Genomic DNA, 58,429 nt, shown 5'->3' on the forward strand with positions numbered 1-58,429 from the left:
TTATTATAATTTTTTTTTTCGTCGTTTATTATTTATTTTTTACGGTTTTTTGGTTGTGAAATTCAAAAATGAAAAATCATATAAAAACTAAATTATATTATCCAAATCAACAACTATATAAAATCCGGTTACGTACGTTTTCGGTTATCGAGAAATATGTAAATAATAAATACACAAAACAACTAATAAACCACTAGTCGCGACGTTTGCTTTGTCGTCCCGCCACTCGTTTTCCCCCTCCTCGACGAGAAACGCTCTTCTGCTGGCGCTGAAGTTCTGCAGGCTGCGGCGTCGGAGTAGACTGACTTGGTCCGCCGGGCGTCGTCTGCTGGCTGGCGTCGGGAGTCCTCTGCTGGCCGCCCGTCGAAGTGCGGACGTCGGGCGTCGGAGTGTGGACGCCGGCCGTCGGAGTCTGCTGGCTGTGGGATGACGGAGCCTGCTGCGAACTCTGCGGAAATTGGGACATGAACGAGCTAAGGTTGAGGCCGGGCACCTGACTCTGTATTGTCTCGGCGAACGAGGCGAGGGTCGATGCCAACACCTCCTGCGAGACATATCCTGGTTGCGACGTCCCAGCCTCCGAACCGTAGACTTCGGCGACTTCAGCCGCCATCCGTGCTCCCTGTGGCACCAAACGTCCGACGCCGGTCAAGTGATCAGTCCGCGAACCCATAATATCACGGATCGCCTGCTGCTCTAGAACGGAAATATCAACGTCCGCTCCTTGGTGCTCAGCCTCCGCTCGCAACGTGTTGAACCTAGCGACCAGTCGATCCTGATATAATTAACTAGTTAGTATATATTAATCGAAAAATAAGAAAAATAAATGTAAACTTACATAACGTGCGGAGGCTTCAGGAGTCAGCCATTCAGACTTGTCGGACTGATGTTGGCGCTTGTAGTTCGCAAACAAGCTCTCGAATGCGCCTGTCTCAACGCTCTTCTGCATGTAAACAAAACTTCAAGTGTTAGATAATTTTAACGATTTGATGTATCATATAAACATAAAACTTACGTTATTCATGCGGTGGGTCGAGAACCCAATCGTCCCCTGTCGAGTCTTCGTCTTCTTCTTCGCGCGATTCGCCTTATTCTTCGCGCGGTAAATTGTACGCAGTCAAGACTACCGGCCACATACTGTACGATAAACTCATGTCACCAAATGGGTTGAAACCATCGGCGGCAAGTCCAAGCCGGACGTTCCTCGGTTCTGCAACAAACATGGGATATTTTCGGTCGATCTCCTTCCACGTTGCTCCGTCAGCAGGATGTCGCAGTACACCATCCTCTTTAATGCGTTCATTCTCGTGCCACTGCATCTCTAGAGCTGTGTGCCGACTCGCGTACAGTCGCTTAAGTCGATCTTTCAGTGGAAAGTAGCGCAACACTTTATGCGCTACTTTTTTCCCACCGTCTTTCATCAGCCACCGGCTCTCATTACAAACTGGACACTCGTCTAGATTGGCGTTGTCCTTCCAAAACAACGCGCAATCGTGTTTGCAAACGTGAATCGACTCCTAACCCATACCAAATCGACGCAATTTCGCCTTTGCTTCATAATGTGACTCTGGAATCGTGTTGTCGATCGGATGAGATTTTTTCAGTACTTTCAGAAGCTGATCAAACGACTTATTCGTCCACTTGTTCATCACTTTCAAATGCATCAACGTGACAACAAATGAGAGTGACGAATACTCCGTACAACCCGGCCATAATTCTGTGTTCAGGTCGCTGAAAAGGTCATCGAACTGTCCACTCTGGTATTCTGCATTCGGGTCAATACTGTCATCGTCACCGTCTACGTCGTTGTGATCTAAGATATCGTGTACAACATCAAACATCCCTCCTCCTCTGTACTCCGTCTGATACTGCATTACGTCATCTTCTTCCTCCCCGTGAAAGTTCCACCTCGTGTAATTCCTCTTAAATCCTCTGATAAAGAGATGATTCTCTATATCATGAATTTTTTGCATCAACACGTTGTTACACCTCTTGCATGGACACTTAACTCGTCCTTCGACATTTACGTGTTGTCTGGCCATTGCCATGAACTCTGTCATGCCAGCCGCAAACTCAACGCTTAAACGTTGGTCCTCGATTATCCAATTCCTATTTGGATAACTCATTTTACCTATAGATTGAACATTTCAAAATTTAGTAGTTTTCGGATTTTATTTTATAATTTCACGATCGATCCTACCGAAATTTCGGCAGAACCTCCCCTATAAACTTAACAACCTGGCATCAAGCCTTTAACTTTAAAACCTGCATAGAAACATCCTAAAACTAACAATAAATCCAACCTCAGTAGTTCGATTATTAAAATTCATAATCCAAATCAACTAATTAATTTCACATTTTTAATCATTTCTAACAAGAATTAAATACAATTCCATTTAATTTACATAAACTAACTAATTGTTTTTACATGTTTTTATATAATTTTACCTAATATAATTACTTATAACTAATTTTAATATTTATACCTAATATTAAAATTTATAACGAATTTAAATATTTGTGTAAACAAAACTAATTTAAATATTTATAAAATTTATAACAAATATATAATTCAATAAATATAAATTATGTAAATATAACTAATTAAATCATTTACATTTATAACTAATTAATTCATTACCATTTATAACTAATATATAAATAAAGTTATATATATATAAATAACTAATAATTAATATATATATAAAGTTATAAAAAAAAACTTACCGATGTCTGTGGGGAGCGGGGAAGACGGCGGGGAAGCAGGGAAGCGGGGAAGCAGCTACGCGCGCGGGAAGGCGTCGGCGGGGAAGCAGCTACGGCGTCGGCGGCGGAGCGCTGGAGTAGTGGCGGAGGAGCTGCAACGGGAGAGACAGAGAGGTGAGGAGAGAGATGTGAGGAGAGAGAGATAAGTGAGGAGAGAGATACTTACCGGCGAGGTAGAGATCGGCGTCGACTGCATTGGCGGCAAACGGCGGAGGAGGCGCACGGCGGAGGAGAGGAGAAATCAGAGAAAAATGGGGATTTTAGGGTTTGGGAGCGAATGAGGGAACCAGGTCGCGATCTGGTATTTAAAGACATTTAGCGACGATAAAATCGTCGCTAATTGATTAATAATCGTCGCTAAATGAACTTACATTAACCAGACATTTAGCGACGATTAAATCGTCGCTATTACTAAATTTCACCCAATTAGCGACGATTTTATCGTCGCTAAATCGATTCGTTTTAATTAAATGGGAGGGATTTTTCGCTCTTTAAAATTCGTCAAAATTCGAAAACATTTAGCGACGATTATTTCGTCGCTAATTATATAGCGACGATAATAAAATATTTAGCGACGATAAAATCGTCGCTAAATGTTTTCGTCTTAATTAAATTGGAGGGATTTTTCCCTCTTTAAAATTCGAAATTAATTCAACATTTTTAGCGACGATATTTTCGTCGCTAAATGAATTCAGAAATAATTAGCGACGAATTTATCGTCGCTAATTATTTTCCCGCGAACTTAGCGACGACAAAAAAGAATTAGCGACGATTAAGTCGTCGCTAATTATCTTTGCCGCCAAACTTCAATATTTTTCGCACCAAAGAATTAGCAACGATTTTATCGTCGCTAAAAGGGTGATTAGCGACGATTAAGTCGTCGCTAATAGTTTCGTCGCTAAATGTGTTATTTCTTGTAGTGTTTGTAAATTTTTTGTAAATAACCACCTCAACTTATTTACGGCATTCAAAAAGACAAAAATACCCAAAATCATTCCCGCTTATTTTGGGGTTTTTTTTGTCTTTTTTAGTGCAGTAAATAAGTTGAGGTGACTATTTACAGAAAATTTACAAAAAATTGGCTATTATACAAAACGCTATAAGTCAAATGGCTATATAGCTAAAAACCCTATGATACAAAATCAAAATAATGATAATATTCATGTTAAAATTCAACTAATTATACATAAAGATTCATATTCCATAACTAATTTAACAAAAAATATCCAAAAACACATTAAAATAAAACCCTATTTTCTAATCTGACAAAAAATTGAATTTTTTTTTATACAAACTCAGATTAATACCAGTAATCAAGTTAGAAACTAAGAAATTGAACTTAACTATAAAAAACTCACAAGAAATTTCATAAAAATACTATATCTCTTAAAGGTTTGAAGTTTGTCGAGATCTGAAACTTACTAGTCTTCACGCTCGCACTCCTCGAAACGCAAGGAAGAGTCACCTTCAGACTGCCGGAAAAAGGAAGGAATCCCTGAGATTTGATGGAAACAGTGACAAAGCGCCTTCAGTCGAGCGAAAAAAAACTCTAAAACTTCCCGACACTTTTATGATTTTTGGTCCTAGTTTCCTTTCAAATACCATGATTTTTTGGGTAAAAAAATCACTAAATTAAGCTGGGTTTCACGAACTGGAACCGTACTTTCCAAAACTCTGAATTTCAATATTTTGATTGGAGATGAAAATACTGTTTGGTGTGATAGTTACACCAATTTATGTACAAGCTTCACAAACTTCCTATTTTCTATGTTACTCTAGTTGTTTTCTCATTTTCTTTCTCTCACACCCACTGATTCTCATGGATTGGGTACTTGAGCAATTTACTTTAATTAAGCTAGTTTTTAAGTGTGAGACTTTGTCTACAGGGATATATGCCTTCTGCACTGTCTTTTTTTGTTTTTTTTCGTTTTTTAATTTATACTAAAATCTAGTTGAAAAAATGTTTTAAAAATGTCACAGTCGTTAGTGCAAGTATTGATTACATATACACACACATAGGCACGAAGCCAGTAGGTGTCCTGGGTTGGTTATAGATCCCCTCAAATAAAAAAAATATTTGCATTTTTTACCATTTTAATATTTTTTTTTTTACATATTTTTATCCTAAAATTTTGTAAATCTGCCCTTCTATTTTTTTTTTTTTTTTCATATTAGCCTCATCTAGTTTAGATTTCTAACTTAGTCCCTCCACACACAAACTAAATCAATTTGATTCTTATGTCCGGACAACAATTTTTACAGCAATATTATATGAACTAATTTGACTGCCGTATCATTAAAGCTCTAATTAATTAACGTCGTCTCCACATTAATAAAATGACAATTTTTCCCCTTTTTTTTCTATAAGTAATAACCTGCAAAACAATTAAGCTCCTTTTCTTCCCGTGATCTACCTAAATCTTAATCAACCTAAAAACCCCATAGTTTTCACCCGTAATATCCATGCAATCTTTAAATGCACGAACGTCTTCTTAATCACAACACAACCATCATCTTTCCATTCCCTATCAAACTAATAAAATAAAAGTAACAACACCATGTCGAAGTAATTCCTTTATATCTTATAAGCTAGTTTCCCGGGTTAATATACTATATACATCGTTAATTACGTCGATCCAACATGTAGCCTTTTGCATGAGTACGTATACATCATTTTTTTGGGCCCCTCTCCCTTGTAACACACCAAGGCAAAATAATAGTACTATTTATTCTTTTTGCCCTAATAATCGATCATATAAATCAACTATTATTTGGAAGTTGATAATTATATATAATGCAAAGAAACACAACGAGCTCTTCGGGTGGCCAAGCGGCTTGCGCGGCTTGCAAGCACCAGAGGAAGAAATGCCACGGCGGTTGCGTTTTGGCTCCGTATTTTCCGGCGGAAAAAGGCCGGGAATTTCAAGCGGTGCACAAGGTTTTCGGGGTCAGCAACGTGACGAAGATGGTGAAGAGCGTCGCGAGCGAAGAGGATCGCAGGAAAGCCGTGGACTCGCTGATTTGGGAAGCTTGTTGTAGGCAACGAGACCCGGTTTTGGGTCCGTACGCTGAGTATCGAAAGGTCTTCGAGGAGCTCAAGATTTACAAAAGCCAATTGGTTGTGCCTTCTCAGAGGACCGCCGTGGCTTACAAGTCCTTGTCCGGTTTGGTTGGTTGGAATAGTAGCGGAATCGGAAATAATAACAACAATAGTAATAATAATAATAATCATAATAATAATGGGATTATTGCTAATGTGATTAACACCAACAACAATTCTTCGCTGAGTAGCTTTTTTCACGAGAATGGTAGCGTTGTAGTGGATCAAAACCCGTTCAATTACGCGTCGAGTTATAGCGTGCAAAACAATATTATTCAAGAGAAATTGAGGCAGGAAAAGAATAACAATAATGTTGAGATTGTGGTTCCGGGAGTACTACAGCCTTCCTTAAACAATGGTTATAATCAACAATACTATCTCTCTGCAGGTAATTTTTTAATTAAATCTCATTTATTGATCATGTGATAACATGCCTTTTATTTATTGATTTATTAGTATTAGTTTGCATGTTTGCTCTGATTGTGTTTCTTTGGGTTTGTCTTGTTTCAGGTCAGTTAATCAACCATGTCAATAGCGCGAAGACTATTGAAAGCAGTACAACATGGGAAGGTGGCTCTTGATATATGTATTGAGTTTATTTTTTCTCCTCTTTTTTTTTTCCATTTGATTTTTCATCTCCATTTTTTTTCTCCATTTCTAACGAGATCGAAGATGGAGACTACTTTTAGGCTGTTATATCTCTTTTTTGCTCTTTTACTTGTAGTAGCGAATGTAAAAGTCTCGTTTCAATTTGGAATGATTTTTTTTTTTTTTTTCCGATTGAGAGGCTTTTGGAACTTTTTTAGAGCGGCGTGAGTGTAAACACAAATTTCATAAGCAAAATAATTAGCCATATTGCATAACTTTGGTTTCGGCAGTATTGTAATACAACTCGTTATTACTCATATTAATACCACGTACGCCTGCCTATTCAACTCGTACTCGTTATCATGTGACGTTTCGACATGTTATTCACTCTTTTTTAATCAAGTTTACGCTTCACAATCGTGTAGCTAAGAAAATTACTTTTTCTATTACAAAAAACTCTAATATTTAAGCAATTTTTCTTCAATTTGTCATTGAAGTTATAAGCTGTAATTTTTTTTAAAATAAATTATAGGAAAAAATTATTTTTTGATAAAAATTAGGGGGGGCTAAAGCCCCTTGGAGTGGACGTAGCTTTGTCCTTGATTTCTCATCGTCTAGCAGTACTTTGACCGTTTGACATTCAATTCATGTACTCCATTTATTTATTTATTTTTAATGAATTCACTCTCCATGCATGTATTTTTTATTGGTAGGGCTTTGGCCTTATATTTTCCTTAATTTCTTGTAGCAATTTTATTTGGGCATAAAATCCTTCTAGTGATTTGTGATCTTTTGGCAACTTTGATCAAGTTTTGGATGGAAAATATCAAGTGCAAAAACATGCATGTTACTAAAGTTTAAAGGATATTGAATGGTGAGATAAATTATGAAACTAAATCAATGTGGACAGAATTGAAATGGCAAAAAAAAGTCACTTCACTCACGCAATAAAAACACAAAAAAGAGAAATGATTCAATTCTATTCTTTGTAGAATGGAAGAAAAAATTATTTACTCTCCCAAACACTTTCTCTAAAAACCAAGGCTAATCAAGCCAAATTACATTTTTCCTCTCTAAAAGTGTCAAAAAGCTTGAGAAATCTATTATCATGTTCTTCACTTAAGAAGAGGAAAATTTCATCGAAATACTTCACGTTTTCTCTTTTCTTAAGAAACCACGGCGACGAACTCACTTCCGACTTGAAGTCGAATAAATAACTCCCTACACAATTCAAGGATCCTCTGATGCTTTTGGACTTGTTAGGCCTCGTCAACCTAACCTTACTCGAGCCCTTTGGAATCTTGGCAGTGATTTTAAGCCCATCCAAGACTAGGCACGTGACAAATCTAAGCACACCACGTGTGCATAAGTGTTAATCCAAAAAACGGCTTAACAACTAGTCGCATCTAGTAGCTTTAGTTACAAAGTATTGGATGCGACATCCAAAGTCGATCATTGGATGCGACTTTTTGAGCTTTGTCGCATCCAAAGACAATATTTATCCTAGTGTAACCAACCTTTTGTAAGTTTTTAGTAAATGGCCACGAAAATTTATTTACAAGATCAAATTAAGGTAAATACCCAATAAATCCTCTAAAATTGATCAAATTTACAAGATGTCACGTCACCGAATTAACTATTTACCTAAAATTTTAGTTGCACCGTTAAACAATATCAGTTAAATTTAACAAAAATCCACATGGTAGCTTTAGATTAAACCCAATTTAGTAATTTTTTCCTTAAAAGTAATTAAGCATTAATAATATCATTCTTATAACAAAATAATTGATTAAAAATAACTTTATTATTATAATCAAACAATAATGATATTATTAAAAACGTTTTTGATATTAAAAAAAATTAATTAAGCATTTTTCTATAAAAAATAATATTATTCATGAATTATTAATTTAAATAAATAAATATAAAATCGTTTTTAACAATATTATTAAGAAAAATTACACGGACTAGCCAATCTAAAACGTTGAGATTGCGTATTAGCCAACGTTAAAATTGTTTTTAGAAATATCCAAATTTGCTGACGTGGCATTTCAGCCATTTTTTTAGAGTATTGGTTGATTCTTTATTAACGTTTAAGTTTATTGCTTATAACAATATTTAAGTTGACTTTTTATATATAGCAACTACATATATAAAAAGAGAAGGTAAAATATAAGATTTTGTACGTGACTTTTATATCAAATCATGTTGATTTTTTCATCTCTCTCTCTCTCTCTCTCTCTCTCTCTCTCTCTCTCTCTCTTTGTTTGGTTGGTAATCGTGAGGCTTAGGGTTAGGGATAAAGATGTTGCCGATGAGTTTTCGATCGGCAAATGGAGATCGTCTTCTTTCTCGTTATGGGTCCATTGAGCGGAGGTATGGTCGCCGGAATCCATGGCGGACTCCTTGTGCGACGCAAACCAGCCAGGGTCCACAGCGATTGGATCGACTATCGGGTATTTCTGGTCACCATAGCTCATGGATCTTTGTGGCGATACCATTGAAGGAGCTTCGTCGAGCATAATTGCAATTCGATCGCTTCTTCTCACGCTAGAGCTTCGTGTGACCAGAGTCTACTCCTTCTCTCGTTCAACGTTAATTCAGGTTAATTTGTGTTAATTCGTTCAGTGTTTCTTGGGTGTTTGTTATTTGTTTTGTCCGGTCGTATTTTTTAGAGTTTATGCCAGCCATATTTTTTGTGTTTATATCCGGCCGTGTTGATTTTTGTTGATTGATGTTGATTTGAATTAGTTTTGATTGTTGTTGGTTTGAAAATATAGTTGATTTGTGAAATTAGTTTGATTTGTGTTAGATTGTGTACATTTTGTCATGGAAACTGTTTAAAATGTCGGGCAATGAAATTATTCACATTAAAGAAAGAAACCTGTAAAGAAATTAGTCAGTTGATTTATGTTGTTTGTTGTTAGTGGTGATTGTTATTGGTTTGAAATTAATGTTGAAAGTAGTGGGGATTTGGGTTGAAATTAATATTTATTTATGTTGATTTGAAAACTAGTGTTGATTTGTGAAATTAGTGTTGGTTTGTGTTGATTTGAAATTATTGTTGAATGTCTTTTTGGAATCTGTTAATTTGTGTTGGATACGTGTTGATTTGTACTGATTTGTCAATCAAGACGGATGACAAGTTGACTGGACCGTGAAGATCAACGGTGAAGATCTCGTAATATTTGTAGGGAATTTGTTAATCTACTAGTGGAATGGTTATTTATTGTAATATTTTTCATTTATTTAATTTATTTTTGTTAATTAATTTATATTTGGTAACCCAACATTTTAATGAAGAGTATTATTGTCTCTTCAACTTCAAATAGGTTAATGTGGTTAACTGAATATTCTACAAATAAAACAAATATTGGCTATTTTGACAAATTTATATTGGCCTATTATTAATGCCTAATTATAATATAAAAAGTATTTATAATTGAATTTTTTATTATTAAAATGATATTATTAACTATAAATCGGCAGAAAGACCTTGACTTTGACCTCAGAAGCAACATGGTTCTTCTGATCAAACATACAAAAAAATGGTTAATTTTGACTACACACAGCGACGAGTTAACTGAGAAACCGAATTCCAGAGGAGCGAGCGCCGAGCGGCCATGGAAGCGACTCTCGTTGGCATAATCTCCGCCGGCTTCCTTCTTGCCACGTCATTCTCCCCCGCCATGGCCGCCGTCACTCCTCTCTTACTCCTCGGAGTTCACCCCCTTGGTACCTTTCTCATCCCACAAATTCGGACCTTTATTTTTCTATTCTTAAAAAAAAAAAGTCAAGAACTTGAAATTAGTTTGGTTATGGTGGTTTGCTAGATGAAAAGTACTTTGCTTCGGCGGTGATCAAATGCAAGGACGGTTCGAAATCCTTCACCCGCGACCGTCTCAACGACGATTACTGCGATTGCCTTGACGGAACCGACGAGCCTGGTCTATTCTCTGCCCTTTTTTCAAGTCTTACTTTTTCTTTTTTGTTAAATAGCCTTTTTTTTCAGTTTAGATTGGAAATGAATATAATATATGTATATATATATATATATGTGTGTGTGTGTATATACCCTCCTTGCTAACTTTATATCAGAAAAGTTAAGACAGAGTTTGATCTCTATTCAAAGTCCGAATTGATGCGATGCAGTTTATTCTTCTAAATTGCAGGTACTTCAGCTTGTGCTTCGGGAAAATTTTACTGTAGAAATTTAGGAAGCAAACCCAAGTTTCTCTTCTCTTCTCGTGTTAATGATCGTATTTGTGGTAAGTATGTCCATTGTTGTCGTTGTTCATACTTGTTTGCTAGGCCTCTTTGACGGCCTTACATCAGTAACGAAGGACTCGTAATTTAATTTGTTAGTTTCGTTCGTTAGTTTGTCTGAACCGAAAAAGTGTATATATATATATATATATATATATATATATATATATATACATTAGTTTCCAATGGAAGGAAATCTCTGTGGAAAGGGATGATGATATTGGATTATTGACTTAAGATTGATGAATGAAGTTGTGGTATAGATATACTATTCCATAAGCGCGACGTAGTGACCTGATTATTCTGATCATGAAGTAAATGATAGAAAACTAAAATAGCAAATAAGAAGCTAGTGGTTTCGACAAAGCACTAGCTAATTGTTTAGCAGCGGAGACACGAGCAACATGGATATCTGTGTTGGAGAACTAAGTGATAGACGATGTCAAGATGCTTCATGTGCCAGATTTGGCGGCTCCAAGGTTGTTGGAGTACAATGGCGGTGTAGTAATTGAGACGTAATGCTCAAGCAATAGCTATTTGACTCAAAGCATTTCGGTTGTCAAAGCGACGATTGGATTGGTTCGGCAGCTGAGTGTGAATGAGATGTCCAATCTTTTCATACGTAGATTTTTGCATATCAACCATGACTTGGCAATATCTGGTGGTGATGAATGGTGAATCACCGTCCCGTAGAGTCAACGCTGTGCCTTTGTCGAGCAGTGTGACCGAAAGGTTTGGAATCTAGCCTAGTATGCTCGACTAGCAGGTAGATAATGTACATAGAACCTCTATTCCTCAAAATAAGGAGTGTGAGTCTCCGAACGATGTCTTAAACGAGCGAGAAGGATATCACCTAGACACAATGCATAGAGAGATCTTGCGGAGAAGGCCGTGGATAATACAAGAGAAGTCAGAGATCTCGCAAATTTCTTTGAGCTGGTTTGAAGAAGTAGACGACACTCAAGAGTGGTTGCGTTGGATCACACATTCCAACTGGTTGCTTGCTGCCAATTAACAGCGAAGTGCAAAGTTATATAGGCTACTTTTAAACCATACCATATTTGTTTAGAGCTGGGATGACAATTAGGGATTTCGTCGCAGAAACAACTATATGGGATATCTTATGTACCAATCAACACTGGCTTTAGAACGAGTCGCCATGCTGTGACTGTTTGATGGACGCTGAATCCGAGCTCAAAGTTCTCGACTCGGTAAGGCAAAGTTTAAGTTAGGCACTCTAGTGGGCAACGTGTATAATACTAGAGAATCTAGATAATACTAAGCCATGGCAATAAATTAATGGGGTTTTTTCTTTAGTTGCTACAGAGAAACCTTATAAAGCTACAAAGTATTTACTAGTTAAGATGATGCGTATTTAGCATCAATTTTTTTTGGCTGTTTATTCTTGTACCCAAGCTGATGAGATACGGATTCTGTAGATTGTTGCGATGGTAGTGACGAGTACGACGGTACGGTCCACTGTCCGAACACGTGTGTCATGGGCGGGCATATTTCTTACGCTACCGACCGAAAGGTCTCATTGGGTAAGAGTAGCGAGGACTCAGCAGTCGCCGATTTGGACAACATTCATGGAAAAGAAGGCAAAAGCAAGATGATGTTTGACGATCTGATTCACAAGCTTACAGGTATCGTATTCATTTCTATATAACTTAATCACCACAAACCTGAACCCGAAATTGAACTTAAAAGATTCGGATTCTGTTGCGTTGATTTCAGGTTTGAAAATGTTGGTGCTTTTACAAGTCACCCTCATCTGCTGTGTGGTAGTCCTTAGGCTGTGTCAAAGGCGGGTCCGATCTAGAAGAAGACGCTATCGCTCTGTCTGATACGTTCTCTGCTGCCAGTTTTTCTTGCGTTTTCAATATTTTTCTTCGAAGTGTTTGCTTACACGGAAATTTGATTTGTGAGCCGATCGAATCAGTGATAAGTTAAAGACGCTCAATTTAATTATGTCGAGGAGGCTACAAAGATAGAACATAGGCAACATTACATGTTATTTTTGTTTGTTTTGTTGATGTTAATGTTCTTGTTCTGAGACAGTTTTGTTTCAGTACAGTGCTATACATCATAATTAGGCCAATTACTAAAATATCTTGCTTTTATATTTTCGTCGTGTGTAAATTATATGACAAAAAAAGAAGGAAAAGGTATCTTATCGTTCAGTCACAAAGTTTAATGTCGTTTACTCTCTTGCTTTTGATAGTACTTACCTCGATCTTGCTTGTTTTGCTCAAACGTATTGCTATTTTAATATCTGAAGCAGATGCACTGATAAATAAATTAGTGTGCTATTAATTAAAATTTGGTTATGTGAGCTTTGATTTATATCATTTACATTCCGGAATGCTTTCTGAATTTTAGTTGGAATACAGATGTTATAACTTTTTAGGGCTAAATGATAAACTGAGTTTCAAATGTTCATTGAATTACATGCAAATTGGGTTTGTATATTAAAAACCGAAAGAACATTAGAAACAAAACTAAAACAAAGTCAAGATTTGCATTGTGTTTTGTAGGGAGCAGGGTAGGAATGTAATTGAGTTTCTTATGGTTAATAAAGAACTTGAGAAACGCTACTAGACCAATTCTGAAATTCATACTAAGTTTGGTTACTATTAGGAAAACACTATTTTACCGATCAGAAATCTCAAGAATCTCGATTTTGTTTTTGGGTGGTTTTTTGAACTTCAAAATTTTTTTTTTTCAAAGTTTTTTTGGTTATTTTTTTCTTTCTATTTTTCAAAGTTTTTAAATGGAGTTTCGAACAATTTTTTAGATTTTCAAACTTTTATTTTGTAACATTCAAACATTTTTTTTTATAATGTTTGAAATTTTTCTCAAGTGATTTTCAATTTTTTTCCCGAGTTTCTTTCGGTTTTTTTATTTATTTATTAAACTTTTTGTTTTCTCTATTATTTTGTGGGTAGTTTTAGCCAATTTAATGGATAATTAAGTTAAATGGCCTCCAAAAAATAAGCAATTTTTTTTAGCCCACTTTTCGTTAATATGCTGTAAATAGCCAGTTTCATTTATTTACAGCTAGACGAAATGACGCATATGTCCAGCAGTTTCCCTCCCAAGAAATATATTTATTTAATTAAAAAAAAAAAATCAGATTTCGGCATTAACTACTAGCGCGGATTTTGAGGGATATTCATTTAAACCAAATTAAAACCACCACAAGTAACCGAACGAAACACAATCCAAAAGGAAAAAAAAATGCAGAAACCCTAAGCAGCGATCACTCTCTCCACAACCCACCCTCCCCTCCGAAGCCACCACACCACTCCATCAACACCCTCCTCCTCTCTCCGCCTCCTCGCCGCCGCCATCCTCGCCGACGACGATGACGAAGACGACGGAGAATTACAAATCTCCGGCGGAGGAGAGAGTTGCGCGTACTCGCAGCCGATCATGGTCCTGGACGTGATCTGGAACCTCGCTTTCGTCCTCGTCTCGTTCTTCGTGCTCTTCTCGACGTTCCACGAGAAGAATGGGCGCCGGCTTGGAACTTCGCGCGGGCCCGCCCGTCGTCCACGCTGAGAGGCAGATCTACCACGAAAAACAGCCTCGTCGCCAAGAAAAACTCCGGCGCTTCTCACTTCGTCCTCCTCTCCGCGATCTGCGTCCAAAGGTCCCGATAAGAATCATGGACTCCGCGAAAAACAGTTTTTTTTTTTTTTTTTTTTTTTTTTTTTTTGGTTGTTGCTCACATTTTGATTTAAGCTTCGGTTTAGGTTGGCTTGGCTTGGGATAAATGTTGGATAACAGTGACAGTGTTGTTGTTGGATTACAGTTACAGTATGTTCGTGTAAATAGAAAACATATTTACAGTATATTCGTGTAAATACGAAGCATATTTACAGTATATTCATTGTAAATACAAAACATATTTACAGTATATTGACTGTAAATACAAAGCATATTTACAGTATATTCGTGTAAATAAACTGAAAAAATTCTGGAAATATTTTGGGCATGAAAATTCTGGAAATTATGAATATATGGAAGACAAAATAATATCAATAAATGAAGAATATATTTACAGATTTTATCCATATAAATTGCCACGAAAATATATACTAATTACCTAAAGTCAACGTTAAAAACTTTCAAATACATAACAATAAATGGGCTATTAACTTTCAAAATCTGCAGGAAATTTCAAATTTGAAAACTTCCCTATTCGGTTTCATTATTTGATTCGAAATTTGAAAAAAAGAAACTGTCTAATTAAAAAAATCTGCGAATTAAATAAGGGCAAAAGTGTAAACCTAATTTAATTAATAAGCTGTCACGTAAGCAATATGGCTATTTACAGAAAATTAACAAAATGTTGGCTAAAAAAAAATTGCTAGTGTTTAAGATGGCTACGCAGCCAATTATTTGTTCTTAGTACATAAGATGTGGACATTTTTTCAACTAAATTTGAAAATGGTTTGAAAATAAAAAAATCGTAAAAAACAAGAATAATTTGTAAAAAAAAAAAAACCAAAAATTCAAAGAAATATATATATATATATTTTTTAAAGAAAGACAAAGAAAAAAAAATTAAGATGTTTAAAATTTGAAAAAAAAAGGTTTGAGAAACCCCTACAAAAAATTCAAAATTATGGATATTTTTTTATACTTAAAGGTGTATAGTCTTTTATCATAAGCCAAAGTATTGTTTTTCTAATATTGACCAACCATAATATGATTTTAAAAGTTGGTCTTCTAACTAGTCTCGAAACCATAATATCATAAGCAAGAGTATTGTTTTTCTGTTCGATTTTACGTTGGCGTCGATTTTCCTTAAAAGTAATAGAAGTATATATATATATATATATATATATATATATATATATATATATATATATATATATATATATATATATATATATTTTAGAAGAGCTTTGTTTTTCTTTAAAGAAACATATCACAAAAATGAGCTTAGCTCAAAGGGAGCTCAACGAGCTTGAGGATGAGCTCTAGGCGTCTTAAGACAATTATTCTAGGCTCATATATTTACGTGGAAACTATCTCCAATATCTTATTTTCTCACATATCTTGTTTATATTTTATAAACATTTTTTAACATTATTTTCTGTCTTTTTTTTTTCACTCAATCTTTTTTTTTTCATTTAATTTAAAGATAAAATCATCTGAAAAATAAAAAAGTACTTATGAAATATCTGAAAATTTAAGTTATATAGAGAATTAGGTTATTGTTGGATTTGCTCTTTTGTATTTATATTCAAGTTGAAAAAAAAGGTAGTAACTAAGGCCTAATTTTAATGAAATTGACAATTTGCAACATTATATATTCCTTCTTGTCTTTTCATTTCGTTCCCTACCAAAACTACCTATGTGAACAGCCATAATAAACGGCACCAATTGTTAATAGAAAAGGAAAGCATGACAGCGCAGTTATCTGATGGCGAATCATAGCTGGTCCAGTTTCTCCCAAAGGTGGATTTCATTTTAGTCTTTGAGCTCTTAAGAGTTACCATATACATGGAACACCATTGGAGCTCGGTAATTCCTTTCCTTCATAAAAAGTTTATTTCTTTTGAAAAAAAAATAATGATATAAAATATTTTTATTGATCAACTTCGATCTATGTCATGCACTCAAAACTTCTATTCTATTGGATTCCATAACAGGTTTCAGTTCTGGGTTTCATATATTGCCCACTATCTGTTTGTCAATATTCCTCAACGAATGTCTATCTTTACCAGAAGAAATCGGATTACACTTCATGTTGTTTTGCATTGACATTAAAAATCTGTTCAGGTCTTATTTTGAAGCATTCATTCTGCCCTCAGTATCACAGTCACTTGTAACCCTAAAAATGGCAATCGGAGCATCAAAGGTGTTGAAATCTATGCCGCAATTTCCCCGAGCTCTACTCCGTTATCATAACTCGCTCACCAGAGATGCCTCACCGTCGCCAGCGATCGCCGAGACCGTCGAAGAAGCGGTTCGAGCAAAAGCGTATCAGCAGATTCCCAATCTCCTGACATCCCACGAGCAAGCTTGCCGAAACCCAAACCCCTTTTCGTTCCTCTCCGACGCCCCGCAGCGCCTTAGGACGCAAGTAATCGACGAGATCCTGCAATCTTTCGTAACGATCAGACCCCGATACCGACCCCGGATCGCGTATTCGAGCCTCCTCTTTTACACCCTCCAAAGCCCCGACCCGTTCCCTCTCTCGCTCGCCGTAATCCAACAGACTCTCCGATCCGGGTGCGTCCCGGTCCCACAGACCCGGCTACTCCTCTCTTCCACGTGGATGGAACACAGACACGGGCGATCTCAGCCCGTCCGAAAAATCCTATCGACCATGAAGCTGATCGAGTACGACCCCGACGCCAACACTTGCAATTACCTCCTCTCGTGCCTGTGCAGCGTTGATCAGCTGAAAGAGGCGGTCGCGGTTCTGAAGGGCATGGCCGGAGCTGGGTGCGTCCCCGATCTGGACTGCTACGACACCGTGATCCGAGGGATGTGCAAGTCGAAAAGGACGGTCGAGGCGGTGGGTTTGGTCGAGGATATGGTGGAGAAGCTTCGACTGACTCCGAGGCAAGGGACTTTGGTCGAGGTGGCTTGGACGCTGAGGGCGAAAAGGGAAATGTGGCGGGCGGTGGAGACGGTCGAGTTCTTGGAGAGAGAGGGTCTGATGGTCGGGCCCGAGTGCCACGAGGTTGTGGTCAATGGGTGCCTCGAGTGTGGCGAGTATCTTTTGGCGGGAAAGGCGGTTATGGGGATGACGAAGAGAGGGTTTCTTCCGCGCATCGAGGTGAGGCGTGAGATCGTTCAGAGGTTGGCTGATATCGGCGAATGGAAGCTCGCGTGCTCCGTCAGGCAAAGATTCTCGGAATTGCGCTCTTAGTATGGTCGTAAATCCATACTATTAAGGTCTGTCGTGTGTATTCTTTTTTTATTTCTTTTTTCTCTAGATTTTACCCTTTCTTTTATTTACTGTTCCCTACCTGACCCCACAACATTTGGGAACTTGAAACACTAGCAATTGCTAGATTTTACCCTTGAGCCAGAGTTAAAGTAAGAGTAGAGGAGATTCTTAAGCTGTAGTAGCTGAACTTGAAATATGGAATTTCTCATGCTAAATATACGACACTGATGTATGTTTCTTTTAAACTAATGCATCAAGCATGGAAATTTATCGAGTTAGGTTCTTGTAATGCCATTTTTTTTTTTGGTGGCATGGCTATTTTCTGCTCGGTGTCCTTGTGAAAGTATGTTGCTTGTTGGTTTTTCGCCCAATGAATTATAACGTTAGGAAAACAACGAGCTTAGATAAATTCTTTGAACACACTCGCAGAATTTTGTAGCATACACGAACACTGAACCAATGTAAATTTAGACCTTTAGAACAATAGAATAGTTTGTTAATACAAGCGAAGTTACTGCCGTATCGGCGTACACGTATTTTTCCCACGACTACGGATATTGTCGATTTTCTATTAATCATTTATTTATTTATTTCTGAGTTAATTTTTTTTTCAGTCCATGACAGGGTAACTTGGCAACATGGCAATGCCACACGTACCGGGCATCCCGGTTCCTACGCCACGGTGGATTCTCACGTACCCAGCCTCGCCCCACTCGAGACCCCACGAGTTCTTCACGGTCCAGTACTTTTGGCCGCTCTCGTCTCCGTACCCGACGAGAGTCACGCCGTGGTTGAGGGCGGTCCCGCACCGGCCGGAAAACACGCCGCTCGAGTAGAACTGAAACTCGTAGCTTCCGGCGTCGATGGCGACGGAGACGGGCTGGTTCGCGACCGCCGCTCTCAGGCTGTCCTCGTCGTTTCGGGGCACGGTCTCGTAGCCGCTTATCGTCACCGCGTCTCGGCCGAGCTTGTCGGATTCGCAGTCGTTGTTCCGCTCGGCGTAAGGGTACGCGTCCTCGGTGGCGAGTCCCTTCTGTTTCACGAAGTCGAACGCGGTTTCCATGAACCCTCCGTTGCAGCCCATGTTTCCTGTCTGGACGTCGCAGTCGACGAGCTCTTGTTCCGACAGAGAGACTAGTTTCCCGTTTTTTATTTGGTTGATTCCTTCCACCGCTGCTACAGTAGAGAAGGCCCAGCAACAACCTGGGTTCGTTGGGACGCAAAACCCAATTATTGGTAAATTTATTTTGAAAGCATCAGTGTTTAATTTCATTGTTCTATATTATTGACGAGGCTATTATATGATAAAACATTCAAAACTTTCCTGCATAAATGTTAATAACCAAAAAGATTAGTAAGACCTATTACCTTTTTCAGTGGGTATATAAAGTAAATTATAAAATGGTCCATTATTTATCACATTTACGGTTTAACATTGCTAAATAGCTAACGTTTCGTAAATATTAGGTAAATAGTTATTTTCATATATTTACAGACGTAAAACTTGGATAAATAGCCACTTCCATTTATTAGGCCACGTCATCTTTATGGCTATTTACATAAGATTTACGAAACGTTGAATATATATCAATTTCAAACGTTTTAGTTGGCTATTTACATAATTTTTTTTAATTATAAAAAAGAGTTGGTCAATTTTTTACAAAATAGGGAAAAATTGGTGACTAAACGTCGATTTTTTTCGTAGATTTTTTTTTGTCGGATACCAGCTACCAAATCTGCAATATTTTTGTGTGATCGAAAATGGCTGAAATCATGGTAAAAAAATATGAAATTCCAGTGCTTTATGTTATTATTGAAATTTCTATAAAAAATCGAAAAAATTTCAGAAATTTCGGTAATTTTTTTTTTTTGAAGCAGTGATGAAATTTTCGTTGGCATTATTCCCATCGCCGGTCGACATTTGAGTAATGTCCAACCATTAATCCGACATGCATTTTAATCTTAAGCGATTCGTCGTTGGATTGAAATCAAGAAAGCTGATTCGTGAATTACCACATAGACCCTGATCCTTGACCGGAGTGACAGAGCCGTTTCTCCAGTCGACGCTCTGCGGAAACACCTCGTGCCTCGTTTTGTACCTGAAGCTCGTGGGCGGCCGAAACCGGGGCTGTGTCCCCAAGAGCGCTCCTCTGTACTCCGCGTTCGTCATATCCGCAAACTTGTTGTCGGCGAGCCTGAACGAGAGGTTCTGAGAGTTGACGCTCTCGATGAACACGACGTGCGAATGGTAGATCTGAAACCGCCGCTCCTTCTCTTCGCCGCTCTCGTAGCTCCGCCCGTGCCTCGCCGCCCACTTCTCGTACCTCTCTCTCACCGCTTCGAGGCTCAGATCGTTGCCCCGACCGGCAACGCACTCCGATCCCGAAACCGAGCAAAGTGCCCAGAGAATAAGTATCGCCAAACTAGCGTTCCTCGCCGTCTTCATATTTCTTCTTCTTCTTTTTCTTGTTTTTTCATTATAAGATCACTATAATTTAGTGGGAATATATACATGTAAAAAAGTGTTCAATTCTCATCAAACTTGGTCTTCTTTTGCGTATGTGATCACGCAATATGGTATAGAAAGAGAGTTCAATCCATTCCATTGCTTCAATAGTAATCGGATGGAATGACACGGTTCAAACTAGAGGCGTTAATCATGCAAAAGCAATGGGTTAGTTGATGAAAAAACCATGCAATTGAACTGATCACGTAGACATTTAATCAGGATTTATGTCATTTTCCTTGTGGCATGTGATTTCCTCGAGAATGTACTTGTACGGATCTCTAAGTACAAATGCCAGACAAATATTTATTTGATTAGTTTAAACGTTAATGCTCTTATTTCATTAGGGCTTTTTTTTTATTGAAGTAATCTTCATCACAATAAGAGCAGTAAGGTAAGTGATTTTATTACGTATGGTTCTAACTTCTAAAATGATTTGGTGTGGAATGTCCAACCAAAGTTTTGCAGTACCTCGGAATAATTGCTCATTAAAATATCGACAATGTCAATAACTTGAAAATGTAATTTGTACTATCCCTTCAATAATAATTCATGTGTATTTTAAAAAGAAATTTTATGTATATTTTCAAAGTAGTTTGATTCATTTGGACACAAAAATCTCTCCATATACAACAATATTTCAATCCAATCATGTCAAATCATTTCCTTAGACTTAAAACTACAAGGAAAGTCTACATGTGAGGCAATATATTTTATTTTATAATGCTGTAAATAAAATAAAAAAGGCCATTTAAAAGATGCGACAATAATATATTTTTTTTTTTATCCTTTTAACTCCACTTTATGTGAAGTAATATCATTATAATCTAGGTATAGCTAGCTAGCCAGTTTCACGTTACACATATTACATACCACCTATATCTATCTTTATAAAAGATACAAGTTCACAGATTTAATTTATCTGTATTTATTTTACATCTTAACATGTAGCTAAACTGGTTATACAAGCAACAAGAGCGCAATGATACCGATGGAAGATATAAATATTTAAATTAATTGGACACAAGTAGTTGTTCAGCACTTTAGTGCAAGAAATTCTTCTGCGGAGAAATCAATATATATATATATATATATATATATATATATATATATATATATATTATATCCACTAACTGCAAGTTAGAATCCGTGGAGAGATGGTACTTTTTTGCAGCAAGAATCTTTTCCTCCTGGCCACACCATGTGCCCCATTGCTCCAACTCATGTAACACCACATAAATATTTTAATCCCAACATATACATTTTATTTAATATATATAGATATATATAGAATCTATTTACTAGAGAGAGAAAGGGAGAGCGAGAAGCAGGGCACATGGAATTATATCATATGGGTCTCAATACACTTAAAATATTTTCCATAGCACTCTTATCTAGAGAGAGAGAGTGAGAGGATATAGGCAGTGAAATGGGACAAATATATTCAAAGTGTAGGAGCCACAACTATAAACTATAAGGGAGAGGTTTGCTTTTGGTCCTGCTCATTTACATGTTTGGTTTTTAATTCGTTTATTTTTATTTTTATTATTCATAACTTAATTGAAAGATACTCTAATTATGGTCATAATTTATGGTTATTCTCAATCAATTAAACGATTAATTAGAGTAAAATATGAACTGAAGTTATAAATAAGATTTTAATATAAATTCCTTTTCATATAAAGAGATATTAAATGCAATGCAATATAGCTATAGAGCACATAGATAGTACAAATTTTCAATTTTTTTTTAATGAATTTGAGGTACATATTTTCTAGTTAAAAATCTGAAATATATAACACTAACCTAATACACCAGTGTTATATATATATATACATATACATATATATATATATATATATATATAGAGAGAGAGAGAGAGAGAGAGAGAGAGAGAGAGAGGAAACAACGGGGACACTTTAACATTCTAGCAGATTGAAAATATAAATTTTGGAAAATAGTCAAAATTTCATCATTGTTAAGAGCTAGCCAAATTAAAATCAGAAATTGAATCTTACTACAAATGACTAGTTGACAATAAAATCAGAAATTAATATTGATTATTTTGCTAATTTCTTCGTCAAACACATAAATTTTTCAATATTACTGACAAACAAATTATATATAGCGCTATAAATTAATTTGAGAAATTTCCTTTTTCAGTTATAATCCAGGTGGAGGTTAGAGGTTAGAGACATTAGTTAGATATGGTAATGAATATAATTTATTTCTGATCGAGCCCATATCTCAAGGATGATCATTTAATAGAAGAAGGTAATAGTATTAATTTAATTTAAGAACGTCATTTAGTTTGAGCATAAAGGGAAGAAAAAAAAACCGTAGTAAATTTATCAGCAGATTCTGGACATGAATTAGTGCTCTGACATTAAGCTTGCAAGTTGTACTTGCTGATACTTAATCCTTGAACATATACTTTTATTCCCTACGGCTAAAGGATATTATCTATTTTTAACTCCGTATTACAACAATAAAATAAAAAAATAAAAAAACACATTTTCATGCTTAGAAACAATTGTCTATATTTAGCACCGCGTTATTTATTGATATTACAACAATTTCGATAGAGGTTATGGATGATTTCTATATATCATAGCATAGAGCCAATTGAATCTAAAACAAATGAGGGATTTTAGATAAACTGGAGAGAGAGAGAGAGAGAGAGAGAGAGAGAGAGAGAGAGAGAGAGAGAGAGAGAGAGAGAGAGAGAGAGAGAGAGAGAGAGAGAGAGAGAGAGAGAGAGAGAGAGAGAGAGAGAGAGAGAGAGAGAGAGAGAGAGAGAGAGAGAGAGAGAGAGAGAGAGAGAGAGAGAGAGAGAGAGAGAGAGAGAGAGAGAGAGAGAGAGAGAGAGGAGGCTATTTGTCAACTTTTTTCTCAAGCTATGAAAGTTGAAATTATCGTTTTATTCCGGTATTATAATATTGACTTCCAGATCTGAGAACGGTAAACTTGAGAAGAAGAAAGAAAAGAGAAGAAGAAACAGAGAGCTTCTTGCACGAAGAATTTCAGGAAAAGAAAAGACTGAATGAATATTGAATTAATTCTGAAAAGAAAGTACAAAAAGGTTTAAATACAACAGTAATCAAACCGTTATAGCTGACATGACCGTGACCCATATGGCACGTCATCAAAGCGAAAAGAAAAAGAAAGAACAACGACAAGTCGTTTACATACTTCATTAAACCAAATAAAAACGACAACCAACCAAGCCCAGCTATTAACTCTAAAACACCCCCTCAAGATGAACTATAGATGTTAATCAAGTTCATCTTGGAGATGAGATGAGTAAGAGCCGGAGAAGCCAATGGCTTGGTGAACACGTCGGAAATCTGGTGTTGGTTGCGAATGGGAAGCAATTTCACTGCACCACGCTGCAAATGATCCCTCACGAAGTGCAAATCAATCTCGATATGCTTGGTTCGTTCGTGGTAAGTGGGATTAGAAGCGATGTGAATCGCAGCCTGATTATCACAGTATAACACTGGAGACAACTCCGTCTTGATTTGGAAATCTTTAGCCAACTGCTGCAACCAGATCACTTCGCTCATCAAGGAGGCCAATGACCTATACTCAGCTTCAGCAGAGCTCCTGGACACAGTACTTTGCTTTTTAGACTTCCAAGCCACCAGAGAATTACCTACAAAAACACAATAGCCAGTAACTGATCGTCTAGAATCCGAGCAAGTTGCCCAGTCAGCATCAGAAAAAGCACGAATTTGAGTAGATGAATTTGAGGGATAGAAAAGTCCTAATCCTGGACCAGATTTGATATATCTCAAAAGATGATGAACAACTTGCAAGTGGACTGTCCTTGGTGCATGCACAAATTGACTTAGAGTATGTACAGCAAAGGTTATATCAGGACGTGTGATGGTTAAATATAATAATCTTCCAATCAAACGTCTATAAGGAGTAGAGTCAGTCAAGGATAATTGCAACTTAGGATTCATTGGTGTTTTTACAGGTTTAGCATCAATAAAACCTGCATCTTCAAGAATCTGCAGAGCATATTGCCGTTGTGAGATAGCAATACCACTTTGTGATCTGGCAACTTCCAAACCAAGAAAGAACGTCAAGTCCCCTAAATCCTTTAGCCTGAAGACCGAGCTCAAGAAGGCTTTCACATCAGTAATAATATGCTTAGTTGGGCTAGATACAATAATATCATCAACATAGAGTAAAATGACAACAAAAGTAATACCAGAACCTCTTGTGTACATGGAATAGTCAGATTTGGATTGGACAAACCCAGCACTAGTGACAGCCTCTGTGAACTTTAAGTTCCATTGCCGTGAAGCTTGCTTAAGACCATAAATGGACTTATGAAGCTTACAAACCAACTTAGTGCCTTTATCCCTAATCACCCCCTGTGGTATATATCCCATAGGGAGATCCATGTAGACTTCTTCATAGAGATCCCCATTAAGGAAAGCATTACTAATATCAAGTTGAGACAAAAACCAATTTTGAGAGGAAGCAATACTAAGCAAATATTTAACTGAAACCAACTTTGCAACATGAGAAAAAGTATCTAAGAAATCTACTCCCTCTTTTTGTGTAAACCCTTTAGCAACCAATCTTTCTTTCCTCCTAGCAAGTGAGCCATCTGAGTTTAGTTTATTTGTGTAGACCCATCTACAACCAACTGACTTTTTGTCTTCAGGGAGAGGCACAACCGACCAAGTTTGATTCTTATGCATTGCATCAAGTTCTTCATTCATAGCTTCTCGCCAAGCATGACTCTTAATAGCTATGTGATAAAATTGTGGAGGAGCATTCACTGAAACAGACAAGGAAAAGTTTCTGAAGGAACTAGATAAATTGTCATAGTTCAGGACAGTATCTATATGATGCTTGGAAGAATAACTTGAACCTGTTTGAGTAAGGTGACAATGATACTCCTTCAAGTATGCCGGTGGTGTGTGTCTCCTTGTAGATTTTCTTGTAACAATCTCTGGTTGAACAGATGGATGAGTTGAGCTATCAGCTGGTTGAATATCAGGAATGATTGGCTCAGAAATACTCTGATGTGTCTCAGTGGGAGATACAACTTTGTCACCACTCATTTCATGTGAATCAAGAGTGGGTATAACCAAATCTGGAATAGGGTCAGCATTTGCAGTAACAATAGGAATATGAACAGTTTCAAAAGGATCAATGATCATATGCTTATAAGCAAGAGAATGGAAAGGAAAAACTTTCTCATGAAAAATAACATCTCTGGACAAGAAAATTTCTTTAGAGTCTAAGTCCAAGAGTTTATAACCTTTGACCCCTTGTGGATATCCCAAAAGAATGCACTTTCTTGCACGAGGATCAAATTTTGTTCTATGCCTTTGAAGAGTAGAGGTAAAACATAAACAGCCAAAGACTCTCATATGGCTGTAATTAACCTCCTTGTGATATAGGAGTTCATAAGGGCTCTTATTCATTAAAATAGGTGATGGAATCCTATTAATAATATAAGTAGCCGTGAGAACACAATCAGTCCAAAAATGGATGGGGACTTTAGATTGAAACAAAAGAGCACGAGCAACATTGAGTAAGTATTGGTGTTTCCTCTCCACAACTGAATTTTGTTGTGAAGTCTCAACACAAGAAAACTGGTGAATAATACCATTTTTTGAAAAAAAATCTGCAAAGACTAATTCATGAGCATTGTCAGAACGAAATATTTTAATATTGGTTGAAAAATGATTTGTAACATAAGAACAAAAGTGAGGTATAACCATGTGAACATCAGTTTTTGATTTCATAAGAAAAATCCAACAAAAACGGTTGCTATCATCTACAAGAGTTAAAAATATCTATGTCCTGCTCTTGAGGGAGTCTTATATGGACCCCAAACATCGCAATGTATGAGATCAAAAAAAGAACTGAAAAGATTATTTGCAGAAATAAAAGGCAGTCTTTTTTGCTTGGCCAAAGGGCAAATACAGCAAGGCATATTATCTATATCCTTAGATTGAAAATCTAACCGATGTTTAAGAGAAATAAGCCTCTTAAAAGACATATGTCCTAGTCGTTGATGCCAAGTATGGGCCGAGACATTATTCACATGAGTAATGGATGAGGCAATGCTGTTCTTTTTTAAGTAGTAAAGATCATTGTAGCAATTATCCCTGTCAATCGTCCTCAAGGATTTGGCATCCTGAATAACAAAAGAGTCACATGAAAAGGACACTGTCACTTGTGATTCTTTAGTCAAAACACCAACTGAAATCAAATTGAATTTGAAAGAAGGGACATAAAGGACATTGTAGAGGATAATATCAGCACTTAACCTAACACTACCAACAGACCTAACAGGTATTATAGTTCGATCAGGTAGAGTAACAGTTGAGTTATGCAAAGGTCTCAAATCAATGAACATAGGCTTAAAAGCACAAATATGTCTAGATGCACCTGAGTCCATTATCCAAGATTCATTGACTAAACTAGAGGATAGAGTGAAGTTAACCAAACCATATAAACCTGTTTGGAATGAAGCCATGTTGACTTCACCAGAGGAGTTTGGCGCTGAGGTCGAGAGTTGATTGGAGAGATGATTGATCAGCTGATGAATTTGCTCAGAGGAGAGAGTGGTTGTAGCATGCACTGGAGTTGAATTCTCGAATCCTGAGCCATTGCTTGAGCTTTCAACCGTGTTGGCTTGATTCTTGGTCTTGAACTTATAACCAGGGGGATATCGATGTATCTTGTAGCATTTGTCAACGGTATGCCCAAGCATCTTGCAATGCGTGCAAAGAGGCCTTTCCTTTCCTTTGAACTTCTTTGGATCATCTCGGGCAGCCATCGCAAGAGAGTTGGACTGATCATTGGAGGAGAAGGAATCCTGGCCAACAGATCATTGAGTCTCTTCTTGTGTCACCATGGCGTAGACCTTGCTGATTGGTGGAATAGGGTCCATGAGAAGGACTTGACCGCGAGCATGAGTATAGGACTCATTGAGACCCATAAGAAACTGAATAACATACTCAGACTCAGCAAAGGCATTCAATTTGGCTTTTCCTCCACAGGTACAGGCATACTTGCATTCTGGTTTGAATTCGCACAGATCTTGATACACAGACTTCAATTTGGTGAAGAAAACGCCAATTGATTGCTGATCCTGTGAAAGATTGACAAATTCACGCCTTAATTGAAAAATCCTCGGACCGTTGCTCTGCTTGAACCGATCTTTCAAGTCATTCCAGATCTCCCTCGCGGTGCCTCCAAGAAGAAGACTCGAGGCTATTTCCTTGCTAACGGAGTTCATGATCCAGGCGATGATGGTGCTGTTGTTGCGACTCTATAGCCGAAGAAGATCTGGTTCTTCTGATGAAGGTTTCTCGATGCTTCCATCGATAAAACCGAGCTTGTTCTTGGCTTCAAGAACGATGAGCATTGAGCGACTCCACGACATGTAATTGGTACCGGTGAGGACATTGGAGACGAGACTTCCTCCAGATGAGTCAGAATGATGAAGGTAGAAAGGAGAGAGTTGATCTTCAATGTTTGATCTAGGTCGTGGAACTCCGGTGACTCAGGTATCACGATTCTCCGTCGATGAAGAATCCATCTCCGTCATAGTTGCATATTTGAAAGGTTCTCAGAAGATGCGCATACACTGCTCTGATACCATATTGACTTCCAGATCTGAGAACGGTAAACTTGAGAAGAAGAAAGAAAAGAGAAGAAGAAACAGAGAGCTTCTTGGACGAAGAATTTCAGGAAAAGAAAAGACCGAATGAATATTGAATTAATTCTGAAAAGAAAGTACAAAAAGGTTTAAATACAACAGTAATTAAACCGTTATAGCTTACATGACCGTGACCCATATGACACGTCATCAAAGCGAAAAGAAAAAGAAAGAACAACGACAAGTCGTTTACATACTTCATTAAACCAAATAAAAACGACAACCAACCAAGCCCAGCTATTAACTCTAAAATATAAAAATATTTTTTCTAACCAATCACATATCTATTCCAACGGTAGCTGTTGTAATTTGTTGCTATATTTGAAAGAAAATATAGTATTATATGAAATTTTCTGCTTGGAAGTAATATATGATATTGGCTACAATACGAATTATATATATATATATACATATACGAGATTTGAGTATCTAGTCAAGGTCAAATAGTCTAAGTCTTATAAAATTATAGCTAAACTATTAAACTATTTAGAAAAATAATCCAAATCTATAACTAACACTATAGCATTCCAATTATAAACTTCTATAAAAATATCCTAATTCATTAGAACTCATTTTCAAAATTAGAAATGTCCAAATCGATTTTCACGTTTAGGGGTGGCAATTTGACCCGTTACCCGCGTTCCGGCCCGTTACTCGATTTATTCGGGTCGGGTAATACCCGTTCTTTTTGGGTAAACGGGTAATACCCGTTAAGGTTTTAACGGGTCCAGGTAACGGAATAGCCATCCCGTACCCGGTTACCCGGGACCCGATCCGTTAACTTTTAAATATTTAAAAATATAACAAATCATTTGTTTACCTAATTAGATGATATATTTTAAACATTATTTATATGCATAAGAATAATAAAAAGTTGGTTCTTTCATATAGACTGCAAACAATTTTTTTTTTTTTAGGAAATAACTTATTCCAGTGTGATAGCGTTGCAATGAAGATGACCAAATTTACAATGAACATGATCCAATATGCAATGAAGACTTCTTTTGTATTTTTTTATTTATTTATTTTGAATTTTAATGTCCTTTATATTATATTTAATATTTTTTACCTAAATTTTATTATTTTTAAACTTTATATTGTCGAGAGATTTTTAATTTATAAACGGGTAAACGGGTCTACCCGACCCGTTACCATTTTTTTAAACCGGGTAAATGGGTAACGGATCTAATATTTTTAACCCGTTTACCCGGCGGGTATCCCCGTTACCCGGCCCCTCTCAAAATCCGGGTAAACGGGTCCGGGTAACGGGTAAAAATTTATAACGGGTACGGGTAACGGAATAGGTGTACCCGGCCTTACCTGAAGCCGTTGCCATCCCTATTCACGTTTACAAACCCCAATTTTCATGATTAAAGGCGGCAATTTTTCTCCGCGCGAAATCTCTGGCGAACTTCAAGACATTCTTATCCCTCTCGATCGTCAACCTCAACCCTAGCTCCATCAGTGCCAAAATAGCCTTTGCCATCGCTTCGGATTCCTCCTTGATCGACTTCATCGGAGAATCCTCGCGGTGGAGTTCGCGGACATAAACAGCAACCACGTCGGACTCGACCTGAACACGGTGGTTTCGATAGAAGTCGGCGATTTGGAGACGATCGAGATCGATCTGAAGAGCTGCGATTTGGTCAACGCTTGGATTGACTACAACGGAGCGAATCGGATCATAAAAGTAATTGCCTCTTACTCCAATCTGATGCCGAAAGATCCGATCCTCTTTGCGCTGTTGGACCTGAGCCCTTACGTGTCTGAAGTCGCGTTTTCGCTTCAAGCATATAGCGAGTTTGATGATCCGAAACTCCTCTCGGCCGTCGTCCTCGTCATCGTCGGACCGGAAGATCCGAGTTCTCATCCAAAAATTAAATCGTTGAGATTGGCTGGATCGGAAGGTTCGCGGTGGCTCAAGAGACATCAAACCATCAACGATTTCGCTTCGAATCATCCGAGGCGGAGATGATGAGTTTCTACGTATTAAATGTGATAGTTAATTAGATTAACTATCATTGTTAATCCAATTAACTGTGATGATCCTCCCCCGGAAACAATCTTGAACAACGACGAGTCTCAGCGGTCTGGCCGATCCAACCGTTAGAAGGTCACAATTCTAGTTTTGCGTATTGTGATAGTTAATCTTATTAATCGAAGGTTAATCCGATTAACTGTGACGATCTTCCTCTTGAAATGATCTCGAACAATTGCGAGTCCCATCAGTTGCGCCGATCTGACCATTCGAAGATCGCGAGTCCAGTTATAAGTATTAAATGTTATAGTTAGTCCGATTAAATGTGATAGGTAATTCGATTAACTGTGACATTTAATCAGATTAACTCGGTGTGGGTTAGTCTGATCGCTGCTCGGTCACGACGAGGATCATGAATTTGGGCTTCTAGGCGGCGAAGAAGGACTCGACTTCACTCTTGCGAGTCAGGTCGAGCTTGACGTAGGTTCGGAGTAAGAGGTTCGTGATGCCTAGGCTTGAGCTTCCGTACAATGGCGGAACCTAAAAGATCGCGGTGTCTGGCGACGAAGACCTTCGATGATCTGTCAGCGAGGAATGACTGAGAATTTGAGTCTGTGGTACAAAAGTTGTTTGGGAGAGGTATAGAAGAAATATAATATTGTTAGTTTGTGAATTGGCTACCCAATTAAACTCATAGTTGAGCAAAGCTTCTTTAAAAGATGGGTCTAATTTGGGCTAGATGATCTTTTCATTGATTGAGCTCGCCAATTCTTGTCCGAGCACGATTCCTTTGTACTCGCATCGAATCGTAATAAAAGTTTTGCTATCTTATTCGTCTATTTTCATTATTTCAGCTTGATTTCAATTCACTTACGATGAATTCTTGTGATCCACATATTATAAATACATAACTATATCCTAATTATATTCTGTAGTTCTTTGATTGTTGAGGGATCGAATCAGACATCAATATTAACCCAGTTCGGTGCAGTGTCACCTACTCTGTAGGGCAGTCTGTCATGTGAAATGGAAATTCACTATATCAATAAGTAGTCAATATTACAACAATGAACTTATATGAACGATCCTCGTCTCAATGTCCTTTTCCTATTACTACTCGTGAGTTTCAACTCAGGCTTCCCCTGAATATGAGCTCCCCTCACTTCCACGCTCAAACGCTCCCCTATTGTTTGGTAATATTCAAATATCAATGCTCGTGAGTCTTCAATCACGAGTACAAAGAACCCACACTGTCCTCTAACACTTAAGAGATTTGGAAAAGTGTTTCGAGAATCACACCGCACACATCACACAAATAGTTTTTCAGTCCGCCAATCGTGCACGTCTAAGAACCCTAAAAAATATGATGGATGCCTCAAGACTACTAAAGGTGAAGCCCTTGGCTAGTCAACACATCTTTAAGTCGATGTAGAGTTTCTCTACCCATACACGCGAAGAGAACCAAAGAAAAAAGTCATCCGCGAATCATTCTGACATAACAAGAAAATTGCTATAAATACAGTTCTGCCCACGGGATCAAGATGTCTCAACATATCATGGAACATGTTATCAGACATTTAACCAATCAAACTTGCAATAAAAAAATAAGCCAACAACACACATAACAAGACACACACACACACACACACACACACACACACACACACACACACACACACACACACACACACACACACACACACACACACACACACACACACACACACACACACACACACACACACACACACACACACACACACACACACACACACACACACACACACACACACACACACACACACACACACACACACACACACACACACACACACACACACACACACACACACACACACACACACACACACACACACACACACACACACACACACACACACACACACACACACACACACACACACACACACACACACACACACACACACACACATATATATATATCATAATGAACTAATGACAAGCTATTGTTATTTATAAATTTTAGCTCTCTTTATATATATTCAAGGTTAACATGTTATTAGTGAAGCAAACTTAATAGTTAAATGAGATAAGCATATCTAAAATGTAAACAAAAAACAATTGAGAATTGGAAAAGAATAAATTAGATTTATAATTCTTTAGTACTAGATAAAATTTTAAGATTAGTTTTTGTTTTACATAAAAAGAAAGAACCCTATAGCATCCATGTTTATCGCCATCATTAGAACTTGGCTTTTTGACTGATTAAAATTGATCGATTAATTTATATTTTATCCGATTAAAATTAATCGATCTTACATTTAATTGTATTTTTGGTTAAAATTAACCAAGCGAATAATTTTAACTGGTTGATTGATTAACCGTCTCTAAAAACTACGGTTAATCATTAGTATCTTTAATGATTTTAACAGTTAATGGTTTATTGTTAAACGTTCAAGATGATAAATTTAACCAGTTAACCAAAATTTGCTCGTCTTTAGCTATTACTAATAACTATGACAAATCTTCTTCTTTGCTTGTAATTTTTTTTTTCATAACACTACGATATATAATGATTTAAAAGGATTTAGTGTTGATTTACCAAAAAGAATTTTTAGCCCAGTGTAGTCTATTTTTTTGTTTATGAATGTTAGAGTGAACGCTAGTCCAGCTCAGCAAGCTAGTGATATGATCTCCACGTCAGCAATCCATGTAAAGCCTAGTGGCTAGTGCAACGGTTTCAGTTAGAGAAGTTAGTTATGAGTCAGTAGAGCAATGTATCTATATATGTATAGTGTGAATGATTCATTTCAGTTAATGAGAAATCCACAAAGATCAGAGAAGGTTCTCTCTCTGACAATCCAATCTCATCGTTTTCAAATTTCTCTTGTCCATTATCTTGTGATTCTCTTGATGCAGGTTACACAGCTGTATCAAGTACTAACTCAGTACCCACACTTCTTCTATTGCCTTAAATCCAGCCTTAAGACTCACAAATGACCATCATATGATAACTAGAGCCAAAGTAGGTGTCCACAAGCCAAAGCTTCTCACAGTGTTAAAACACCCTCTTGCCTTAGACTTAGGACCTGTTGAACCATTGTCTGTTGGCCAAGCTCTCACTAATGCGAACTGGACTAAGGCTATGAATTCTGAACTACAAGCACTCAGGGATAATGACACCTGGAACCTGGTCCCTTCAAGTGCCTCCCAGCATGTGGTAGGAAACAAATGGGTCTTCAAGCTTAAGTACAATCCGGATGGGTCACTACATCGACACAAAGCTAGGCTTGTAGCCCAAGGCTTTTCTCAAACACCAGATGTTGACTTCTCAGAGACCTTCAGTCCAGTCATCAAGCCTTGCACTGTGCGTGTTGTCCTTACTTTGGCAGCTTATAGAGGATGAGATATCAAGCAGCTAGACGTTAATAATGCTTTCATCAATGGAGTGTTGACTGAAGATGTGTACATGCGACAACCAGCAGGGATTGTTGATCCCAGTAATCCTCATCACATATGCAAACTAAAGAAAGCGTTTTATGGGCTCAAACAGCCACCAATGGCATGGTTTGAGAGACTAAGTGTTTCCCTTCACAAACTTGGATTTATCAATGCCAAGTCAGACACATCTCTATTCATCTACACAAAAGGGCAAGTGTATCTCCTCCTCTTAGTCTATGTAGATGATATACTGCTGACTGGTAATGGTGAGCATGAAATGGAAAAATCCACATGTGGACTGAATGATGAGTTTTCTTTGAAGAAGTTGGGGTCACTGCATTACTTTCTGGGAGTTGAAGCCTTCAGAGACTTAGCTGGGTTTTACTTGTCTCAAGAAAAATATATTGGTGACATTCTAAAGCGTCTCAACATGACTGACACCAAGCCCCACTCAAGCCCAATTGCACCAAACTCCACCCTGTCTAAAACGGAGGGGGAGCCAATGGAGAATCCCTTTCAGTACGTGAGTGTTATTGGTGCACTGCACTATGTCACGATCACAAGACCAGATATAGCCTACATTGTGAACAAGCTGAGTCAATTTCTGCAATGTCCAACTAAAATCCACTGGCAAGCTTGCAAGAGAGTCCTTAGGTATCTCAAGGGGACAATAACACATGGAATCACACTCAAGCCAACAAAACAAGTCAACCTGATCAACTTTGCTGATGCTGATTGGGCTAGCAATCTAGATGATAGACGTTCAACAAGTGCATACTGTATGTTCTTATCTGGATGCATGGTTTCTTGGAGCTCAAAGAAGCAAGGAGTTGTGGCACGTTCAAGTACTGAGGCAGAATACAGAGCCCTGGCACATGTGGCTGCAGAGTTGCTATGGATCAAGTCTGTACTGAAGGAACTTCAAGTCACTTTGCCTCAACCACCTGTTGTTTGGTGTGACAATCTAGGAGCTGCAGCCATGGCTGCAAATCCGGTGTTCCATGCTAGAACCGAGCGTGTAGAGATACATCTTCACTTCATCAGAGATATGGTAATGTAGAAGCAACTAGAAATTAGATATGTCCATACATTGGAGCAGACTGCAAATGTGCTGATTCCTGAAGATGAATGACAAGCTACACGTGGAAGAATCCTCGTTTCACTTGAGGGGGGAGTGTTAGAGCGAACGCTAGTCCAGCTCAGCAAGCTAGTGATAGGATCTCCACGTCAACAATCCATGTGAAGCCTAGTGGCTAGTGTAACGGTTTCAATTAGAGAAGTTAGTTACGAGTCAATAGAGCAATGTCTCTATATATGTATACAGTGAATGATTCATTTCAGTTAATGAGAAATCAACAAAGATCAGAGAAGGTTCTCTCTCTGACAATCCAATCTCATTATTTTCAATTCTCATCTATGAACAATGATTAGTTAGTGGTATACTTGGTTGTCACTAGTGTCAAAATAATTCAATTTTAGATTAAGAGCTTTGCGCATATATACTTGTAAAAATAGAGGCTAGAATTAAAATATTTTGACACAAATATTATTAAATTTATGTCATTTTAATAGAGATATTGATTATTGATGATTATATTAATTTGGATCCAAAATTCTTTAAATTAGTTTAAATTTCTTTTAAATCGTAACTTATAGAGATATTGATGATTAGATTTGGATCCAAAATTCTTCTAACATAATAGTATCAGAGGATTACCTATCAAATCCAGCATTATCGTATAGCATATAATGCATGTTAAGTGTTAAAAGATTTGTTTAATTAGCTCTCGCTAAAGTACTAATGGAACTGACCTAATCCACAGCTTTTCGAAAAGAATCCAGATAACAAAACAGAAACGGAGGAGAACATAATAACCCCATCAAGCCTATAAAAATTAAATAGCTTTAGGGCTAGCTAACTTATTTTCTGCATATAATCGTATCAATATATCTGACAAGCTTATAATTACTTCATATAACATGCTCACCTTTTGAATAGCACATTTACCCTTCAAAGCATGGGACGTATTTATAAAATTAGTTTCGAGACAGCATATTGTTTCCTGTCAAAGGCGTGATAATGATAGCAAGAAAAAATAGCTTATTCAGAATAAGGCTCACCATATTATATATATATATATATATATATATATATATATATATATATATATATATATTATGCGTATTATATGTGCCCACCACATGTGCGAACTTTCAGATGATGTGAAGTACGTCCGTGAAGATATTCATTGGTGGCAGAAGGCTCTTCATTTGACATATTGAAGCCGGCAAAAATACTACATTAAAAGTTAAATTAAATAAAACACTATATAAGTTTCTGTCCTTTATACTAATCATGATTAGTGCTCCCCATTAACCTCATTTTGTTAATAAACTAACAACATAAATTCTAGATTCAGGACTGATGGAAGTCGCAAAGAAAGAACCATATTTTGGTATAGTATATATATATACACATATATATATATATATATATATAAATATAAAATTATATGAGAGAGAGAGAGAGAGATATTTAGTACCCTACATGTGGGCATGGTTTGGAGACAAAGCAAAGTTTCTAAGAGCGTGCAAACACTTCACATGGGAATACACGACATGGTTCTTTTATAATATAAATCCTTTCTTTCTTTCACAGCTCAAGGAACCAAATCCATGACATGATATCATCTCCAATATATATGCATAGATGATCAAATTCCACTTATACCCTATTAGCCTTAACATTATTTTTACCTTTTGAATCATTGTGTATTTGGGTTGGCATTAATTAGTACCTTAAAAGTTCTCTACACATGGGTGTGTTTTTGTTAAATATAAAAAATAAAAAAATTAAATGAAGTTGTCTCAGCATCTTCGAACTAGCTAGATAGTAGAGTTTGGAGGATGTGTTGTCCCACAATATGAGAGTGATGACTTAATGTTGGTTTCTACTTTTGCCTCTAGAGATAAAATACTTAAATATTGCAAGTGTATATAGCAATATATTAGAATGAATCATTAGCACAAAACCTTTGTATACACTGATTAATTCAACAATTTTCTCGACCTTTTCAATCAAGTTGCTCCAACTTATTTTATATTATTGCAGTCCAAAATCTTAACCACCGCACATTCATACTCGACATTAATTTGAGCTAGTGCAACTAACTATATGAGTTTGTATGTTTATACTTGTAGTTGTAAACCTAGTTGAGTATTATTCAATATTGATCACATTCTCAATTATATCGTGAATTTCTGATATTATATATAATTCCCATATATACCGTTCATATTTAGAGTCTCCAATATTATTTAGCCAGGCACATTAATATTTTCATGGGGATTATCACGTAATTTTTATGATTAAAATACGACTGCTCATATAAAGATATGCGCAATATATACATATCTGTTACATCAATAACTTTTTCTCCTCTACACTTTTCATAATAATAAATAAAAGAAAACAAATCAGAGCATCATCATCCTTCATCATCACAATTCACCATAACACACAGAGAGAACAAAACACCATAGACATGGTTATGAATTGTTTGACGCATCAGACGGCCATGAATTTCTGGTATACACACACATACATAGGAATGTTCCTACGGTTCTGAGATGTTGGTAAAAAAATGATTATACTATTATTAAGAGAGAGAGAGAGAGAGAGAGAGAGAGAGAGAGAGAGAGCACGTGGTGGCTGATTCCATAATCTTAAAATAAAAACTAGTAGTGGCGACTTTCCTGTAATACCGTTGAGTCCTAACCTCTTTTTTTTTCTAATATTTATCTCTCTCTCCCTTCTCTTCTCTTCTCTTTTCTCTCTCTCTCTTACACAGGCTGTACATTAGCTGTCCAATCCTCTTCCCATGTGACCCCACTGCACAAAACCCATAGATATCATATAGATATCGCTTCTCTCGTCTCTCTTCTCTCTTTTTCTTTCAATATCATTTTTTTTGTTCATTATCATTGCATTACATTACTACCATATGTAAATGTTGTTAATATTATATCAACCCATCGGGATCTGTGTGTGTCTTCCTCAATTCTTTTAATCCATCTCTTCTCTCTCTCTCTCTCTCTCCTATCGATCTCATTGTTCCCATTTTCTCGCTCCTCTTCAAATCAATATAAGCCATTCCAAATCCCCTTCCTCACAAGTTCGCAAATCTCTCTCTCCTTCTCTCACATTGTCCCAAAAATGGCTCAATTACCGCCCAAAATTCCAAACATGGCGCCAAATTGGCCTGACCTAATCTCTCACCACCACACAAACCACCACCACCACCAGAAGCTTCCATCGCTCTCCAATTTCCCGCCAAACAGCAACTCCGGCGCCGGAAACAACCCGTCCTGGGTGGACGAGTTCCTCGACTTCTCCGCCTCGCGCCGCGGCTCCCACCGCCGCTCCGTCAGCGACTCCGTCACCTTCCTCGAGTCTCCGATGCTCGACGAGTGCCGCGGCGCCGCCGCCGCGGCGCCCGCTCCGGCGCCTCCGGGGTCCGCCGCCGCGGCGATGGAGTTCGACCGGTTCGACGACGAGCAGTTCATGTCGATGTTCAGCGACGAGGTCTCCGCCGGCGCTGCCGGAGGCTGCGGCGGCGGCGCGGCTGGGTCGCCGTGCACTTCGTCGCCGTCGGATCACAATAGCATCAACGAAGAGAAGGAGGGAGGAATGCAGGTCGATCACGGCCACCAGCACCGGAGCGTCAAGAACGAGTCCGACGAGGTCGATAGCCAGTGCGAATTCTCCGACGGAAACGCCGCCGGACAGGGAAATTCCAACGCCAACGGTGATCGGATCACTGATCCCAAGAGAGTCAAGAGGTGCGTCATTGTAATTTCTTAAGCTCTATTGAGACAATTGACAATCGGTTTGAGATGAAAATTTGGTAATATTCGATCCAATTTTCTTATATTTTAATTAATATTATAATTTTTTTTTTTGTTATTAATAGAATATTGGCGAATCGGCAATCAGCACAAAGATCACGGGTTAGGAAACTACAGTACATTTCCGAGCTTGAACGCAGTGTTACGTCCTTGCAAGTACGTTTTAACTGTATGAGTTTTTTAAAATGTGTAAATTCGTATATGTTTAATAAAATTGTCATGTGATTATTCATTTTTTTTTTTTTTTGCAATTTTGGAAAAAGGCTGAAGTTTCGGTGTTATCGCCAAGAGTTGCGTTTTTGGATCATCAACGATTGCTTCTAAACGTGGACAATAGTGCTCTAAAGCAAAGAATCGCTGCTTTGGCTCAGGATAAGATCTTCAAAGATGGTTAGTTCTTAACTCTTGTTGTTTGATTAATTACTCTTCATTACGAAATTGATATATATATATATTATACTGCAAGTGGTACTTTGATAATCGTAAAATGGAGTTTGTTAATTTTTCATTAGTATTTTGGAATGCGTGACGACCAGATACATGAACTACGTTAATAATAGTATAAATAAACGCGTACTAATTATTTTTTCTTTCATAATATCCATATATTTATTATCTATTAATAAAATGTTTTTATTTAGATAAGAGCATATACATAGGCACGTCTCTAAACCACCAGTAGCACGATTAAATAATTAGTTTATTTAAATAGTATTTATATATATGAATTATTTATGAACTTATTAATCCTTAATTTTTTTTGCGAGTTTTAAGGTAGTGACCTAAATATCTAATCATTGGATAAATAGCATTAGTGCACATATATGAGAATGTTTTGATGGCTTAAGAGAAAAAATTACGACCAAACAATATGGAGCTACCCTTTAAAATCCAATAAATATAAGGTCCACATATACTATTTCAATGGTCTCCTTGATGTTCATGATGCCACTAACTTTTTTTTTGCGTACGAAAACTTAATTTGTCTTTGATCTACCAACATTCAATGCGCTGAGTCCTTATAAAGCCAATCACATGGTAATTTAATAGGAGAGAGATCATAAAAAGAAGAACGAGCTAGCATATCATGTGAGACCTTTTTACAGACTATAGCTACTTGTATATGTGCATGGGATTTTCTGATAATGGATCAGAAAATAACGCTCGAGTCTTAAACGATTTATTCCATATTACTATTACTTTCTTGGGAGAGATTATGTACCATTAAAAACCTCTTAGTGGACCAAAATAAATTTCCATAATTGGGTAGGAAAAAAAACTGTTGTATCTGTGTTAGGTAGGTGTATCTTATTAATTGGTCTTATGAGTTTGTACGTACATGATATTTTGTGCAATTTTTTTTTTTTTTTTTTTTTTTTTTTTTTTTTTTTTTTTTTATTCCAAGGCAAGAGGAAATTAAAATGATGAGGTATAAATGAATATAGTTGTCATGCAATAACATGTATGCCCATATGCGTGTGTTTTAGTCTCTGTGACGTTTTTCTCTGCATGTGCACTTATTAATATATGTGGGTGCTCGCGAATTATGATGGCACCTATACATATACATATATATTTGGATTTCACTCAACCATATTTTTTTCCCTCAATTTTATTTTATTTTTTGGCAACAAATATTGCAGCTCATCAAGAAGCATTGAAGAGGGAAATAGAGAGGCTGAGGCAAGTGTATCACAACCAGAATGTGAAGAAGATGGAAAACGCTTCGCAATTACCATCGCCAAACGGTGAATCCAAATCTCCCATCAATGTTGATCAAAAGGACCAACAGCTTCTCAATGTCTCTTCTTAACCAACCCAAAAAAAAAAACCGTTAAATAGCCACTCCATGGTCAAAAAGTTGCTTATTTAAAACTTAAGACACTTTTCTTGGGGTGGTACTTTGTTCAGTCGCTATATATCCCAAACGGGTATATAAAAAAAAATCATCATTTTCGATGATTCTCAGTCATTAATTAGTAAAGTTTAAGTACCAGTAAGAGCAAAAAAAAAAAAAAAAAAGATGTTGGGGTTCAGAAAGAAGCTAGCTAGCCAGCCATAAGCCAGTTTGCCTGATCTTTTGTGGATGAGAGAGTCTTGAATGAAAGCAGCTAATCAGACACCAATGAAAAAAAAGGAAAAAAAAAAAGAAAAGAAAAAGAAAGAGACACAAATATTATTGTTTGGGGTTTTGGGTTTGAGAGAGAAAGTTAATATTGGGTGCTCTCTCTCTCTCTCTCTCTCTGGTGTTGACCTGTGCTCTCACGTGATGTGTTTAGTGTCTTTTGTTATTGACAAGGGACCACTTTGAGATTGCATGATTGGGTTGCAGGAGAGAACATGTGCAAACCTGTGGTGTTCGAAAAAAAAAAGAAAAGAAAAAGAAAAGAGATTGTATTTGTTAGCTTGTTAATTAGCTAGATCAGCTGTAACTGATTGGGAGGTAAATCGATGGGTGGTTTCTGTGGTGATGATTATTCTTTTAGTATTTTCATGAACATTGATTCTTTTTGTATTTTATGTAACTTTTTTTTTTCGTTTTCTATTTCTATTTGTATCTGAATTTGTATTTTTTATTTTTTATTTTTATTATAGTATAAAGGTTGGTTTATGGGCAAAAGAATCGTGGGTTTGTGTTGGGATGAAGGATAGGGAAGCGCTTTGTCAGCGAGAGGTCTTATTGGTAGTTTGATTAATTTGATACATGTTGTTGTACCTTTTCCAGTGTATTTCTTGATTGTAGTGACTCTTATTTGTTTGTCATTAATTTATAAAAATGGAGAAGAAAAAGTGTACATATACATCGATTGAAATTTTTTAATTTTTAATTTTTTTAAAATATCGATTGAATAGTTTTGTTTCTATGATTATCTTAATATTTTCATTTGGTAATGTGAGTCGTGGCTCAAGCTTTAAAAGGTGGCCCCACATCTTTTGCCATTTTTTTTCTTCATATTAATACCGTTGAAAACAAAAGAAAAATAGAGGGAGAGAAAGAGCAGGCGGGGGAGAAAGAAAGATGAGAAAAACAAGAATACGTAGAGGAAAATGTATGGAATATTTGTAAGTTTTGCAATATCGTTTTTTGTTAATTGAATCACTCTTCAAATATTATTTGATATAAGACATTGTTTAGTCAGGACCTAAATAAAATCATTGTATCGATCTTTTTATTTTTGTTGATTATTTGTCTAGAATTTGGAGCCACATAAGCTATATATTATTTCTCTCAGTGTGTTTTCCGTAATTTGCATGTATCCAAACTCCAAATGGTTTCAAAAGTTGGTATCAGAGCTAAAAAATTTTGTGTTTTTTTATTTTGTGTGCATGTGTGACTTCTATGGGTGGTCTTTTAAAATGCCCTATATGTGACCCTAATAATTGATTGGTTGATTCGCCGTACTAGGGTGCTGGACATTTAGTCCATTGATGGGCTTAACCGTCCTACCATACCATATGATGATCTCGAATTTTGGAAATTATCTGGGTTATTCTTCTGATAACATATAATTTCTTGTTATTATTTAGAGAATACCTTGTTTCTTGCGTGCATTTTTTAGTACACCCTTATTTTTCGTCTTTGTTTTCGCCTAAGAAAATGAGTTTCTTTTAATACTCGCTGATGACATCAGTAGGAAAGATAATTTTCTCAAAAACGAACCAGAGTTTAGGTTTATTTAGCAGGTATTTAGCTTGTAATTATTCCGGAAAATGATTTCGAATAGGAGGTATTTAGGTAATTATGTGTCTATTTTGCGGTAGATACGTACTTTATAATTTCCGTCCCGAATTAGTGGAAATTACCTCCGCTTTTTTTTCATACTTAATCTCTCAAATATCTATTTTTTTTATTCCATTTATATGTATAACCAATTCAAACTATGACTTTTACAAAATAGTCATAGTTTCATTAGGTATAGCAAAATAGTCAATTAAGAGTACTATGACTTTTAATCCTGTCTCGATTAATTTTAATCAAACCTTCATAAAGCTTACATTCCGTCTTCATAATTCATTGTGATTAAATTTAATCCAGCCTAGAATAATCTTATTTAGGCTAGTTTGCTTATAGTTGTCAAACTATGGTTATTTTGCAAAAGCTTAAGTTCTATTGGGCTATATAGCCGTTTGACCATTTTTTTTTCCATATTTACAATTTTATTATTTGATATTTTTAAAGTTAAAAGTTCCATTTAATATAATTTTCCTTGTTCAGATGTTTATTTAAAATAAAGGTAAAATCTCTGAAAAAATAGAGGTTTTGAAAATGTGACTTATTCTAAGAATTTTCATATTAAAATGAGGTATTTGTAGACTTTTGTCCTTGAAGTTTGTTTTAAGACTACATTTTATCTAAAAAGTAACCTTTGATGAGAGTTAAGACTACCATATTTAATCTAGATTAGACTACGGTATTCATCCGTAGTCAATCAACATTTTTCTTGTAGACATCCTATCTTATCATAGCTTTTTATCATTGTTTTTTCTAGATCAATACTACTATTTGTTTTCAGCACACTATATATCATTACTATTTTTTGTTATTATTATCTATGAACACACGCTGTCTTAGTTTTATTCATGCTTGTTATTATTAAGGAAATGATGTGTAATCTATAATAAACTTAGCCCTCAAATTTTAATGAAATATATGAAAGCAAATAAAAGACAGCCAAATTTACCAAAAACAAAAAGACTATATATATATATATATATATATATATATATATATATATATATATATATATATATATATATATATATATATATATATATATATAACAGTGTGATATTTTACACCTAGATATTTTACATATTAAATTTCCCTACAGGCTGACACTACTGCTTATCAATAATGATCATATCACCTTGAATATCTCAAATCATTCAGGTGGTGAAGGCTCACAATTGATATGAATCACGTCATGATCCTGCTGATCAAAACTCAGTTTCCGGTCATGATCAGATCCGTGATGACAATGATTCTGCAGATTATGATCCGCAGCTTGATTATTATTATCTACGTGAGACGATTCACTCACCAGAGTTCCATCATTATTACAATCACTATCATCTCTTCCTTGCTTTCTCCATTTAATATGCTTTAGTAACGCAAAGCTTGTCGCGGCTCCGGTGACAGCGAAAAGAACATAAAAGCTATCCAACCCTATCTTCTTGATCTTGCCATCTGTCGTAGACACCGAGCTGCAATTATACGAGGAGTACATTGTCCTTTCCAGCTCTAGCAGAGTTCCTTTTTCTGTCGCCGTTAATATGGCTTGCGAAATGTCTGGAAGATAAGGCGAGTTCTTGGTAAACGCCTGGAATGTATAAAAATTGTACACAGAACCAATATAAGTTTAAACGAGTAGTAGGGAAAGATTCTTCCATATGATGAATAATACGTCTAATTTCTCTTGGGCACTTAAAACTCCCAAAAATATTACCTATATATATATATATTGTTTTACGTATGAATTAAAATAATATAAAATAGAGATTTGAATTTATTGATTGCTAAAATAGTCAAAGTCGTTATATATATATACAGGCACGAAGCCAGCTTGAACTCAGGGGGGCTATAGCCCCCCCTCAATTTTTTTTTTTGCACTTTTTACCCATTTTTTATTTTATTTTTACAATTTTTTACCCTTAAAATTTATAAATTAGCCCCCCCTGAATTTTTTTTACAAATTAGCCCCCTCTAAGTTGAAATCCTGGCTTCGTCCCTGTATATATATATATATATATATATTAGCAAAATAGCTAAAGTTAGATAGTCTAATTCTTTTTTACACTCTTGTAAATAATCTCGGAAAAAAAAATGATATAGTCAAAACTTTATTGATATTTTTTTAGTTATGACAATTTTGCTAATTTTAGATGAACTTTGATTATTTTGTAAATAAAATTCCCTTTTATTTATTGCTATTCAATTAATTCTTTCTTAATTTTTTGTAAAGAATTTTCATACTAGGTCCCTGCTTAATTCTTTGTGAGATAGGGATTTCTTTGACAACGAAACAAAATATCGAAGATATAGCAATAGTTTTTCAATGATCATCATAAGTCTAAAGTGATAAGAGTCGACTTACAAATCCAAAACCTCCAACGTTGAAGGGTTGACCAGACAAGACGAAGTTCTTGCAGTGCTTTGCTGTAAAGAGTTTAACGTAAGGGACTTCCAAGAAAGCAGCCATGATCCTTCCGGTCTCAAGGGCATCGGGATATTCGTCCCCGGAATGTATCTTCACAATGTTTTCGGGCTTAAACCCTAGGGCTTCCTCAAGGTATTTTACAACAAAGGAGTTCGCGTCGCACCCGACTTTCGCGCCCGTTCTCTTTAGGGTTTGGATGTCGATCATGGTCGGAGGACGGTTGTGATCCGTGAGTAGGGTTGTTAAACTGGCTGTGTAAGTTTGTATCAGAACCACGCACACGAATAACCATATCACGAAGGCCAATCGCGTCGAATTTCTTTTTAACATCGGGCCTGTAAATCAGAACACACACATAATTAATCTTCTTATTATGTTTCCACTTTCAAAACATGAAAAATTATAAATTACCCATCTTTTCTTTCATTTTCTCATTTTTTTAATTGCATCTTTAGCTTCATTATTCAAACATATTGTTGAGAAAACGTTGTTCTTTAATCCCACATTGAGAATAAAATAGGAACTAATAGGTTTATGACAATGCGCTGTTACTCATCCCCATTATACCGTTCATTTCATAATATTGAATATTATATCATAACCCAACAAGCATTAACTACTAATTTTATTACAAAAAATTATCTAAATAATCAACTAAAACGTTTGGGATTGCTATATTGCCAACGTTTCGTAAATTATAGGTAAATAGCCATAAAGATGATGTTACCTAATAAATGGAAATTACTATTTACCTAAGATTTATTTTGTAAATATATGAAAGTGATTGTTTACATTTATTTAGCAATGTGAAATTTTAAATGTGATTATTTACCTATTGGACCAATTTTATTATCAGTTGATTATGAGATGTAAATCATAGTACTTATAAATAATAGTTATTAGTTGAATATATAGGCTTTGGATTTACAGTTTCTGATACTAAATTATTAAAATGTAAATGTTGATTATAAAAATATCATGTTCCATAAAAATGTAAGCTTACCTTGCAGTGAGAAGAGTGTGTTAAAGGCGGAGGCCAAGAGAAAGCCTATTTGGTTCCATATAGAGCCTTCATTGAACTCTATGTTTTGTTGTTGCTCAACCCAATATATGGCTAGTCCGTTGTAAATATTGATGAAGAATGTTGCCAGCCATAGATCTCCTTTGAATGGTGCTAGGAATAGCAACGCTTCCTGCAGTTTCAGAGGTTTATAGTAAATTACCATTTGAACCCCAGATTCTGCGTATGGTTGCGAGAACTGAACATAGTTGCAACGATTTGCGATGATCGCAGTGTCCGCAACTACTCCATCAAAGTTCTTCATCACAATAGAAATCATAAAAATATACGGGATTAGTGGCCTGCTCGTAAGTAATAAATAAGAACACCTTATAAATAACAAAAAATAAACTACTATATATATCAGTCAAAATTGATCTAAATAGTGGTATCAATTACATACATCCCAAGCCTTAAACGAGAACGAGTTAAGCAATGGCCTAAGACCTTAGATTTTTAGTTGATAAAAAGCTAGAGATATTTGGAATAAAAAACCTGATATTTTTTTTTCTATTAATTTAAATAAGGTCCAAATATTTTTCTCGGCTACAGAAAAAGGCCTCAAATTTTTAGGAGAAAAAAAGCCCGGATTGTTTGGAAGGGAAACTATTATGTGCCCAATTTCTTTATAAAATAATTATATATTTTTAATTCATCATATTTTTTTTCCTATTTTTAATAGACTTAATTTTTTTCATTATTGCCTAAGCCACATAATACCTTTAACCGCCTGATTACATAACTAATACTAGTAAAATAAAATTATATATATTGATTATGCTCATGCAACATATAATCTAATTTGAAACTTGATATTAAGAAAGTAGTCAACGTTTCGTTTATTTTGGTAAATTAGCTATTTAGATCATGAAATGATACCTTGAGGTGGACTTGCTTTATCATGAAATCATACGACGACGCATTAACCATGTGGAAATCGTACGTGAGGTTATACTCCAATAAACCGAGTACCCTTTTGAAAACTTCAATGGAAAATCCTCCAACAATTGGAGTTCCATTAGCACCATATTTCACGTTGACAAACTCGCTAAATGTCGTTCTTGAAGGCACTGCAATCCTCAATCGCCTACCGCTTCCTGCCAATGCCCATCCTCTTGGAATCGTCCAAGGACGACCTGGCCAAACCACTTGTCCGAGAATTCTCATTGACTCGTTATAATTACCAAGTTGTCCGTGCGTTTTCTTAGAGAACCCCGATCCCTCGGTCCAAAACCCTAGGTTGTCATAACTTCTACCGGCCACATTACCGATTCCAAATATACGTGCCGGTGGTAAAAAACTTTGGCTAAAATTGAAATGACCAAAGAACCCGCTATACTTTATTTTCAAGATATTTTCCAATATCTCTTTTCCCGAAAAAGGCTTCGGGATATCTAATTCGAGACACAAAGCAAATGTAGCATCGTATGCCTGCAAAGCCGAAATCCCGGGCTCCAAATTTGGCTCGTGAGGATAGTCCAAGGCGTACCTAGCCATAAATTTCGAACGGAAGTTATTGTATCTTTTCCCGGTTTTTGGAAAGTAGCTCCTGACCCCAACAACACCTTGCATGGCTTCAATATCAGACAATCCCAACGAATCGAAATGATTTGTCAGCGAAGTAGTCGTTATCCAAACCGAATCCTCTTCCATCAGCCCCAACCTCTTTGCGGCTTTAAAGATTTCTATGGCTAGTGTAGGGGAATCGGTGTGAACTATGTACACCCTACATAAGTTATCCTTTAGGGTTTGTAAATGTGATGTCATGTTTTGGTGAGAGAGTCCAAGGTTAGGAGGGATTGGTAGAAGGGTGTTGATCTCGGAACCGACTTCTTGTAGTGCATGGATTAAGTACGGTGTGACACCTGTCACGGCGGACTCGATGTCCTCATAAATAACGTTGGCTCTCTGCCACTGCCAACTCCGGATTATGGCTGCCACGGCTTTCATTTGGGCACGTTGGCTCGGAGCTGCGTTGAGCAGATAGGGTAAGTATTGGAAACCCCAATTGGGGATGTGGTCATTAGCCAATGAAAGGATTGGGACTTGGGACTCATTGGCGATCTTAGCAACAATAAGAGCTTTGTGCCATGATTCTAATCCGAGTAGTATTGCTTTCACGCCGTTGTCTTTGATCATGGAGCTTGCTGAAACACAAGTATTATTATCAATTGATGTTTCTACGAAGGCAAAAAAAAAAAAAAAAAAAAAAAAAAAAAGAAGTTAAATTTTGATGTAACAACATCAGTTTCTTTTTTCATGTAATTAAATATATTTTAATTAGTGACCCCGTCTTTTTTTTTTAATACGGCGAGTATACAGTTTTTCATATCTTAGTAGTATTTTAGAGTGTTAAGTAGGTCTGTGCAAATATTTAAACATATATTCATGTATGTTGAAATTTTCACATTGCTTTCTGTTAGTTTTTATTTTATTTAATTAATTATTAAAATGTCCAGGACCGTGATATTATTCTTTTTATTAGTAAATATTTACTTATAGTCAATGTTCAGTTTCTTTCAATTTCTTTGTCTAGGATATATAACGAGCCAAAAAATTTAAGAAAATTGTAATTAACTAGGTCACATTAAACTTATTGTTTTTATTCTAGCCAACGTTAAAAAAAGTTTAAACAAATAGCCAAAACGATGAATTGGCAATTGAATATGGGTGCATTAGGAAAATAACCAACTTAAACGTTTGCATTGCTAAATAGGCAACGTTTGATAAATCTTAGGTAAATAGTCATTTTCATGTATTTATAGACGTAAATCTTAGATAAATAGTCACCCTCCATATTTTAGGCCACGTCATTATTTACGTCTATTTACCTAAGATTTACTAAACGTTGACTATTTAACACTGTCAAATGTTTCATTTGGTTATATTCCTAATTTTCTGTTGAATAAACATGTTGAAATGCCTGATACACACTTTGACAAATATATTTGCAGTTTTTTTTAATTTTTTTTTTTATTAAAGACACGTTTGTTTTCCTTTATAGTAACGGTTAGTTATTTGTAACCATAAGCAATTATTTGAATTATGATGCTATTTTTCAGCGTTCAGTAACTCTCTCTCTCTCTCTCACGATAAAAAAAAATTGTGTTAATTATTCCAACTTCAAGGGTGTAGAAGCTTCGGTGCCATGATGGACGAACCACGGCGACGAGGGATCGAGATTCAAGAGCACCCGATGTCATGTCGTCGCCGTCGGTGAATGTGATAGACCACTCGAGGGAGTTTTGAACCACATTATAGGCGTGGCTCACGCTCTGAATTTGGCTCGGTGGTGGTGCTTTATCATCGTTTTTTCCGGCAATAATTTATGTTTATTTCTCTGAACTGAGTACTGTTAAATTCCTTACAAATTCAAAAGTCATACTTTTTTGGCAAATTAGTTTTGCTATGACTCAAACCCATCCTTGATTTAGGATGAGAGTGCTTTACCAATTGATGTAATACCTCTTTCTCTCAAGAAAACTGAAAATGATGATATAAATATTAAATTGATATAAGGATCATGAACTAAGGAAAGCGTATAAACAAACATGAGTTAGGTGTCAATATCTAATTGTATGACAGATAACGTTCATATATTGTCATGTATAGGATAGTTGGTGCTAATTCACGAGAATAAAATAGTCTTTATCAAAGCCTATTGTGTGTTATTATTCTAATTGAAAGTTTAATTCACATCCTAGTAATCTATTAATTTGTCATTAATCCTATCCAACTATTGAGAAACATCAAAACCTAACCAATCATTATTTTTTTATTGGATTATTCCAAAAATATGATTAAATTGAAGGTTAATTTTTCTCATTATTTTTCCAAATTGTTTGAATCAGCCCCTTTTTCTAATCCTGATTCTTTTTTGGATATTATTGATGCCTCTATTTCAGTAGATCAAAATTCCATGCTTGATGCCATACCTTCTACGGATTAAATTTTTGAGGCCGTCAAGAAACTGAACGCCGATAGTGCCCCCGGGTGTGATGGCTTCTCGGGCCATTTCTTCATCAACTGTTGGGAGATTATTAAAGAAAGCTTTGTTCTAGCTATCCAAGATTTTTTCAGAGGTGCTACTATCCCGAAGATGATCTCGTCCACTACTCTAGTTTTGATTCCGAAAACGAACCGCCCCACTAGCTTCTCTGATATGCGCCCTATCAGCCTGTGTAATTTTTCGCACAAAGTCATCACTGGAATCCTCAATACCAGGCTCTCCAACATTCTGCCCCAAATTATTGGCTTGGAACAGTCGGGATTTATCAAAGGGCGAGCCATACAGGACAACATTGCGCTTGCTCATGAACTCATCCAACACATCGATACCAAGATTCAAGGAGGTAATCTGATTACAAAAATTGATATGTCTAAAGCCTATGAGAGGGTGGAGTGGATTTTCCTTATTCGCACGTTGCGTAAACATGGCTTCTCCGAAAAATTCATTGATATGGTCTATCGTTCTCTCAGTAATAATTGGTATTCTACCCAAATCAATGGGATTAAAACTGATTTCTTCAAATCTTCGAGAGGACTGAGACATGGTGACCCTCTTTCTCCGAGCTTGTTTGTTATTGTACAAGGCGCCCTTAGTAGAAGACTTAACCAAGCTGTGGATATTGGGGCAATGAAAAGATATCATGTCCCGAGCGCTAATTATACTGTGAATCATCTAATGTTTGCTGATGATATGCTTTTATTCACTAATGGGGGAAAACGATCACTTAGTTATCTGAAGAAGATACTTGGGGACTATGAAGCTGTCTCTGGCCAACATATGAATGCAGAAAAAAGCTCTTTCATCCCTAGTTCGAAGAGGGACATGACTTATTCCGAGAAAATCCATGAGGTAACTGGATTCAGGGCTTCTTCCTTTCCTATAAAGTATCTTGGGGTTCCTTTATTTAAAGGAAAAGGGAGGGCAGCGTATTTTGAAGGCTTGATTGCACAAGTCAGTAGTAGATTAGCTGGATGGAAAACGAAGTTGCTCTCCACGGGAGGTAAACTTACTCTCATTAAATATGTTCTTAGTAGTATTCCCATCTACACTCTTGCCATTCTCCCTGTCCCTAAATCAGTCCATTACGAGCTTGATAGACTTTATGCAAAGTTCTTGTGGAATGACAAAGATAGCAATAAACACCACTGGGTGGCTTGGGACAAAATTTGTAGACCTTTATCCTATGGTGGATTGAATATTAGGAGAACATGTGATATGGCCGAGTCTCTACTAGCAAAAATGGCGTGGAAATATATTACAGAGAAGAGCTTGTGGACTAACTATATGAGGAATAAATATGGAAATACTAACCATGCAGAGGGTGTGACTAAAATCCGACACGGTGGCTCTAGTCTTTGGAAGAAAATTAAGAATATTATCCCTGATTTGTTGGATAATTCTTAGTGGAAAATTGGGTGTGGAAACTCCCTCTTTTGGATGGACAATTAGTGTGGATTAACTCTCAAGTTTCTGATTGCGGACTCTGATAATCTTAAGCTCACCGTGTCGGATGGACTCCATGATCAACCCTTACTACATCGGGTAAAGTCTTTTGTCCCTTTTGATATTTGGTTGCAAATCCAGTGTACGCGTCTTTCTGATAAATGTGATAATCTTATTTGAAAACCTCACGAGACTGGGAAATTTTCCGCCTCCAAATATTATTAATGGAAGTTCTATCCGAGAACGGATCTGAGTAACTTCGCGTGGAATGTCAAACTCTGGAAATCACATACCCCGACGAAAATTTGCTTCTTTGTTTGGAAATTGTGGTACCATGCTATTCCTACTGATGATAGAATTAATAAATTAGGGATTTCGCTGGCCTCTAAATGTCATTGTTGTGAGACACATGAGACTGAAACGATTAATCATCTTTTCTTTACTAGCGAGTTTGCGGAGAAGTTATGGCAAGTTTTTCGTGGGATTTTTAAACATCTGAACAAAGAGATTACTATTCCCCACTTTTTTGAAAACTGGTTCACGGGCAATATAAAGAATCAAGAGGTTAAACGCAAAATTCAGGGAGCATGTGTGACGTTATGGGAAATTTGGAAGGCACGATGCCTTAGCCACTTTGACGATGGAGTCATGAGTAGGGACAAAACCCAGCGCAACGTTGAGCAATATATTTCTCTTCTACTTCTAGCTAATCCGAAGGGAACTGATAAGAAAATCCGTAGCGATGCATGGCTTTGCTGGAAGCCACCAAATGAGGGCCTTAAACTGAACATTGATGGTGCTTTTCGTAATGGATGCGGGGCTGTTGGAGGAGTCATCCGAGACACAAGAGGTAAATTTATTTGTGGATTTGCAGGTCCTGCCAAGGTGGTAAATAGTCTGGCCGCGGAGACAGAAAGTCTCGTTACTAGCATTCTTAATCTCTCGGATCTTTGGCTAGATATCACTAGCATTGAGAGTGATTAAAAAATCCTTGTTGATTCTCTGGTTGGGAAAACTAAAACGCCTTGGTACATCGAGTGTCGTTGGAACATGTTTAGGGGGGCTATAATGAACATTGATATTAGCCATGTGTATCGGGAGGAGAACATGGTGGCTGACTCTCTTAGCAAGTTTGGTTTTTCTCTACCTTGTTTTACGGTTTTTTATTTTGATAGTTTACCCGTTCATATTCGTTCTTTAATTGTAAAAGATTGCACGGGATATAGATATCATAAAAAAATTGTGTAATCTATGCCTTTTGCCTTCTTATTTATCCCTTTTCAGTATTTTTGAATTCTTATATTGTAACCACGGTTAAAATTCTTATATTGTAACCACGGTTTTCCTCCGCCACAAGTGAGAACTTATCAATAAATTTTCGTGGTACCGTCCACGTTAAAAAAAAAATCTTTTATGATTATAATTATCATCAAATATAATTTTTCATGACATATTTGTGACTAAACGAATTTTTTCTTGACATGTATCATAATAATAGTGTAAGAAACTTAGCTTTTGGATAATGAAAAAGAAAAAAAAAATTCTACTTAATGATACTTTTGGAATGATCTCTAGTTTGGGTCCACCATTTTAAAAAAAAATGCATTTTTCACAGTTTCAGTGTGCATATTCATATTTTTAACGAATAAAATATGCACAAACAAATTAAAATTTTAGTACATATTCATACTCATACTTTGTGTTCATATGCATACTCATGTTCATATTCATATTGTTAACAAATGCTTTTTCGATTTCGGTGAGCATATTCATATTCATACTTTATGCTCTTTTTTTTTTCTTTCTTTCTAAATTTTAGTACACTTAACAAGCTTTTGTTTTAATATGCACAGTATATTAAATTTAGGTAAGTTGTGGGCATTCATATTTTATCAGAAATTTAACTATGTTTGTTAGTTCTAGTTGAAATAATCTAGCTTACCTAAAGAGGCAGTTCCGATGGGATGATGATCGAGAGACGACCCTCGAAAGTCGCTGACTAGCAACACGGGACATTCGATTCCAGAGTTACGACTTGTACAAAAGTCATCCCACGCGATCTTCATCCCTATTTTTTGTTCCCTGCCGGCTCTAGAACAACTGTCTATAATGGCACCAATAAGATTTCCCTTTTGAGGGTTATCTTCCGGACATTTTTCTGGGGCAAATGAGGACATGGAAACTAGAAACGACATCATCATTATCATTATTACAATCAGAAACTTAATAGATTGGGAATGTGTACCTTCCATTTTTGGCTCTATATGATGTCCGACTACTTTTTTTGTATTCGATTCTATTTAAAGAAAGTAGAGAAGGTTTGGGTCATGACTCATGCCTATCTAGGGTGCTCAAAACTAAAAGCAGAGACAAAGTCATAATAATATTTCAGAGTTTGACTAGAATTTTCTCTGTACTATAATATCATTTTCCATTATTCTTAAATAGATTTTGTTCGAGAGTAGTTACTGCACTACTAATTTAATCATATTATAAATGCACACAAGATATCGATCTGTATTCTATGACACTACGAAGGATAATAACTTTATAATTAATCTTGTTACACATATTTGAAATTCGCAACAAATAATGCAGATTTGACATTTAGCGAAAAAAAAAATATGTATAATTGTTAGTACAAGTATGCAAATAAACTCAACATATACTAATGGGAAAATATCTACAGTATCCCTCGTGTTTAATCGAAATGCGAGATTTATCCCCTCTATTTCTAGAAATATCATATATATCCCTTCAGTTTAATATAAATGACATATACCTTCCCTAAAAAAATGTTATATTACAAATATCACCCTTTTCGTTTATTTTTTTACAAAAAAATAATTTGAACTCCTCAAAATACCCTTAATAGAATAAATATTTATTTACTATTTTATTAAAAAAAAATCAAAATCTCTCTTTATAAAAAAAATCTTAACTTTTTATAAAGAAATTTTTTAATTTAATTTTTTTGTATATAGAATAGAAGATTAAAAATTATTTCATTAAGGGTATTTAGGGGATTTCAAATTATTTTTTTGTAAAAAATAAACGAAAAATGGTGATATTTGTAATATAACATTTTTGTAGGGGATGTATATGTCATTTATATTAAACTGGAGGGATATGTCTGATATTTCTAAAAATGAAGGGGATAAATATCGCATTTCGATTAAACACAAGGGATACTATTGATATTTTCCCTATACTAATTGATCATAAAATTGTTCCTTTTCAAAAGTCTAGTCTTTACTGCAAGAGATTAATATTTTACTTATTTGTCTATTAGAGGACAAAAAATAAAATATTGGTTACTTGCCACTTCGTCTCATGAATAAAAGGAATCTAAAATTGTCCTCATAATTGTATGAATTTAGTCATATCGCTAACTATTATTAATTAATGACTAAAAATATTTTACCATATTGTCAAAACAATTAATAATTAAGTGGACAAGATTTCAAACTCGACCACAAATTCCAAAATAGATTAAAATTTAGCCAAAATGGTTAACTTTTATATGTATAGTGTTTATATATCAGCTGAATTTATAAAGCTTATTACGTTGGAGATTTGATCATTGAAAAACCTTCTTTATGGAAGTTTTGATTTCCATGACCTGCATATATAAATCTCAAAACGTAAATTGCTCTTGCTTTGCCTAATGCACATCTTACTTAAGGCAACGAGAGTTAACTGGTGAATAGTGGAAAAATGAGGAAGATAAAAATTAAGTAGCGTACCAAGTTAATTACTCTAGTTCTGACTTCGCGGAGGATTACGTTCTCGATCATGAGGATGATGTGGCAATGATGGGGTTTCTTCGTTAACAATTCAGAATTTATATAAATTATTTGCATAAGTTAATTTTATTTATTAAAAGGAAATAATATTTTTAAATTAAGGGTAAAAGTGACGTGTATATATAACCCCATATACCCATCAAAGGATAATATATAATTTATAATAAACAAATAGAAAAATAATTACGTAATCCAATATTTCTTAAATGGCCACACAATGATAATAGCAACTGATCGGTAACTTTCATACGGGACTAAGATTTTGCTGACTTTATAACATTATTGACTTTATACACATACATACATACATTTGCATAGATACTACAAGTGTGTGTATATATATATATATATATATATATATATATATATATATATATATATATTATGTCTATATATTTTGTATATATGAATGTCAACATCCATGGAGATCCCGGTTGATAAGTCAAGCAAGAAAAAGAATTAGTAGCCAATAGAAAAAGAATTAGTGGCAATGATGGGGTTTCTTCGTTAACAATTCAGAATTTATATAAATTATTTGCATAAGTTAATTTTATTTATTAAAAGGAAATAATATTTTTAAATTAAGGGTAAAAGTGACGTGTATATATAACCCCATATACCCATCAAAGGATAATATATAATTTATAATAAACAAATAGAAAAATAATTACGTAATCCAATATTTCTTAAATGGCCACACAATGATAATAGCAACTGATCGGTAACTTTCATACGGGACTAAGATTTTGCTGACTTTATAACATTATTGACTTTATACACATACATACATACATTTGCATAGATACTACAAGTGTGTGTATATATATATATATATATATATATATATATATATATATATATATTATGTCTATATATTTTGTATATATGAATGTCAACATCCATGGAGATCCCGGCTGATAAGTCAAGCAAGAAAAAGAATTAGTAGCCAATAGAAAAAGAATTAGTGGCAATGATGGGGTTTCTTCGTTAACAATTCAGAATTTATATAAATTATTTGCATAAGTTAATTTTATTTATTAAAAGGAAATAATATTTTTAAATTAAGGGTAAAAGTGACGTGTATATATAACCCCATATACCCATCAAAGGATAATATATAATTTATAATAAACAAATAGAAAAATAATTACGTAATCCAATATTTCTTAAATTAATGGCCACACAATGATAATAGCAACTGATCGGTAACTTTCATACGGGACTAAGATTTTGCTGACTTTATAACATTATTTACTTTATACACATACATACATACATACATTTGCATAGATACTACAAGTGTGTGTGTATATATATATATATATATATATATATATATATATATATATATATATATATATATATATATATTATATCTATATATTTTGTATATATGAATGTCAACATCCATGGAGATCCCGATTGATAAGTCAAGCAAGAAAAAGAATTAGTAGCCAATAGAAACGAACTATATGTGGGTTTATTACATAGAGATATAATCTAGGAAATGTCAACGAAGTTTCCCAAAGGAATCTTTTTATAATTTATAATTATCTTAAAAGTATTTTCTATAATTAATTAAGTACGTATGAAGTTCATGATGCTCTTTTTATTTTATATGTATTAGTTTTTTTTTTTTTTTTTTTTTTTTCTTTTTCTTTCACGGATAGACTTGGAAGCAGTCTTGGTCTTTGAATTCATTAGTATAAATCAATTGAAAGGCTCTACAAATTTATGAGTTCAACTAGAACACCCTATATGAGTACAAAGATCGTTGGCTCAAAAGGCTACCGTAAACAGCCAAACGTTGAATGGACTATTTTGTATTTTGGCGAAATTGTATTATGATGTTCTCAGAGGTGTTAAAACATCTTGATGTGACATATGATGTTTGACAAAGATCGTGACAATCTCATTATGTGAATATACGGCACAAATTTATAACTTAGTTCGATTCGCTTCCGATTTTTTTCATCGGATCAGAACTTGACGATCAATTTGAGAAATCCTAGTAAAAAGTCAATTGCTAGGTCTCGTCTGCTATAAAAGAGAAAGTCTTTGTCCTTATGAGTATTTTTACGCACTTAGAATTTTTGTTAGAGTTCTGGATGGAAAACATTTTAGTTTTTGTGTGGTTTTATTTTGTCTTGTTCTTTATTGTCCCGGTTTGTGCAATTGACAGAGTTGGATTTTGTAATCGTAGTATTGAATATCACGTATTGTTATAAACGTTGATCAACCACTTGGTGAGTGTGATGAGAGTGAAAGTGAGAAGACTCAGTTTCAAGGGGAGCCTGGGTCGGAATTCACTGAGATAGTTTTGAAGTAGGGTGTCTGAAAGATAATCATTTGTTGTACTTATTTTACAGATAATGAAACTCTTTTTCACTTTTTCACTAGGATTGCATCCCTCCATACGTAACCACGATTTGCCGAACTGGGTTACTAATTTCTTGTCTATTTATTTACAGCTTTAATGGATACATTAATCTGGTAAATTCACTGGTGTTACATAACTTGTTAAGAACATCTTTAAGAGACTACACTTGTTTAAGTGAAAACATATCTAAGCATACCCAAGACCAACAAATGCTAGAAGAATCTGCTTGTGAATTCCGCTTCAAATGCCAAAAGCGGAGATATCTTCTTGAAATGAAAAAAAAAATGGTCATTACAAGTGCCATTTTACAATCGAATTAGGCTTCTAGATCCGTTCTAAAGTCATGTTAGAAGAGAAAAAATCTACTCGCAAAAGCCCGCTTCGCTCTACTGAGACTACTTCTAATGTCCCATTTCCTGAAATAGCAACTATGACCCACACACTATCCCTAACTTGTCAAATAAGAACATACCCTATATGAAATGTTAAGGGAAACAAATTATCAAAGTCTTGTCTCCAATTGATTGATTCCTCCTCCTATGGTTTCTCATTCTTTTCTCAGAGTCGCGCTATATGATCACTATAATGTATCCATGAAATTAAAGCTTTTGATATTGTTGCTTTAATATATAATTTAGCTACTCAACCTACTATAATGTTTCTCCGCCTTGTCTAACCCATAATGGAAACATCTTATGGATATAGAATACAAATACCTTCTCAACAATACATAGCATTTAGATCCTTCGTATCCTAGAACATATAGTCTAAAAAAATTGGGTGTACACAAACGAGTATAAAGCCATTGGTTCTATAGACAAGTTCAACATCAGACTGGTAGCTTGAGGATTACAACAAATTACGTAGGAGTAGATTATTTTGAAAATTTTGATACAGTTGTCAAGCCTTCTACACTGAAGAGTATGTTTAATCTCGATGTGATCTTTGATTGGGATATACGACAAGTACAAGTGGACATAAACATTTTTTTTTTCTTGAATACTGAGTACAAGTTGGTTTGTAATAAATTCGTAAAGAAATTTGCTGCTGGGAGGTCATCGGCCATCGAAATGCTTATTTTTCGTTCTGTCGTATTCTTTTTTGGGGAATGTCGTCTGTTTTGAACCATGTCGTTTAAAATGTAGAGAAAAACATGCATAGCTGAGATTCGAACTGATGTCCGTGACCTCACGGCGTAGAAATACATATCACCATACTAAGTCCCCAACATAACAATTTTTGTTTAAATATAAGATCGGTAAATCTAAAATTTTAATATAAAAATCAATATAACAAGAAAAATAAAACATTATGAATTAAGTTATAAATAATTTGGCACATATAAATTACACATATATATACATATGTATACACACATATTTATACAACTGTATATATGCATAGGGTATAAATACATTATGTG

The 58,429-nt window shown here is 35.8% G+C and overlaps 7 protein-coding genes across 10 annotated transcripts; 4 read left to right on the forward strand and 3 right to left on the reverse strand.

The window, feature by feature from the left end:
* Window positions 1-5,560: 5,560 nt before the first annotated feature.
* LBD2 (LOB domain-containing protein 2) lies at window positions 5,561-6,447 on the forward strand. Its single transcript, XM_089609377.1, has 2 exons — window positions 5,561-6,254; window positions 6,377-6,447. Exons 1-2 carry the CDS (start codon window positions 5,561-5,563, stop codon window positions 6,445-6,447), a joined length of 765 nt encoding a protein of 254 aa, XP_089465503.1.
* Window positions 6,448-9,958: 3,511 nt separating this feature from the next.
* Window positions 9,959-12,852, forward strand: LOC149406925 (kinase C substrate, heavy chain-like protein). The gene is made up of 5 exons (XM_089609975.1): window positions 9,959-10,189; window positions 10,288-10,401; window positions 10,627-10,722; window positions 12,160-12,366; window positions 12,458-12,852. The coding sequence occupies exons 1-5, from the start codon at window positions 10,078-10,080 to the stop codon at window positions 12,565-12,567; spliced, it is 639 nt and encodes a 212-aa protein (XP_089466101.1). The 5' UTR covers window positions 9,959-10,077; the 3' UTR covers window positions 12,568-12,852.
* Window positions 12,853-16,057: 3,205 nt separating this feature from the next.
* Window positions 16,058-20,434, forward strand: LOC149406926 (Pentatricopeptide repeat (PPR) superfamily protein). 4 transcript variants are annotated; one of them, XM_089610000.1, is made up of 3 exons: window positions 16,058-16,258; window positions 16,517-17,641; window positions 18,251-18,990. In XM_089610000.1, the coding sequence occupies exon 2, from the start codon at window positions 16,575-16,577 to the stop codon at window positions 17,613-17,615; it is 1,041 nt and encodes a 346-aa protein (XP_089466126.1). In that variant the 5' UTR covers window positions 16,058-16,258; window positions 16,517-16,574; the 3' UTR covers window positions 17,616-17,641; window positions 18,251-18,990. The 4 variants fall into 4 exon arrangements, 3 of the variants coding, with proteins under 3 accessions (XP_089466126.1, XP_089466119.1, XP_089466110.1); XR_016296189.1 differs by lacking the exon at window positions 16,058-16,258 and adding an exon at window positions 19,515-20,434 and having other exon boundaries at window positions 16,310-17,641; window positions 18,251-18,872; XM_089609993.1 differs by lacking the exon at window positions 16,058-16,258 and having other exon boundaries at window positions 16,305-17,641; window positions 18,261-18,990.
* On the reverse strand, window positions 18,247-20,082 carry LOC149406927 (Cysteine proteinases superfamily protein). Its single transcript, XM_089617969.1, has 2 exons — window positions 19,650-20,082; window positions 18,247-18,839 (listed from the first exon to the last, which is right to left on the reverse strand). Exons 1-2 carry the CDS (start codon window positions 20,080-20,082, stop codon window positions 18,247-18,249), a joined length of 1,026 nt encoding a protein of 341 aa, XP_089474095.1.
* A 6,573-nt stretch (window positions 20,435-27,007) lies between the features above and the next one.
* LOC149406928 (uncharacterized) lies at window positions 27,008-27,418 on the reverse strand. The gene has a single exon (XM_089617981.1). The coding sequence runs from the start codon at window positions 27,416-27,418 to the stop codon at window positions 27,008-27,010; it is 411 nt and encodes a 136-aa protein (XP_089474107.1).
* A 9,755-nt stretch (window positions 27,419-37,173) lies between these two features.
* On the forward strand, window positions 37,174-40,339 carry LOC149406929 (basic leucine zipper 34-like). Its single transcript, XM_089610012.1, has 4 exons — window positions 37,174-38,084; window positions 38,216-38,306; window positions 38,414-38,540; window positions 39,794-40,339. The coding sequence occupies exons 1-4, from the start codon at window positions 37,459-37,461 to the stop codon at window positions 39,961-39,963; spliced, it is 1,014 nt and encodes a 337-aa protein (XP_089466138.1). The 5' UTR covers window positions 37,174-37,458; the 3' UTR covers window positions 39,964-40,339.
* Window positions 40,340-43,033: 2,694 nt separating this feature from the next.
* LOC149406930 (glutamate receptor 2.2-like) lies at window positions 43,034-49,383 on the reverse strand. Its single transcript, XM_089617992.1, has 6 exons — window positions 49,304-49,383; window positions 48,819-48,851; window positions 46,248-47,511; window positions 45,312-45,627; window positions 44,246-44,643; window positions 43,034-43,471 (listed from the first exon to the last, which is right to left on the reverse strand). Exons 1-6 carry the CDS (start codon window positions 49,381-49,383, stop codon window positions 43,034-43,036), a joined length of 2,529 nt encoding a protein of 842 aa, XP_089474118.1.
* Between the last annotated feature and the right edge of the window lie 9,046 nt (window positions 49,384-58,429).

The sequence above is a fragment of the Urtica dioica genome, chromosome 1 (genome assembly GCF_054948205.1).
Source record: "Urtica dioica subsp. dioica isolate 48M chromosome 1, U.dioica_male_clone48M_v1_H2, whole genome shotgun sequence".
NCBI classification, from domain to species: Eukaryota; Viridiplantae; Streptophyta; class Magnoliopsida; order Rosales; family Urticaceae; genus Urtica; species Urtica dioica.

What these genes read in the sequence shown, in the direction of transcription:
- LBD2 (XM_089609377.1), top strand. Translation starts at nt 5,561, where the DNA reads ATGCAAAGAAACACAACGAGCTCTTCGGGTGGCCAAGCGGCTTGCGCG. An exon ending in ACAATACTATCTCTCTGCAG is followed by an intron (nt 6,255 to 6,376) that starts GTAATTTTTTAA and finishes GTCTTGTTTCAG; the next exon opens with GTCAGTTAATCAACCATGTC.
- LOC149406925 (XM_089609975.1), top strand. Translation starts at nt 10,078, where the DNA reads ATGGAAGCGACTCTCGTTGGCATAATCTCCGCCGGCTTCCTTCTTGCC. An exon ending in TGACGGAACCGACGAGCCTG is followed by an intron (nt 10,402 to 10,626) that starts GTCTATTCTCTG and finishes TCTAAATTGCAG; the next exon opens with GTACTTCAGCTTGTGCTTCG. An exon ending in TCTGATTCACAAGCTTACAG is followed by an intron (nt 12,367 to 12,457) that starts GTATCGTATTCA and finishes CGTTGATTTCAG; the next exon opens with GTTTGAAAATGTTGGTGCTT.
- LOC149406926 (XM_089609993.1), top strand. Translation starts at nt 16,482, where the DNA reads ATGTTGTTTTGCATTGACATTAAAAATCTGTTCAGGTCTTATTTTGAA.
- LOC149406927 (XM_089617969.1), bottom strand. Translation starts at nt 20,082, where the DNA reads ATGAAGACGGCGAGGAACGCTAGTTTGGCGATACTTATTCTCTGGGCA. An exon ending in CAAGGATCAGGGTCTATGTG is followed by an intron (nt 18,840 to 19,649) that starts GTAATTCACGAA and finishes CAACGAACCCAG; the next exon opens with GTTGTTGCTGGGCCTTCTCT.
- LOC149406928 (XM_089617981.1), bottom strand. Translation starts at nt 27,418, where the DNA reads ATGAACTCCGTTAGCAAGGAAATAGCCTCGAGTCTTCTTCTTGGAGGC.
- LOC149406929 (XM_089610012.1), top strand. Translation starts at nt 37,459, where the DNA reads ATGGCTCAATTACCGCCCAAAATTCCAAACATGGCGCCAAATTGGCCT. An exon ending in GATCCCAAGAGAGTCAAGAG is followed by an intron (nt 38,085 to 38,215) that starts GTGCGTCATTGT and finishes TGTTATTAATAG; the next exon opens with AATATTGGCGAATCGGCAAT. An exon ending in GCAGTGTTACGTCCTTGCAA is followed by an intron (nt 38,307 to 38,413) that starts GTACGTTTTAAC and finishes TTTTGGAAAAAG; the next exon opens with GCTGAAGTTTCGGTGTTATC.
- LOC149406930 (XM_089617992.1), bottom strand. Translation starts at nt 49,383, where the DNA reads ATGGCCCGAGAAGCCATCACACCCGGGGGCACTATCGGCGTTCAGTTT. An exon ending in AAAAATTTAATCCGTAGAAG is followed by an intron (nt 48,852 to 49,303) that starts GTATGGCATCAA and finishes CATCATTTTCAG; the next exon opens with TTTTCTTGAGAGAAAGAGGT. An exon ending in TAAAGCAAGTCCACCTCAAG is followed by an intron (nt 45,628 to 46,247) that starts GTATCATTTCAT and finishes ATTGTGATGAAG; the next exon opens with AACTTTGATGGAGTAGTTGC.